Source organism: Solanum verrucosum, unplaced genomic scaffold (assembly GCF_900185275.1).
Source record: "Solanum verrucosum unplaced genomic scaffold, falcon-dt-bn FXZP01000262.1, whole genome shotgun sequence".
NCBI lineage: Eukaryota > Viridiplantae > Streptophyta > Magnoliopsida > Solanales > Solanaceae > Solanum > Solanum verrucosum.
The window spans coordinates 731,623-792,570 of NW_026020366.1; the positions used below are offsets into that span (position 1 = coordinate 731,623).

The following is a 60,948-nucleotide window of genomic DNA, read 5'->3' on the forward strand; positions in this document are numbered from 1 at the left end:
TTCCGTTCATCTGGACAACAACCACCTACAAACATCACCAATAAACATATACATATAAGTAAGGAGTTGGAGAAAGACAAATGCAGCTACGACATGACGTCAACAGACCAAGATGGAATCCATCTTACTCTTATTAACATATATTCTCAGGTTTATGTTCTTGTCGAAATTGGATAGTTTTGCTGAATTATGTTATCGCCTTATCCAATAATTTAATTTATTAGAGGATGGACACTTCTATTTATTTAATCATGTCTAAATACGAGTCTGATTCTTGCGTAAAAAACATGTAAATACTTGTTCATAAGCAGGCAGGGATGCAGTTGGAACATAGGACCTCTGTCTACTTTGACATCATTTTTAAATTCTTTGGAGTAATATTGAAATAGACGAAACACAAGGAGAATGAGAGAAAGAAAATGCTGGAGAACCCCTTAATAAACCCCCTTTGGAAGTCTTTATACAACCAGTGGACAACCTCATTTGAATTGTGTAACCGCCTCATCTAATATTTGATCTTGTCCAAAAAGGCAAGCTTCAGATATTAAAGATGAGACATTTCCATTTATTTAATTACATTAGCTTGTGCATAACATGATGTGACGGTGGGTTTACACAACTAAAAGGCAGAAAGATCATTTAAATTGGTGAACTGAGAGTTAGACGTGGAGACATACTTGTAAAGACAATACAGCTATATAGAACAATCAGAAGAGACTTAAAAGTAGTAAATTAATGAAAAGAGAACTTAATTGAGGAATTCCTAATAAAGGAGCAAACTTTAAATTGAACGTACATTGAATTCAATGTCATGCCTACGCACCAAAGCTTCAACATAGTTCCCTAAGCCTGCAGCTGTTAAAGGAAAACTTTGCCAGTCATTATGAAGGTATGGAAATGCAGATTTAGTTTGCAGCTAAGTCAATATCTAATCAGACCCACAGAAGTTAATGTTGGTTAATACTAAAACTAAAAAGCACATGGAAAGCACTACATTTCAAGGAATCAAAACAAACCCGGATCAATAGGACCAGCAGTCGTCACTGATGTTGTCTGGCCTCCATACGTGATCTCAGCTTGCAAAATTCGTCCAACATCAAATGGTTCTGGAGCATAAACAGGTTTTGTGGCTCCTGAAATAAGGATTGTTGAACACGTGCCAGAAGGGGGGGAAGTTAATACAACACATCAAATTGCAATGCAAAAGCATGTGTCACTTAAAAAATGAGGAAGATAATAGATAACCTTTATACCAGATGGAACCAAGCAAAAATATGAACGTAAAATGCTCACAAATAAAAAACTATAATAAAGGAGTAGGACGATTCAACGTGTACAGGCTGTCCAGTGTGAAGGCAAGTTGAAAAGCTTTGTATGGGGTCATTTTTACAAAATTCCCTTTACCTCAATGCATCAAATATATGTGGTAGTTCACCAAGAAGTATCTGACTTCAAAGTTCAAAATATAGTATTAAGTACATATGAGCCACTTTAAAGTATATTTAACAAGACTACAAACGAAACTTTAGTTGTAGAATTCAGAAATAAATAAATGTATAAAACAACAAGAAAATGAAACATTTCAAAAGATTAGGCGCAGGTGCATTAGGCTGCAACAGAGAAACATCGGAGAAGGGGTGAACCACCTGTTAATCCCATGGGCTCACGGGATTGAAATATCCCATCATGGGATATTAATGGTCATCTCGATCCAGATCCAAGGATTCCCAAACAAACCAAACACCCGACAAAATTTATCCCCCAAATCAAATTCACCAACCAACCCCTGAGAGGTCATTAGTTACTGAATTGAACTTATGAAACAAGACTTTTGTTTTGTAAATGGTAACCATTACTCACAAAAGAAGACATTAAGTAATACTTAGAATAAATTAGTGTCTTCTATGAAAATACTTTGATATAATTAGTTTGTCCATTTAGCAGCTTCTCCAATGTTAATAGAACCCCATCCAAAAACTATTTTACCCCAATACTCCAGCTAGATGTTTCAGTATCTTAAGTATTTTCTATCGCAAAATTTTGCAGCCAAGAAGTATAAAAACAATCTGTCAGTCACCACCAGGCACCAAGTAACTGGACCAACACAAGATGTGCTAGATAATATCAATTAAGCTGCATAACATACAATGTAATGTAAAGAACTAAAGCTCAGATACCTGAAATAGGTTCTTGCTTTCCGCCTTCACACGCTAAGCGATACCACTGAATTGTACATTCTGATAGTTCTGAAGCAGCAAGAGAACACGGCTGGATATGCAAAAATGAACCCAGGGCTTCCGTGCCATCTAATTCATATAATTGTGATACAGTTTCCTCACCCATCTTCCTTGCCAGCTGACAAACATAATGGTATATCAAAACTATTTAGTCTGAGATTACAGCTTTGCCTTAATAACATAACTTGAATTCTTACCGAAATCGTCTTAGAGAATTTTACAAGGGAGAATAAGAAAAGGAGATTCCTTTTTGAGAAAGGTCACATAATAAGAACACGAGACTTGAGTAACATTGTTTTGACTTCTTTCATTGACATTATTCTCATCAATGTCTTTGACTTCCAGTGTTTCTTAAAGTCATTCTCATTTTCAGTCAAAACCATATGCATTTGATTCCCAAGATTACACAGCTTAATATCTTTAAGCATGTGTTACTGGATAAGTCTATTACTTAATTTTACACCATAAACGACAAATTAGATAGTCAAAAGAATATATCAATGAAAAATATATAAAACAAAGAGCAGAGACATATAACACCTTTTGGAAGCTGCAGCACCAAAATCAAGCAAAAAACAATGTGAAAAGGCAACAGCCTCCAAAAAGAAACATGACAATATTCACTTCCAAAAGAATCCAAGATACTATTCAAAGACTAAACATGATGATAATTCCCCAATATTTTGTTCTATTGTCCTGCCTCCAGATGCATGTCATCACTTCACGCCAATTTAATGGCTATCTGACTGCATATTATTGCTTGTTTATACTCAAATAGGAACTATCTGAGTCCAAACACTTGTAGGAAAAAAATCTTCATTTAAAGCATGTTTCTCTTCATGACATGGCAGTTGTCTTGGTTACATATATATATTCAAAAGATACAATTGTCAAGCTGCTGAAAAGCTGGGACGAATGTGGAACTGAGGATAGTTTCTAGAACCAACAATTTTTTTATCATTTTCTGTAATAAACACAAGTGCCACCAACGAAATCCGGTATTCACCGTCCTCAAAAGTATCACCAGATAGCATTAACAGATACATGCATATACTTTTGAACTAGGTATTGCAGATACCTCTTTCTGAAGCTGTATTGAATACTTGCACTTCTCTGCTAGCTGCACTCGCAATGCTTGAAGCTCATGCTCCATGTCCATGACCTGTCAGCGGGATTCATGTATTAGTTATGTCGAAAGTCGAGAATTTATTAAGTTACACATCAGAATGTTCTAGATCATACTACATATTTAGGTTAATCATATGGGATATTCTTTCCATTATGTATTAGTTAAGTCGAAAATCAAATGTATTTTGTTACATGTTATATTATTCTAAATCATACTACATGTTTAGGTTAATCGTATCGTCTATTCTTTCCAACACTCTCATTATTATGAATCTTGTTATTTTGGTAATTTTCCTTAGTTAATAACTGTCCTTATTCACATAGTTAAAACTTACCTTATCTTAGTACACTAAACTCATATACACAGGAGCTTCTTGAATATTGTCCACAATAAAACCTCATTTATGTTTTTGTCAATCAGAGAAACTACTAACTCGCACCTAAGCACTCTAAAGAAGTTTCCAGTTCAAAATTTCCAAAAGCATACAACTTAGATGAGTCTTTTGTGATTTAGCTTCCTCTGGTACTGGCAAACTTGGTTTGTATCCCTAACAATTTCTGGAAGTAACATACTTGATCTTCAATTCTCCCGATGTAGTTGTTTTAGTAAATTATTAGCAAAATCATCTCAATTCATTAAAATGTGATGGTAATCCTGAATTTTAACTTTTTCTTGAATAAATGAAATAGAAAGAATTGAAAGATGGTAAGGAGAGGTGTTAGCTGGCTGGACAAGAAAGGAGAAAGTGTGGCTGGTGGGAAGTGTGACCAGCTGTGGTTTCTTCATTCAAGTAAATAGTTCATGTGTTCTCAAATAAATAAAAAGTTTCATCTTGAAAGTAGCATCATTTGGAAGTCTTCTTTATTATCTTTGGCTGGTTTCTTTTGAATTTGGATAACATAAAGACTAAGCTTCAGATTGTAGAGGCTAAAATATGAATGTTGTGACATCATGGGGACCAAAAGCACAAAAAATTCTATATAAAGTTATGATTAAGGTTTTTGCCCATTTGTTTACTAAAACTTTATTACTTGATTTTAAGAAGTTGTATTAAGGATCCGTAAAAGGTTGCTTCCCAAGGCTAAGAATTCCTGTTTACAAATATACACATGTCCAACAACACATGTAGCATAAGCAGATATATGACCAAGATTAAATAATTAACCAAATAGAGAAAATAAAGAAACATTGACGAAATCTTAAACAGAATTAATGCAACATCACAGTAGAAAGAGTCATGCAGATACCTTACTAGGCTGATGTAGCATTTTGATTCGCCTTGCCTCGTGAACTTCCTTCATCAATTCGTCCATGTCCTAAAATCCAGCAAAATATATTAGGTTAGCATGATAAAGATACAATGTTGTGGGCTCAAAACAAACTGTTTATAATAAAGATTTAAATAAACCAAAATAAATGTGGAATAGAACAGTGTACAGATAATAAGTCACAGTTTTAGTATAATAAAGTTTTGCATACAACCAAAGTTGTCATTTCCACGCCAACAAACTTAATACAGTGAGAGCGAGCAGCTGGCAAAAGAGAGAACATCCAAAAATGAAAAAACAGTATGTCGTATGATACCAGTTTCCACTAATAGTGCATATAAGCTTGAAGAACCAAAAGGTTTACAAGAACAAAGCATGACATAAATATGTACTAAGGGAGAACAACACTGCACAAAAGATCAAGGGTCTTCAGAACAAGTCAATATTAAGAGAAAAGTTACTCAAGACAGAGAACCAAAAACATCAATTTGCAGAATATGAAAAGAAAAAGAGTAATAATTCCACCATTATTAAACCCAAATTGGACAATCAGAATGCTAGAAAAACCTGCTTTCCTGAGGCCCCGGACATTTGCTCATACTCCTGAAGAGCCTCTTCCACTCTCTGGACAGCTGCTCTTGCATTCTCAATCTCAGCCCTTGCATAAGCTCTTTCTTCCTCAACAAGTTTCTTAGCATCTTCAGAAGCCTGTGATCAAATTGCGTCTATGATCAGAATCAAAGTGAGAGTAACAATGAAAAATAGTAAAATGAACACTGAAAAGAGAGAAATTTGGGATGTATCAGCACAGTATTGAGATGAAGGTCTACTTGACTGATTGATCAGATAGACAAAGAGAAAGTGGTAAGACTCCGGACCTACACATTGAAGTTGTGGATAACTCAAGAAATTAAACTACAACTTGAACTGATCCCATAGTTTTATTTTCAGCCTCAACATACTCTATGGCCATTTGGTTGGTTTTGAATGTCACAAGAATAGCAGTTGCCTGTACAAGAGAGATATCTCGCACTTATGATTCAAATTGATCAAGTAATAACTAAACAGTAAACATAATAACTGTGTAGATTATCTGATAAGGAACATAATTGGAAAACCATAGGTCTAAAAGGGCGTGTTAAAAACAGTTATTCAAGCCAATCAAATGGCTATAATTATTGACTTATCGTAAAATAAATATTCCAACACACAGTCAACTTACAAATTTATGTACCAAATATGTAAAATGCACATTGCTTTGTCCTTAAATCTCAAAATAGAGAAGTTACACAATTTAAATCATATAAGATTTAACCGCATATATTGTTATTTTTGACATAAATAACTTGTTAAATTGTGTGAACCGTCTCATCTAAAAACTTAACCAGTTAGAAGTTAAGACACTTTTATTTATCTGTATTATATTTGCACCTCATCATATACAGGCCTTTTCTTTAACTTGGGTCAATTTCACTGAAATATTTATTGACGATGGCAGCAAGGATTGAATTCAAGACCTCTGATACCATGTTAAATAATGTAAACCGCTTCACTAAAAGGTTAAGTTGTTATAATTTTTATTTAATTTGTTTTTATAACAAACTTATCAATGTGATTACAACAATAGACCATCAATTGGAGCAATTACTTAACAAGCTCACTTATCAGAGAAATTTACTAAAAGAAGCTCAGGGGAGTTTCAATTAATAGTTCAAATTCAAACTTAGTAATCTAACCAGGACAACTCATAAGGATAAAAACAGTCTCTAGTTATTCCTAGAAATTGCTTCTAGATTAGCACCCTAGGTATGACCTAATGGTCAATGAAGTGGGTGCAAACTTTGGTGACTAGTGTCACGGACTTAGACTTCAACTAAACACTCTGTGCAGCACTCGACAACTTAAGAAAGGCACAAGAGTTTGTAAGGAGGCTTTTGTATTGCTTGAAGATTGCTTGCTTTTGCTAGGTTTACAAATGAATGTCCATCTATTTATACTACACACCTAGGGGCTAAAGTGCAAATAAAAATTGCTACACAAGTCCCTGCATATTTACAAATAGGCCCCTCTTCTAGAAGTCTCTACAAGTCTAGAGATGTCTAAGGCATTCCAAGAATTCTTCTCGAGTATTCTTGAGTCTTCTCCAAACCTCTCCAAGACTCTAGATTAGCCACTTATGCTTTAATTTTATGCCCAAGTGGTATGACAAAGTACCGAGACATGACACTAGGGTTCAAATTCCAGTAGAGACAAAAAAGACTCAAGAAATCTTTTTAAATAAGACACTAAAGAAATTCTGTATGAGCATAGCTTCAAGAAGCTCCTCTAACGGAAGAAAGCACTACTTTTCTTATTGATTATGCCATTTACCAGAAAAATTTCTGCACCAACAAACAAAATAAGCATCCTACAATCAAGAAAGTACATCAACTCGGTAAAGTTCTATTCAGAGTTTGTAATAGAATGAACACAAGACCACTTCTAAGACATACTATGTTTTACCTGCTTCAGAAACGTTGCAAGCTTTTTCACTTCAGTCTTTTCCTGAATCAGTTCTCCTTCCCTTTGATTTAATTGTACTGCTAAAGCTTCAACCTGTAAAAGATTCAACATAACAACAATTTACTGATAAGATGGAGGGAAATATGACATTTTCAACAGCAACTACTGCCATAAACAAGGATATTCTTCACACAAATTTTATTTTAAGAGAGATGCATGCAGCATAGGAAGATGCATCTGAAGTGATGGACTAATTTTTATCAGAGTTCTCTTAACATTGAGCCCAACCCTGAAAAGAAACAAACTGTTAAGTATGACACAGAAAATTCCCGATAGTTCTATAAGCACTTATTAAAGGGTCTTGAGATTATCTGAACTAGTTAACAACTTCAGCTTTCCTCATGTTTCTATTAACTGCATCATACAATTTCAGATTCCATTATAGTGCATGAAGCCTCTAAAAGATCTTCTCCAATGACTAATCACTCTGATTTGCAAAGTAAAAGATTATGCATCAGTTTTTTAGTTGGACCAATAATTTAGTGGGAATATCCTGTACATGAAAATTTAAGGTCATATCCCAAGTACAACAGCCAAGAAGTGCACACTCTTGGTCCAAGCAAGCTCGTATTCGTTGTAAACAAAGCTCTTAGCTCACATGTATTTCTCTTTCCTTCTCCAGCCAAATCTAGAGTCCAGAGTAATACAAGTCCATGCAAAACCAAGGATAGCAGCCTAGTCAGTAGATTGAAGACATCGAAGTTCACATTCTAGACACTGATCATTGGCGTTGGATGTATCAGTAAGTTATTTTGGGTCAAATCTTCTGTGTTTTTCCCATTTCATTCCAGTATAAAGATTAACGAGCTTCTTCAATAATACCAATTCCTGAAAAGCCTAGGAATACTCTTTGTCTTCCTCTAGTCTGGTGGACCCACTCTCTTATTAGGCTTCTCAGTCAAATATGCAAATTGGTTGGATTCCAAGAACATATCAGCACGAACAATTTAATCACAAAATCACATATAACAATATAAGTAATCATGCAGACAATTTGATATTTCAGTTCAAAACCAGAAAGTCAGCAGAAAACTGACGATGCTGGGGTCAAAATATGGAAGTATGGTACAAACTGTCTCTGGTGTCATAAATAGTAATGGCAGTCTTCATTTGCACATATACTTTATTTGGTACACAATATTATTTCTGCTAATTCTAAATATCACGGGCTATATCAGCAGCGACGTGCAAAGCATTTATAAGTAGCATATTCTTTTACCCAATGTTACAGGAAGTAAGCACAGCAAGTTTGCTGCATGCATAACATTAGAAAGTAGGTTTTCAGATTCTTTCCTTGCATGAATATTCATCTTGCAATAACAATATCACTCAAAAAGGGAATACTGAACAAGAAAAAGAAAGCTTGTAAATGACATAAAACTAACCATAGCAATAGCTTCCTCCACGTCATCCTTGTTTTTCCCGGCCACACGTCCTCTCAATGCTTCAAGAGCATCTCTGAGCTTCTTTAACAGCACATGCTTCTCCAGTGAAGCTGCATCTTTCATTTTTGCCTGGAGCCCACATATAAGATATTTTTATCACTATAGAGCCTTTACTGTTGTTCAATAAAATCATCCTCTTCGCCTTGAAAGAATGGTGTCTTGCATGGAGTAAATGATGTAACACTTTAAAGGTAGAGGCTATGTATCAAAAATTCAAAATTCACTTCTTTAATACAAACTCAACATTACAAGCCGGGAGTTGGCCAAAAAAGGAAAGATACTCCATGTTCCTTTTCTTTTTTTAAATAAATGGGGGGTAGGGGGAGGGGGAGGGGATTACAAGGTGGGGGATTGGTAGCCAACCAACTAAATTACTAAGATTTCCCCTATTCCATGTTCCTGACTTATCCCTTCATTGATTTTAGATTATCACAGGGGTAATTGGCTGATAAGGCAACTTCTGTGTTAGGACAATGGAACTAGCCATTCAAGAGTAGTGGAAATACCAAAGCATAATTAAGGTGTTACCTCATCAGACAACTTGGCAGCAGCAGCCAGACCCTTTTCAAATTTACTGGCTAGATCGCGAACAGACAGCCTTTTTTGCTGCTCTAGTAAGTGTGCAGTTTCTCTAGCAACCACCTCTTTCATTGTAAGTGCCTTAGAATCCTGCTTGACCTCCATAATCTGATTGTTAGGTCCAATTTTGTAATTTGGAAAGCGACTAGATGGGAAGATCACATCTGCTGATACAGGAGGAACAGCATCCCTTTGCATTGTATCTCCAAAATCAAGGGTTACCCTTGTCATAACTCCAAATTATCTACATCAAAAGTCCCTAATCAATTAACCATAATCTTCCAAAAACAGTCACATATGGTCTATCTACCTTAAAACTCACACAACACAAAAAGAGAAAAAAATCTGCACCGTCAACCATAACTCTTTCACCTAAAGATCATAGATGTCTCTATCCACCAAACAGAAAATTTACCTACATTGCCATATAAATCCAAATTTAAAGAGTAAAAATACTTTTTCACCTAAAGATCATGGAGGTCTCTATCCACCAAACAGAAAAGTAACCTACATTACCAAATTAATCCAAATTTAAAGAGTAAAAATCAAAACTTTATACCTAAAACTAGAAACTAACAGCCTAAAGATATCAACTTTAGAGCAATCCATGGCTAAAACAACAAAATCCATGAAAATTATTGACCAGAAGATCAAAACCCTTCAAAAGCTCATACCCAAGTCAACTAATTAACATAGGATACCAAGAATATCAAGAAAAATTGTTCCATATAGCTAGAGAAATGTTGCAAATTCCAAGAATGGAAAGTTCTTAACAGAATCAAGAAGTTAATACGCTAAACTCAACAAAAAGAGAGAAACAAAACCACAAATATAAAAAAGTACAGTAACAACATACAACACACAAAAAAAAAATAGAAAGATTGTAGACACTCACATATCATACAAAGAAAAATGAGTTAAACAGAAGTTTTGGGTCCTCTAAAAAAGTTGGAAAAAATGGATTCTTGAATTGGTTGTGTAGCAAGAAGAGGCAAGTCTTGTTTTTGATGATGTTTTCCAGACAGAAAATGTGAAGAGAGAGAGAGAAAGTTAAAGAGTTTATATTTGGAAAATATAGAAAGGAGTAGAGAGAGAGGAAGATGGTCTTTGAATGCTTTTTAAAAAGTTGAAGAGAAAAAAAAAAGGCCCCCCCACCTTGTACCAAATGGGGGTGGGGTTTGGCATGTAGGGCTCTGTTTCCTAGGCATATATACATGTAAGTATTGTTTACATGTATTTGTTTGGTAGCTGCTAACTCCCAAAGGATACTTAACTTGTAGTAGTAATTATTTATTTATTTATTTTGTTTCTCACCCGATGTTCGGTATTTATATTGGAGTTCGACTTAATTTAGATTCACATCGAAAAGTTTCACATTAGGGATAATATGCTCCCTAACAAAGGAGACTCGAACATGAGACCTCTTGATTAAGGATGAAAGAGTATTTACCGTAGTAGTAATTATTTTTTTTAAAATAAGTAATATTTTTACTTTTTTTTTGTTTGTTTTCTAGAGAGTGAATATAAGGATTTTTAATCTAAAAGGAGTAATAGGAATATCTAGTGATTTAGGTATGAAATTGATATTGCCCCTATTCCAATTTATTTGGTATTTCTTTTCAAAATGAATCACATCTTTGTTATTATTGAAATGAATTTAAATTTTTTTTTTATGAAATGATTTATAATTATCTAAATTTTTAAGATTTGTTTTTAGATCATTAAGTTAAAAAGTTTTTCTTTTTAAAATGAATTGTGTCAAGTTAAATAATGTCACGTGAATTGAGACAGAAAGAGTATTAATTTAAGAATTTTTAATAGTCTTTCGTTAGCTTATTTGGTTTTTTAGAAGTGAAGTAATTTATCTTTCTTTCTTTTTTAGGAAATTTTCTTCTTTTTTTTCAGGAAGAAAATTATCATTGAAAAGTCTCTTTTATGTGTTCTAATATTTTTAAATGGAAAATTAGGAACTTATAGTAAATGAAATTAGTAAAGTAAGATATCGAAATTCTTGCTTTCGTTTTGTCTTTACTCTTCCTTTCATCCTCTTATTGCATGTCCCACTCAACTCTGATACACAGAAAAAAAAATTGTTTGAAATTTAATGGATAAGAATAAACTCGAAGATGTATCAGTAACTTTACTTTTGCTATATAAATTCAGTTTCATAATGTTATTATCGTAAACTAGAAGATGTATCAGTAACTTTACTTTTGCTATATAAATTCAGTTTCATAATGTTATTATCATACTCTATTTACTGAATCGGATTTAGCTATAATATAAGCTTCTATTTTTATGATCTTAATCTAATTATATTAGACAAACGACTTTTTTAATAAAGAGAAATTGGAGAAAATGTTGATTTTTGAAACATCAAACCTCTGTTAGTGTCCTCTGAAAAGACAATACCTATAAGCATACGCAAATCAATTGCTAATAAAAAGTAGAACCTTAAATACTATTAGAAATAGTGAAAAATGCTCAAGGATATTTTATCCTTAAAAGCCTGTGAATATTAAAGTTAGTAAAATAATAGCTATTAAAGTGTAAATTGTTGGTTTTTCCTTCCCTGTGCATATAAGATGATGATCTCAAGTTACAACAACTTCATATGAAAGGAGAATAATAATATTAAGAAAGATAGTTTCCAAGGATAGAAAACTGCAATTCCTTTTAGGGACCAAATAGCTCTGATCTTTGTTGTAGGTCTAAATAAGAATGAGAATCCCCTCCCCCCCCCCCCCCCCAAAAAAAAAAGAAGCAAAAAAGAACATTACTTTTGATACGATAAACAAAATTGAACTATATCAAGGTCCAAATTGTATGACTTTGATATGATATTCTTTAAATGTGGATTCATGTAGAACATCAGGTCACCATATGAACATGGTATATAGGAGAAATGTGAGGCCTAACCTAAGAAGTGTTGCCCCCCTTGAAATGAGTGTATAAACATCACATCTCCTACAGTTGTTACCAAAGCTCATAGTGAATCTGAAATACGTCATGTAGTTGTATCTACCAAATAATGAGAATATATTTGAGATTCAATCATAAATCACTTTGTCGTTCTATGTAACCCTCCCTCCTTCCCTTCTTCCTCTTCATCTTCACCCTCTAACATAGTAAAATAAAGAAGGACTCTTTAAGATTTAATTTTTCTTCTAGCTGACAGAAAAAATTAAAAAAAATAAGATGGTACTTTCATTTTATTGGTGAAAATCTAACTAGAAAGTACTTTCTCTGATACTTTTGAGAAAAGTGCCGTATTTGTTTTGTTTTTGAAAAAAAAATGTTGATCATGAATTAGTTAATTTGTGTCACCAGCAGCCTCAACTCAAAGGCGTAGGTTGATCTCTCTAGTTAAGGTTGCATTTGTTTATTCATATTCAACTTAACATGTGGAAAAGACTTGCTCTACTAGTGACTAAGCTTGATCTTCCTCCATTCTCGCATTATTTCTATACACTAAAAAAATGAAATTGAGAATCTCGAGACCCTTTATGAGTGTATGTCTTGATAGAGTGATTAAAAGAAAACATGTGTTTGATTCTTTATTGCATTCAGTTTTACTATTTTGATCGAATAAATTGTTTTGTCAAATGACCAAATCATAGTGAATGTACATATTGATGTTTCCTTGATCATTTGGATATGAATTAACATTATGTCATTTCTACCAGTGATGATCCTCTCATGATATTATATACGGACTTAGAGATCAAATATAATATATTTCTTTTCATTTTCTGTGAGCCACTTATTTCTGAAACAAGAAAATAAAGTCATATTCCTCTTTTTATCAAAAAGTCGATGATGTTACACTATTAGAATATTTCAAATAAACTTGGGTGCATATAAGATATAATTATGCTAAAATCTTTTCTCAAGATATCTTTCAAATTATTGCGGTCTTTGTTATGAATCTTGTTCTCGATATGAAATCAATTGGTTTTGTAGTTTTCGAATTCTACTGATCCCAAGTAGTTCATCGCCATCATTGCATAGGAATATAGGAAGTAATTTGAGGTCATTTGGTCATTTCGAATTTAAATTATTATTTTTTAATTAAAAATGATTTTGATCAAGTTTTGTATGGACATGAATTTCAAAAAATTGTAATAAATCTATGTCCGAAATTTTTTCCCAAATAATATTTTGAAAAAAGTAAAAAATATTTTGAGCTAATAGAAAAGAAAGAGGAAAGTGTTTATCCTAAATATTATTTTGCATGTACCTTTATATTAACTACTAAATATCTTTTTCTCGCTATCACATTTTATATAGTACATACTTTTTATTATTATTTTTCAAAAATCAAAAGTGAATGATGTCTTTATACCCTTAAATTATAAAGTACCATATTCTTCATGAATGCAATTTATTTGCCGCTCAAACTAGTATAATATAAACATATACAAATTAAAAGAATATGTTACTTATTATTTATTATACTTACTTATATTTTAGAACGGATATGACTTTTCAACATATTGACAAGTCATCCAACAAGCTCTTAATTAGTTCAATCAGCATGTATAAATTTATTTGAGCCCGAATTAATTATGCTAATTAAAATAAACAAGAGTTAACATAATGAATATTCCAGAAATGTCAAATTAATGAAATCGTAATTGGAAAGAAATTAAAAGTTGGGCCATAAAATTTATTATTGACAACTGTTTCTCTTTATGAGGATTTTTATTTTTACTAAAAATAAGCTAAGCAATTATGGTTAAGCTATGTAGCTTAGTTGTACCACTTATAGTTAAATATTTACCAAATCAATGAAGTTTAATTTTAATTGTTCAACATTAATATGAGAATATGTAATATTTAATTAGCAAATATAAAGAAGACAATTAGTCAAATAAGTTCGTATTGGTTAAAACATCCAGTACAACTTTTCTATAAAAAAATATTAAACTGACAGTACTCGTGACTAACAGGTTGCATTATAAATTATTTTTCGTTAAACTAATTACTTTTCTGTAGACTCAAAACTATATATGAATTGAAGAGATAACAAAATAGTCATTTAACGTTCGAGAAGCAATACATCAAAAATGATATTTAGCAGTAATTAATTAATGATATTTTTTCCTCTATCTATTAATATTTGTCCAATATTGACTTTGCACACTTTTTTAAGAAATTATAAACATAGGAGTAATTTTACTATATCACCCTTTGAATATAATAAATATTCACTCTATTTCATATTAATTGAATTGTTGAGGTGTTTCACACCCTTTAAGAAAAGAAGATTAAGACATAAATTAGGCATAACTTTCCATTTTTACCCTTATTAATTATTATCAAAATTATGATTAAAATAACTAAACATTAATTAATAACTAATTCCAATACTAACTAATGAAGGGTAAAATTGGAAAAACATTCTAAAAGTAGGCTTGAAAATTGAACAATTAAGTTAATTTGAAAAATGAAAAATGTCTCAACAATTCAATTAATATGGAAATGACTATAATTAATGGTAAGGGTAAATTAGAAAATGTAAAATTATCTTAATTTCATAAAATAGAAAAGAATTGTTGGACATTCCAAAATAATATAGTGGACAACTACTGTTGGACGGAGGGAAGTAGCTTAGCAGCAAGTACTACATTTTAGCACTTTTTATAGATACGGTTAAAATCTATAGCAACATTAAATCTAATAACATTTTTTTTTTCAAATAGAGTACTTTAATTTTATTATTAACAATTAATAACAAAGTCATTTTCTATATTACTTTGTGTTAGTTGTGTAACGGCAGAAATTAGAATTGCCAATTAGTTAGGCAGTTGAATATACTTAATTAAAGTTAATTATGCTTAAATCTTAAATCACCTAACAAATGGGCTCCACTTCACTTTTAAATGGAAAAATATTCATAAAATAAATAAAATACTATAATTAGACTGATTATATGTGGGTCCCAAAAGATGCCACGCGTCTGCCGACGAAAGTGAACATACGAAAGACACGCACGCAACTTTGTTTGTCTCGTGTTTTTTTGTAAATCCTATTTGTTTTATTTTAATAAAATAGTTGTTTTATCGTAAGAATATTAGAAAATAGTTCTTATTTTTAACGTAAAAGGTTATATTTGAAAATTAGAATTGAATTTGAGAATGAAATAAATTAGAATTATAAAAAAATTTGTGAATAATATATAATGAAAAAAAATTAAAAAATAATTTTTTATTGTTTTTGAAATTTCTTGAAATAATGATTTTTTAACTAAAAAAAAATGATTTTATGATTATATGCCCCTAAATATTTAATAGCTAAATTTTGAATTGAAGTGATTAATTTATTGAACATTGAAAATTTCGAAAAGGCAACCTAAAATGGGCGATTTCAAATTTGACTTCAAAAAGAGTTGCTTTCGTTTAATAATTCTCCACCACAAGTCATCTCAAACCTTTATTTATTTTTAACTTTATTTTAAAAGTTGGGCAAGGAAAGGAAATAAAAAAATTATAAATTAAGTTAAGAACATCATCTAGTTTTTAAACAATACTTGAGAGTGGAAACCCACAATTAGTGATTGAAATCTTAATTAAATTTCAATCTCTAGTATTACTATTAAAAACAACTCAATAACCGATTCAGAGAAATTGAGGCATTCGATCCGTCAAAGAAATCGAGGAGAAACCGATCGTATTCCTCAATTTCTATATTTTCATTTATTTTGAAATTATTTTTTATAAACCATGTGTATTTTTTCAAATAATTTTTATTCGGATAAAATGGATAATTTAATGGGCAAGGTACGTATTCATTAAAAAAATTTATCAATCCGACCCTATCAGTCATTTTGTTTGATAATTTATTAATTTATTAAATAAAAATAATAATTTTATATTTATTTAATTCAAAGTTTTGACAGATAGGATCGTGTCACGACTAAAAGTTGAGGTCATGATGGCACACATCCTAACCCCAAGCCTGATGCGTAAGCCGAAGCAAAGATGAGATAAATAGACATGAGAGACCTCTAGAACGAAGTCAAACCATAAACAAAGAAAAAATGAGATACAATAAGGAATTCCCAAAACCTAGTATCATAAGCATTAAAGAACATTATAATACAATAGTTGAATCTGAAATACATCACTTGCCTTTGAAATATACATAAAACTGAAATGAAAGGCGAAGCACCAAAATGATGATCCGAAAGCAAGATCTCGCCATAACTTCGAAAGCAACTCTCCCAACACTATCAATCAACTGTCTAGAGTACCGCTCATATTAATAGTTGCAACAAAAGCTTACAGAAGAAGGGGTGAGTACGATCCACTTGTACTCAATAGGTTAGGCCGACTGAGTAAAGTAGAAAACCATTACTTATAAAATAAACAACGAAGCGCTTCCACCTGCATACATAAAAGTCTAGCATCGGCATCGGTGCCAACGGAGAGCTTCCACCTGCACACAGAAAAGTCTCACATCGGCATCGGTGCCACAAATATATATATATATATATATATATATATATATATATATATATATATATATATATATATATATATATATGAATGGCGTGACTAAAGTAAACAAATACTCTACACACAAATTTCAAAATCGAGAAGTTAATTACACCGACAAATAAGATTAACCAATGCAATGCATATGATAATGATGTGGTGATACAAAACTGTCGCACACCTGTTGTATACACCTCGTTGTGCCTTAGCTCCCAAGACAAAGATCCATGGGGACTCACAGTTCATATACCAAATATCTTATAATCTCAATATCTCATCAACTTGTAATGACTCTTTAGGTCTTTTTTTGTTTTTTGATATTTTTGACATAGAGATTTTCAATAGCGACCCTAAGTCATTTGTGACTTGCTAGGACTAAGAGTTTGGTCACCTGGTCGTTCGTTAAGTTTTTGTGTGAATTTCGATTCTAAAGTTTGAATAGTTGACTTCGGTCAAAACTTCAAGTACACGACTTGTAACGACCCATAAAATGAATAGGTGAAACTAGAGCCTAACGATTTTATTTTTGAGTTTGGTATGAGATTATGAGTTGTAAAATGTTGTTCTGAGCTATGGTTGAGGGGTTTAGGGGTTAAACGTCAAAGTACGACCCCCCAAAGACCAACTAAGGGTCCTTGAGGGGGACCCTAAAGCCTAACCCCCAAGACCCCAAAGAAACCAAAAATTGCCCAAAATGTGATGACCTACGACCCGTAGGTCCATCCACTCCCCGTGGATGGCCTCCGTAGGTCAAGGCCTCTTTTAGGGACCCCACACCCAAACCATGGACCAGCAAGACGGGGTGTCACCCCACCTACGGTCTGTAGGTTAGGGGTCGTAGGTCACACCTGTTTCTGCCAACTTTTGGCCAAGTTGAAGGGTGGTTTGGTAAATTGCTAATTAAGTTAGTTTAGTTGGTGGACGGTTATAATTGGTTTATTAATGTATTTTAAGGGTCTTTTAAGTATTAAAACACTATTTTCAACTCATTATTTCAAAACACAAATTAAAAACCTCTCCAAAAGTTCTCTCTTTAGAAACCTTTATTGGAGGTGAAGGATTCAAGCTCTCAAGTTCAAGGTTTCATCTTTTTCAAGCAATTTTCGTGGATTTCTTCCCTAAGAGGTATGGTAGTCTTCATCCTTGACTTAGTTTCTTTCAAGGAGCCAATTTCAAAGATGATTTCAAGTTCCAAATTCTTCCAAAAACCCTAGCTTTCAATCTATGCATGGGTTCAATTTCAAATAGTTTTCAAAAGGTTTTATATGATGAATTAAGATGGAATTGTTGAATTAATGGTGAATTAAGATGATTTATCCTATGAACTCATGTTTACCCCCCAAATCCTAAATTGGAAGTATGTGAATTGGGTTGATTGATCATGAATGGATGTTGAATTGTTTATGTTTATATTGAATCATGTTAATTCCCTTATCTATCGTAGTATCTTAGGTGTTTGGGTTGTGATTGATGTATAGCCTTGGAAGGCAATTTCATGAAGGATCTATGTATGACTATGATGTAAAGTATATGTGTGTGATCTCAATGAAAGAACTATGATCATATTTAGATTGTAATTGTGTTGTGTTTGAAAGCATATTCTCAATTAATACTCACGAATGATGATGATAGAATGTGAAGGGTTTCTATAATGTGAAGTTATATCTTGAATTGGTAGGCTTAGACATCTTATTCTTATATAAATGTAAGTAATATGGATTGTTGTATCTTTAATTGGTAGGCTAAGGCATCATTTTCTTGTATTGATGAATGTGACCTTGAATGTATGATCATGTCTTTAATTGGTAGGCAAAGGCATCATTTTCTTGTATTGATGAATGTGACCTTGAATGTAAGATCATGTCTTTAATTGGTAGGCTAAGGCATCATTTTCTTGTATTGATGAATGTGACCTTGAATGTAAGATCATGTCTTGAATTGGTAGGCTTAGGCATCCTCTTCTTGCATAATGAATGTGTCTTGACTTGATGAATATGAATCGATAGGTCAATGGCATTCCTTTCATAAATAATTGATGAAGTATTCTAGGCTATGTCTTGAGCCAGTAGACCTAGTGTTGGTGGACTTTCATGAAGAGTCTAGAAACTAATGTGATGATAAACCTTGAATCGGTAGACTTAGTGTTGGTAGCCCTTTCATGTGTGAAAAGATGAACCTTGATCGGTAGACCCAATGTTGATGGCACCCTTCTTGGAAAGTCAATAAGTTATCCTTAATGTACCTTGAATCGGTAGACCTAATGGTGGTGGCCCTTTTTTGTGTAATGTACTTTGGGTCGGTAGGCCTAATGTTGGTGGCCCTCTCAAGTACAATAATGTTAATGAAAATGAAATACTCTATGAGAATAGAGGCTAAACACCGCGTGTATATGGTAAGATGGAAACTCTCCCAATGTTAGGCTAGGGTCTAATGAACATCTTCATATCTCACAACTATGTGCCCACATATGATATTAGCTAGTAGGTTTCTACCTAAGCTAAAATGTTACCGGTCCTACCTTAGGCAAGTAGACCACTTCTTCACGGTGTGGGGCTATATGACACCGAATTTCATGGTTTGCTCTCATGGTGTATGTCGGTTAATGCTTATTCCCATCTCGTGAGATGTGCATTATGGTTTCTTGAGAAGTTCTATGAAGTGTGGGTGGTAGTATGGGATGCTATCCATGCATTGCACGAGTAGGCTTTGAGAGGGTCATATTGAGTTCTCTAATATCTTAATGACTAATGAATGAAAGTGCTCTAAATGAAGCAAATGAAGAATGTTGATTTATATGCTTAAATGTAATGATGCATGTTATACTTGGATTGTATTATGAGTTACTTCCTTGTCATGACTTATGAAATTTTTATGTTTCTTATGTATGAGTATTGTGTAAAGATAGAAATGATGAATGGTAAGTTCACTTTTGGTGGCCTTGATGTGGTACTTAGTGTGGATGGTGGTATGAGACGCTATTCATTCATTGTACATGGTATAGCTTGGGGTTGCTTGAGGTGAAAGATTAATGTAATTAAATGTCTTATATGGTTGATTATGTTCTAATGTGAAGAAATGACTTGTATATTGGTTATGTGTGTATATTTTGCCTCTTATACTTATGTGCATGAAGTTTTCTCAAATTGGCATAAAAACATGACTTTCAAATAAAATGTTTGTTTTAAGCATGATTTTTGCATGACTATCATACTTAGTACTTAACTGTGCTAACCCATATTTCTTCTATTTTACTACAAGTGTAGGTTTCGACATTTGAGTTGATTCTCTCTAGTTGAAGCTTTGATTGAGTTCTTCCAAGACTATTGGTATGTCCTCATGGATTCGAGGACAAATACTTGATATTTCATGTCTTTCTTTGTATTAGACTTTTGTTAAGGTTTTCGATTGTAAAGGGTCGTGACCCTACTTTGTTTCAAAGACATTATTTAGATGGCCATGTGAGACTAGTAGACTTCCGCTGCTTTAAATGAAGTTTTGATTGTATGGATTTAAAGAAAAGTTTTAATTTTGTACCATTTTTCTTATATCGAATGTTATGAATGCTATGAGGCTTGTATGAGACTTTTCGGTGTCTTGTATGCCGTGTCGCTTTCGGGGTATCGGCTCAGGTCGTGACAAACATGGTATCAAAGCATAAGGTTTTGGGAATGATTTTTAGGATTGATGTCTCACAAGCCACGTCTAGTAGAGTCTTGTTCATCGGTGTGAGTCGCGATATATCTATGAGTGAGAGGCTATAGGACGTTAGGAAGTTACACTTCTTTCATTATTATTGAATTTGTGCCTTAGAGTTTAGCTTTTTAAGTGTCATTTTCCTAACCCTTCTCTTGTGTTTATAAGATATGAATACAAGGGCTAACCCAAAGAGAATGAAAGAGGAGAATGTGAATGAGGGAGTTCCTCCCCAAGGTCTCAAGGTGACCAAGTTCCTCTAGGTAATCAAGTTTCGATGGATCCCCCAGCCATCACCAATGAGGAAGTTAGGTTGACTCTTTTGATGATGGCTCAAGCCGTAACTACTCAAGCCCAAGCTATGACGGCTCAAGCTAATAGGGGTGTTGAAGCTCATGTGAATCCTTTGGTGAGTACTATGGCTTCTACGTTGAGAGACTTTGTGAGGATGAATCCTCCGGTATTTCTTGGTTCCAAGGTGAGAGAGGATCCCCAAGAGTTTTTGGATGAGGTGTATAAGGTAGTCAATGCTATGAGGGTGACTTCTATAGAAAAAACGGAACTTGTCGCCTATCAATTGAAGGGCGTTGCCCGAATTTGGTTCTCTCAATTGAAGGGTAATAGGCCGATAGGAGCGAGGCATATAGATTGGAAATTGTTCAAGGAAGCATTCCTTGGTAGGTTCTTTCCCCGTGAGAAGATGGAAGTTAAGATGGAGGAGTTTATCAATCTTAGGCAAGGTAACATGAATGTTCAAGAGTACTCTTTGAAATTTACCCAATTGTATAAGTATGCCCTATCTTTGGTGTCAAACCCTAGGGATGAGATGAGTCGATTTGTTACGGGTATATCCGACCTAGTTGAGGAAGAGCGTCGTACGACAATGTTCCATGATGATATGAACATTTCTAGGCTCATGGTATATGCTCAATTTATTGAGGAGTCCAAACTTAAGAGGAAGAATAAGGAGTTGAAGAGGTCTAGCCCGATGAGCAAGGTCAACCAAGGTTAAAAAAGAGAGCTCCAAACCAAGATTTCTCAAGCACTCCTAGGGTTAATCAAGAGAAAGGAAGTGAACCTCCATTTTCTAAACTTACTTGCCATAATTGTGGAAAAAAGCATTTTGGGAAGTGCCTAGCCGGTACTAGTAGGTGCTATGGTTGTGGAAAACGTGATCATAAAGTGAGAAATTGTCATACTCTTACGGCCAAAGGAAGGGAGGCCAAACAAGCTTCTCTCGATGGCCTGGATCCTAATGCTTCAAAGAGAAACCGTCTATATGTGCTTCAAGCTAACAAGGACAAAAGAGCTCATCCGGATGAAGACACCGGTATGTTGTTGGTTCCTTATAGTTGTGAATGTTTTGTTAAGGTTCCTATATTGTTTTTCATGTTAGCCTTAGTTGGTACTCTTAAGTGGGGGATAGTATGTTGAATAGTAAGGTTGTTGAGAGTTTTAATATCCTTATCTCTTTTCTTCCATTCTTATTCAAGCTTGAGACCAAGAGTTCCTTGTAGTTTGTTTCATGTTTTGGAGTCATGTGTGAATATGTGTTTCCATGGTCTCCTTATGTTATGTATGTTCTTAGTGAATTTATGTTTAAATGAGAAATTGAGTTTTCATGAATTGTGTTCCTCATGCTGATATGCATTTAGTATGAGTTGCCTATATGTTTCATGAAGTTGATTGTTGAACATGCCTAAATATGCTTTTGAGAAAAGTTGCATAATGTGCTTAATGATGTTTGGTGAGCATGATTTGAGTTGGAGAAGGTAATTCCTCCAATGAAATGAGAAATGTTGAAGCTTTCATGCATAATGAGTTTGTAGATGTAGTTCATACTTTCATGTGTTGCATTGAACATAGTTGAGATGGAGTTGATGTTTCCTCCTAGTTTTGAGCATTGTATATGATGTTGCATGCATGATGGGCTGCTAGTTCTGAGTCATTTTTCCCTAAATGTGTTTAGAGTGTCATTCGAGGACGAATGTTCCCAAGTGGGGATAATGTAACGACCCGTAAAATGAATAGGTGAAACTAGAGCCTAACGATTTTGTTTTTGAGTTTGGTATGAGATTATGATTTGCAAAATGTTGTCCCGAGCAATGGTTGAGGGGTTTAGGGGTTAAATGTCAAGGTACGATGCCCCAAAGACAAACCAAGGGTCCTTGAGGGGGACCCTTAAGCCTAACCCCCAAAACCCCAAAGAAACCAAAAACTGCCCAAAATGTGCTGACCTACGAATAGTGTGCTACGCACCGTGGATGGCCTCCGTAGGTCAAGGCCCCTTTTAGTGACCCCCAGACCCAAACCATGGACCAGCAGGATGGGGCGTCACCCTACCTACTGTGTGTAGGTTAGGGGTCGTAGGTCACACCTGTTTCTGCCAACTTTCGGCCAAGTTGAAGGGCGGTTTGGTAAATTGATAATTAAATTAGTTTAGTTGGGGGACGGTTATAATTGGTTTATTAATGTATTTTAAGGGTCTTTTAAGTATTAAAACACTATTTTCAACTCATTATTTCAAAACACAAATTAGAAACCTCTCCAAAAGTTCTCTCTTTAGAAACCTCCATTGGAGGTGAAGGATTCAAGCTCTCAAGTTCAAGGTTTCATCTCCTTCAAGAAATTTTCGTGGATTTCTTCCCTAAGAGGTATGGTAGTCTTCATCCTTGACTTAGTTTCTTTCAAGGAGCCAATTTCAAAGATGATTTCAAGTTCCAAATTCTTCCAAAAACCCTAGTTTTCAATCTATGCATGGGTTCAATTTCAAATCATTTTCAAAAGGTAAAATATGATGAATTAAGATGGAATTGTTGAATTAAGATAACTTCTCCTATGAACCCATGTTTACCCCCCAAATCCTAAATTGGAAATATGTGAATTGGGTTGATTGATCATGAATGGATGTTGAATTGTTTATGTTTATACTGAATCATGTTAATTCCCTTATCTATTGTAGTATCTTAGGTGTTTGAGTTGTGATTGATGTATAGCCTTGGAAGGCAATTTCATGAAGGATCTATGTATGACTATGATGTAAAGTATATGTGTGTGATCTCAATGAAAGAACTATGATCATATTTAGATTGTAATTGTGTTGTGTTTGAAAGCATATTCTCAATTAACACTCATGAATGATGATGATAAAATATGAAAGGTTTCTATAATGTGAAGTTATATCTTGAATTGGTAGGCTTAGACATCTTATTCTTGTATAAATGTAAGTAATATGGATTGTTGTATCTTGAATTGGTAGGCTAAGGGATCATTTTCTTGTATTGATGAATGCGACCTTGAATGTAAGATCATGTCTTGAATTGGTCGGCTTAGGCATCCTCTTCTTTCATAATGAATATGTCTTAACTTGATGAATATGAATCGATAGGCCAATGACATTCCTTTCATAAATGAATGACGAAGTATTCTAGGATATGTCTTGAACCGGTAGACCTAGTGTTGGTGGCCTTTCATGATGAGTCTAGAAACTAATGTGATGATAAACCTTGAATCGGTAGACCTAATGTTGGTAGCCATTTCATGTATGAAATGATGAACTTTGATCGATAGACCCAATGTTCATGGCACCCTTCTTGGAAAGTCAATGAGCTATCCATAATGTACCTTGAATCGGTAGACCTAATGGTGGTTGCCCTTTATTGTGTAATGTACTTTGGGTCGGTAGGCCTAATGTTGGTGGCCCTCTCAAGTACAATAATGTTAATGAAAATGAAATACTCTATGGGAATGAAGGCTAAGCACCGAGTGGATATAGTTAGATGGAAACTTTCCCAATGTTAGGCTAGGGTTCCAATGAGCATCTTCCTATCCCATAATTATGTGCCCACATAGGATATTAGCTAGTAGGTTTCTACCTAAGCTAAAATGTTACCGGTCCTACCTTAGGCTAGTAGAACACTTCTTCACGGTGTGGGGCTATATGACACCGAATTCCATGGTTTGCTCTCATGGTCTATGTTGGTTAATGCTTATTCCCATCTTGTGAGATGTGCATTATGGTTTCTTGAGAAGTTCTATGAAGTGTGGATGGTAGTATGGGATGCTATTCATGCATTACACGAGTCGACTTTGAGAGGGTCATATTGAGTTATCTAATGTCTTAATGACTAATGAATGAAAGTGCTCTAAATGAAGCTAATGAAGAATGTTGACTTATATGCTTAAATGTGATGATGATGCATGCTATACTTAGATTGTATTATGAGTTACTTCCTTGTCATGACATATGAAATGTTTATGTCTCTTATGTATGAGTATTATGTAAAGATGGAAATGATGAATGGTAAGTTCACTTTTGGTGGCCTTGATGTGGTACTTAGTGTGGATGGTGGTATGAGACGCTATTCATTCATTGTACATGGTATAGCTTGGGGTTGCTTGAGGTGAAAGATTAATGTAAGTAAATGTCTTATATGGTTGATTATGTTCTAATGTGAAGAAATGACTTGTATGTTGGTTATGTGCGTATATTTTGCCTCTTATACTTATGTGCATGAAGTTTTCTCAAATTGGCATAAAAACATGACTTTCAAATAAATTGTCTGTTTTAAGCATGATTTTTACATGACTATCATGCTTAGTACTTAATTGTACTAACCCATATTTTTTCTATTTTACTACAAGTGTAGGTTCCGACGTTTGAGTTGATTCTCTCTAGTTGAAGCTTGGATTGAGTTCCTTCAAGACTATTAGTATGTCCTCATGGATTCGAGGACAACTACTTGATATTTCATGTCTTTCTTTGTATTAGACTTTTGTTAAGGTTTTCGATTGTAGTGGGCCGTGATCCTACTTTGTTTCAAAGACATTGTTTAGATGGCCATTTGAGACTAGTATTCTTCCGTTGCTTTAAATGAAGTTTTGATTGTATGGATTTAAAGAAAAGTTTTAATTTTGTTCCATTTTTCTTATATCGAATGTTATGAATGCTATGAGGCATGTATGAGACTTTTCGGAGTTTTGTACGCTGTGTCGCTTCCGGGGTATAGGATCGGGTCAAGACACGACCTTAGTTCGTTTAACTTTGAAATGTCAAGTTTGGTCTAGTAAGACCTTTGGTTTGGACCCCGAGACTTCTAGACTGATTTTGAGATACCTTGTGTCATATGACTAAAATAGAGCTTGAGTGTGGGACCTATTTTTTATCGAGATGGCCTCCATTGAAAGTTTTGATTATTTCATTGAGTCTTAAATGTTGTTTCTTATTGAGTAGCATACTCGATTTGCATTGATGGGACGCCAAACTAATTTCGAATGTCCGTTGAAGTCTTGAGATTTTTATCCCAAAACCTGGTGTAGTCGCTCACGTGGAGCCTATGTTCGCACATGTGGAGCCTTGGTCGCACCAATGACATCGCGCCTACGGGACTAAGGCGGCTCTTGTGGAGCTGGTCAGTCTATTGACCCTCGCATTACTGACTCTTTCTTTGCTTTAGTACCGTCACACCAACAATGATTAAATCACTAAAGTCCCTTCTTTATTTCATCTTAATTTTGAAACTTTGAGAGCTCATTTTTTGACAATTTCTTGTGGGATTTGTTGCTTTGAGTTAGGAGTAGTGCTGGATGTTGTTAAGGTTGTTGTTCTCACGTTTAACCCATGAGTTACCCTCGATTTCTTCCACTATAATATTTTATTGGTGATTTTTTAAACTTTTGGGTGCATGATCTATTTTAGACCTTGTTTGAGCTTGGATTCTACCCATTTTCAGAGCACAAGTTTCTTGAGCTACTTGAGACTCATTGATGGAGTCAATTTTAGAATTTCTTGTGTGGTTTCCACAATGCCATTTTGGCTCATTTTTAGTTCCATCTTTTATTAACACAATCTAGGTGTCTAAACGATCGTATTGACGCTGGGGTTAGGGTTGTTCATAATTATGGTTAATAAATCAAACCGAACCGCAATCCAAACCAAACCGATTTGTAAAAGGGAAAAGGGTAAAAATGTCTGTAAACTATGTGCACAAAAATGCCCTTCATTTATGGTTTGGTCCAAAAATACCCTTATTGTTATATAATGGTTAAAGAATGCTCATTTTCCAAATAAATATACTATTTTCTTTTTAACACATTTTTTCTAATAATATTTTTTAAAATTATCAAATGTTTATTTTACTTCAATTCAAAAAAAATTTCTTATTTTATTATAATTATTTTTTATTTTTATATAAATAAAAATTAATGATGAATATATGTAACACCTCGGATTTCGAAAGAACTAAATAGAAGTTCGTACGAGTCACCATCATTTTCTAGTTTTGGGTCAACTTCAATCGACCACATCTTTTAGCACATAAAGAATTAGGTAGCTCATGAGCTATCAAATTGAAGGTCTTTGAGTCCTCTTTCTAACGCCACCAAGTTTGCTAAATTTTGAGCTCGAAGTAAAAAGTTATGCCTGTTTGATTGAAGCCTCTCTGTTTAAGGCATTTCATCTGTTTTAGAAAAAGGTATTTTGGTCTTTTCCTTTTCCTACTAGGCTTAGCACGTTTTTCCTCACCTAATTAAGGGTCTAATAAGATGCTAAACGATTATTTGTTGTTCCTAAACACTTAGAAAAAATAAGAGAAGAGTTCAAGAGGAGAAAGGGCTAGATTTTGAGCGTTCGTCAAGATCACATCGATTTTCGCCAAGAACATTGTTCTTTCCAGGTATGTAAGGCTTTCCACGGTGATGGACTTGTTCGTCCTCACTCCATACATCTAATTTACCCAAAAAATCGTTGTATCTAAAGGTTTCTTGAGTAGTTCTTGATATTTGTTCAATTTCTTAAAAATGGAGGTTGCGATTTCTTGTGTGTTGTGGATATTTGATAAGAATCGTGTATCGAGGAGGCTTGTATGAGAATTTCTATGAATTCGTGTTAGGTTTGAGAATCAAGAAGAATTTTTGAGGAATCATTCAATTCTAAACAAGTTGGGACCCTAAATTGAGAAGAAAAATTCATCGGTTTTCTGGGTAGGGGTTGGGACGGTGCACCACCCATAGCGCCAAGGCTGTACTTCAGTAGTTCAGGGTCTAGGGCGACGCACCAGCATTGTGCCTAGGCCTGACTTCTGAAGTTCAGGCAATGGAGCGACGCGCCACTCAGTACGCCAGGGTCACCTGGTTTTTTTTCTTTTTATGCTTCTGTCCGAACGTATTCCTTTGAATCATGAATAAGTTCTCCTCTTTGTATTAGCTCCTAAAGGCTCCATTAATCCTTGAGAGATCCTACATGTCCTAATCACATGTCTAAATTTACATTCCAAACTAAAGTGAAAAAAAATTCAAGAGTTTTTATTGAGTTGATTTTGAGTTCTTGATCCTTTTGAAACTCTATTCCTAATTTTTGAATTGCTATATGTTATGCATTGAGGTTCTTGAGTTGATTTGTTCATGTCTATATTTCAGCATGAACCCTATGAATTAAGTATTTTTTAGATGAGTAGTATCGTTGAGTTCTGAGTTCTTGAGTTCTGTGAATTGTCACTGAGATCCTTGAGTTGATTCGTTCATGTCTATATTTCAGCATGAACTCTATTTTGAGTTATAAATCTTGAGAATCTTTTAAATCCAATATGTGTGTTTTAAACTAAGTTTTTGAGGAAAGTTTAAAGAGACATTTTGAGTAAAGTTTAACGGAACTAAGTATTCTCAAATGTATCATTTTTACATTGAGAAAAGAGAAACTTTGATTTCTAAAAAGAGTTTATTAGTTCAAAGATCTTTCAGAGCAGTTACCTTTTTAAGAGGATAGTTTGAGCAATTATCTCAAACCAGAGAAAGATAATGTCTTAATATTGAGCATGAATATATATTTATTGGGAGTAGTATTGAGCACCGATAAGGGATGAGTTTAGACAACTCACATTCCTCATAAACCATGTAGCCAACATGGGTAAAAGATCGTACTTTTTAGACGACTCCTTAGTGCTTTTAAGCATAACTTAGTGGATCCATATTGTTGAGGTTTTTTATACCCTGGCAAGGTATATGACAGTTCTGGCATGGGCGAGACATTGTATCATCGCATAGCTCATAGTGATGGTTATTGGTTTAAGAATCTCCCAAACAAGAGTAAATAGTATTTTATTGTATCTTTATACATCATGGAGTTTATATATTATGTTTTATAATGCTTTAAGCATTGCATCTCTTATTACTGCTTTTGTATTGGAGTCGAGTTGAGGTGAGTATTTCTCTTAGTCTTGTCAGTTCAATTATCTATGCTTTCAGTTCTCCTTGCATACTCATACATTCAATGTACTAATGTCATTCAACTTGCATCTTATTATGATGCAGATACAGGTGTTCAGGATCATCAACATGCGATTCGTTGATACCATTTGCACTCCAGCTAGCTTTGGTGAGCCTTCTTGCTTCCGGAGGGCTTCATAAGTATTTCTTGCATTGTTATGTTGTTGTGGGTTTTGTCCCAACACCTATCCTAGTATTAGAGTCTTCATAGATAGTCTAAAGTTGAAGAGTCTCTTATTATTTCTTTTGCTTATTGAGATGTTTTTAGGTCTTGAGACAGTTATTTAAAACTTGTTAGTTATTTTCAGATATTTATTTGAGTTAAGTTTTAAATTGAAACTTTAAAGTTTAATTATGCATCTGGAGTTTCCATTTTGCTTGAGTAAGTCTTCTGCTTGTAATCAGCCAGGATGAGGGTTTGCTTGGGGACCATCAATGGTTCTCGAGTGCCGGTCACATCCAGGGTGTAGACTCGGATTGTGACAATATACAATGATCTTATATATATGATGTATATAATTTGTCGAAAGGATACATGGAGTTATTTTATTTTAACTGATAAAATGACATTAAGAGGAAAAAAATTATTTCCAACATTTTTATTTGTGAAAGTGATTTTTAAACGAAAGAAAACAAGAATAAGAGTCTTTAATAATATTTTAATTAGGAAGAAGATATGTTTTAAAATAAAAGAAATAATTTATTTATTCAGAAAATGGTATTGTTGATCCATTTAGTAATTATAAAGGCATTTCTGGACCAAAGTATTGACTAGTTTGAGTTAATATCAAAGTTTTTTCATATGTGGCTGCGTATCGATTGGTTCGGTTCGGTTTTGAAGTTTATCGGTTTGGCTTATTGGTCATCGGTTTGTAAAGATGCTAAACCTTTATAGAACCATTAAGATATTGACTTATCGATTATTGGTTTATCGGTTTAATCGTTAAGATTTGACAAAAAAAAATATATATTGAAAATCACTTAGAAACAAGGTGACAGACCAAATGAACCATGCACATGAGTTCACAAGTTACATCTTGCTCAAAAAGAAACATTTTTACATTGTAGAATAACATAACCAAAAATAAAAGTTGGAAACCAAACTCTAAGTCAAGGACTGTATATACAAAATGGTATAAATATAATTATTTAATTTACTATCGGGTTATCGGTTAACCCGTTAAGAAAAAACCCCAAATCGTTAAGAACCGATAACCCGATAACAAAAAAAAATCAAAACAGTTATCAAAATCGCTAAACCAATAACCTATTATTGATAAACCAATAACTTATTTTTGATTCGGTTTTGAACAACCCTATATGTGAGTTTGAGAAAAAAATTCCTTTTCAAGAATTTGAGTGGTTGTAGAAATTAACAAGATACACAATTTTTTCTCCATTATTGACTTAAGATCCGTTTGGCCCTAAGAATACTTGGGGAAAACTTGAGGAAAAGTTAGGAAAAACTTGGGAAGTGGTGTTTGATCATATAACTTGACAAATATATTTGCCAAGTATCCCAAGTTCTCAAATACTAGAAAAAACTAGTATTTGGGCCAAGTTCTAATATTTGAAAATTTTAAAAAATTCAAAAATTACCCCAACTTTCATATTTTATAAAAAAAATACTTATTATTTATTAATTCCAACAAATATTTGTTACTACCTCCTCCCGGAAAGTTCGAATTCTAATTTGAGTGACAAAATTGAGAAAAAAGAACAATTTATTTTTAATGGGTTATAAACTTATAATTATAACCGAATCAATGACAAATTTGAATATGCGATTAATATATTGTCTTGCCTATATTGTTATTTTGTTGTTGTTGATTGTTATCAATTATGTTATAAGGTTATTTTTTAACAGAATATATTCACTATAAATAGATAATACAAATTTATGGATTTTTTAAAAATAGTTTTTAAAACTTATGAGTATAAATCATATTTTTTGAAATAGTCAAATATTTTTGGGAAAACTTGGGGCCAAACACATGGTGTAATTTGACAAAAAACTTGACCCAAATATTATTTCCTAAGAATATTTAAAAACTTGGGGCCAAACGCTAGCTTAGATGTAAGATACAAAATCAATTATATTAACAAAAATATACCTAATAGCATTATAGTCTATCACCCAATCACTCACATTGGACGCAGTGTTCACTTGCTGGGAAAAGAACAACATGATAATATTATTTCCTTTAGTCAAATTTACTTTTGGCTTAGCAGATGTCATTTTTTTCAATTTTATTTCACCATTGAGTTACATGATGGTCTAATTTGTCACACACAAAGCAATTGCCATTTTTCTCTTGGAAGTTTGATTATTGTATCTGAATTTGTAATCAATTTTTTTTTCATACCTGATATTTTTATTGTGAGACATTATCTTTCATAATATTGAGTTTCGTAGCAATTTCTTTTGTTTTGTCAGAAATTGATTGATTTTCTCCAACTTAAATTTTTTAACTAGTTTGTGAAACTCGTTGACATGACCTTTACGTATTTCTCTCTAGTTATCTTTCATTTGAAAAAGTTATCAATAGTAAACTTTTATTTGGTAGCATATTCATTGGTATATTTAGCAAGCAACGAGTCTGAAATTTTCATCAATTCTTTATTAAAACAATATATATTGAACAATTTATTAAAAATATATTTAACATAGTGTGCTTACATATCTTATTGCATAAATTCATTGATTTAGTTAATTAAAAAATAAATTCATCAAGATTTAAATCTGTTACCACATATGTCACACCATACATGTCAAGAGTAGAGAAAATATGTCCCTGCTATCTCTTAAAATTTTGTCCATCAAAAACTTTCACCTTTAGAATATCGAAGAAGTGCTTGATTAAGTGTACGAAAGCACAACAAAAATAACATCATGCGATGTTTGTGCAACAATAGTGGTATCGTTAGTAATAGTAGCACATTGATCATTTTCGTAATCCACGATAACAATAGTAATATCCTTAACAAAAGATATGCTCAACCATCTGCCAGTGCATTCAATCAAAAATGAAAAATGATCGTCAAGGTCATAAAGTCAATTTCCATTATGATAATTTAATCTATATGAACTCAATTTTTGAACATTAGCTATTACTTTCTCCATTTCATAATAGCTGATCACTTTTTATTTTACACGATATTTAAGAAATCATAAATAAAATGATCAATTTGACTAATTTACCCTTAATATATATTGATGGATATCAAGATAATTTATGATGACATAAGGCATACAAAAGATATAAGTACTTCAAAGTGGGTGAGAGCAAGAGTACAAATGAGTAATTAAGTATTTAATGAGCTCTTTAGAAAGATAAATTTAGGAACTTTAATTTTATTTAAGCTTCCAAAGAGAAATTATGGGAATATTAAGCATGATGATGATATTAATTATAGGGGTAAAATGAGAAGAAATTAATTAATTTTATCTTGTTTTAGTAAGTGATCAACTAAACTGGGACAAATATTTTTAGAAAGGTGATCAATTAATATGGAATAGAGGGAATAGTAATGTATAACAAAAAATAATGACAGATTAATGTTATCATTAAAGCTAATAAATACTCCCTCTGTCCTTAATTACTTGTCCACTTTTGAATTGACACACTTATTAAGAAAACAATTATTGATATAGTGAGTTTACCATTTTACCCCTATTAATTATGAAGTGGATGAATTAAAAATTTAATATTTTCAAAAAGTAGTATCTTTTTCAAAGTAATTAATTGAGGGTATAATATATTTTTTTTTTGTCCTTTCTTGATTTGTCAAAATGGACAAATAATTAGGGACAACTATAAAAGGAAAAATAGACAAGTAATTAAAGACAAAGAGAGTATATAATTAACTTGTTTGACTAAAATTAATCGCAAATATAATTTTATTCATTTTGAGATATTTATAATATTTTTTTCAACAACCATTAATACTATAATAACTTTGCTTGGTAAACTATTTTAAGGTAGGAAAGACCACATATATACCAATTGGTATACTTGTTGAATCTACTCAAACGAAAACTCCTTTAAAACTCTTCAAAGGACTAAAATGTGACCAACCCAATCATTACAACGTAATAATAAAAGAGCAACATTCTATAAGCAAGAATTTCTTATAGCATTTGCAATTGGAATTCATTTTATGTAATATTCTCTCCGTCCCATTTTATATGTCATTCCTTTTTATAAATAGTTGGTTCATAATACTTGTCATTTCATAAAATCAATGCATAAATTAGCATATTGTTCCTTTTTAATCCTTGTGAGTTATTAGCATTGAAAACATACATTTGACCAACTTAGAAAAGTTAAGTAAATGATTCATGTTCATTGGTTAAATTAATTAATCACAATAAATTAATTCATATTCATTGATTGAAAACTTGAGTTCCAAAAAAATTAAATAAGGGTAGAAGGGTAAAATTACATCATTTCTTAATGCAAATGCAAAGTAAAAATGTGACATATAAAATGGGACGGAGGAAGTATATGTTAGAAGTTTTTGATTACTGAATAAAAGTAAAACTTGGACGAGGATGTGAAAGATATTTAGGAGTTAAGAACAAAGAGTTTTTTTTTCCTGTCTCATTTGATGTTTGGTATTCGTATTGAACCTTCAATTAACTTTGGATCATGCAGTGCAGGGTCCGATCCATATTGGGCTGACACTCCTAGCAAGATTTTCTCCATATTCAAGACTTGAATTTGAGACCTCTAATTTGGATTAAAACAATTACACTATTATACCACAATCCATATTGATAGATCAAAGGTGTTAGATTGGGCGCTAATGGACAAATTAATTCAACCATATTTTTATTAAGAAAGAATCAAAAGTACAAAGGTACATATAATATTGTAAGCCACAATAAAGGTGAATGTTATAAAACTAAGTCTAGAGAGTGCGAGGTGACTGAAATTATCCCTTAGAGCTCATTTGGTACAAAGAACAAAAGATAAATAGTATTGAGATTGCTTTAAAAACGAGTTTATCTCATACTCCCTCGATCCCTATTTACTTATCCATTTTTGAATTTGACACACCTATTAAGAAAATAATGATTGTCATAGTAAGTTTACCATTTTACCCTTATTAATTATGAATGGATGAATTAAAAATTTAAGATTTTCAAGAAGTTCTAACTTTTTCAAAGTAATTAATTGAGGATATAATAGGTAATTTTTTTTTATCCTTATCAAAATGAACAAGTAAAAAAGAAAAATTGAACAAGTAATTAGCAATAAATGAAGTAAATTCACAAAATAACTTATTTCGAGATTGTAATATTGTTTTTATCCCATATTGAGAGTGGGATAACAGTCCGCTAAAAAAAATATACTCAAGGGAGTATGATTGTAATTATGAGAGAATCTTGGGGCCAATGTAAGATTTCAACATTCACACTCTTCTTCTCCCTTTCTATTGAGATCCAAACATGGAAGTTGCTCTATTAGTATTCCAAGAAAACCTCAAAAAAAGAGCAAAAGATGACATAACTGAAGAGTGAACAATCATATGGCACAACCTAAGAAAACCCTGAAAAATTTCATCCCTCTTTTCATTCTCCTCTCTCTTTCTGCTCTTTTCCTCTTCTCTTACCATCCTACAAACTTGAATTCCACCAAATCTTTCTCCTTTAACCCAAACACCCCTCAAACCCATCAAAACTTCACTTTTCTAATCAAAGTTCTCACCTTTAACCGTCTTGAGTCCCTCTCTAGGTGTCTCAATTCACTTTCCAAAGCACATTATGATAACCATGTTGTTCATCTCCATATCTACATTGATCACTTTCAAGATTCCCCAAATGGGTATGTGGAAATCGACCAAAAATTGAATCTTTCGAAAAGAATTCTTGATTTTGTTGATGGGTTTTCATGGAAATATGGGGAAAAGTTGGTTCATTATAGGGCTTCTAATGCTGGACTTCAGGCTCAGTGGTTAGAGGCTTGGTGGCCTAGCTCTGATGATGAGTTTGCCTTTGTTGTGGAGGATGATCTTGAGTTGTCACCTCTTTATTTTCGGTTCTTGAAGAGTTTGATTGACAATTATTATTATAATGAATCCAACTTTAGTCCTATGATTTATGGGGCTTCCTTGCAGAGGCCTAGGTTTGTACCAGGTACTTAGTTTCTTTTCATTGCTATTTCTTTCAAGGATATTAGTGTTGTTTAACTTTTGTAGAAGAAATGATTTCTTTATGGTAATCTGTATTTGAGTATGCTGTAATTATATATCTGTGCACTTCTGGTAGTTAAGTAGCTATGCTTTGATTAGATGTAGGTACACAAACCGTTCCTTCCGTCCTTAAGTTTTTTCAGACGACTGCAACAATGCTAGGTTGTTTTTAGTTTTGTCTAGCTCATTTTTCTTTTTTCCTTTTATTGTTCAGCCATATTGTTAGTCCACTAGGTGTTTTATTGGTCTAATGTAGTGCTTGCTAGGTATGATTTTTTGCGAATAATCGCTGATTCATAATGAAATTGCAATTGCATTTTGTCATTCCAGATAAAAGAATCGTGAACTTAGCAATCTATATTTTTATAGTTCTGTCATTATATCTAATCATTTTTTCTTAGTTTCGAGTTATACTTAGCATTGTGATGTTATAATCAAAGTTGTAAGTATCTTGATGTATGCTCCTAGCGAATTATGTTTTAGGTTAAGAAGAAAAGTGCAAATTGGTTCGTGTTCAATGAATGTAAGCAATCTGTTATCAGGTATGTTTGGAGGGATCATCTGAGGATACAACAACAACAATAGCAAACCTTGTGTAGTCCCAAAAGGGGGTCTGGGGGGAGGGTAGAGTGTATGCAAACCTTACCTCAACCTACTATTTTCGGAAGACTCCCGGCTTGAGTAATAGAGATCAGAGCAACTAAAAGAAAAATATAGAAGAAAAAAGGGCAAAATATAGTAGGGAAAACATAACATAACATTCAAAAGAGGAGCAATAACCATAACCAACCAATGCAATAACTTAAGCACAATAAATAAGGAGTGACAAAAGTTGTAAGACAAGCAACTACGAGAGAAATGCTACTACTACTGGTATAAACACGAAAACAAACACAATGCACCAACCTATCCCTGCTAGAAAAGAGACAACGCTCAACTACCTACTAACCTTCTACCCTAATTTGCGACCTTCATAACCTCCTATCTAAGGTCATGTCCTCGAAAATCCAAAGTTGCGCCATGTCTCGTTTAATCACCTCTCTCCATTACTTCTTTGGCCTACCTCTATCTCTCCTAAATCTCACTGTGGACAACCTCTCACACCTCCTCACTAGGACCTCTGTGCACTTTCTCTTCACATGCCCGAACTATCTAAGTCTCACTTACCTCATCTTGTCCACCACAGAGGTCACTCCCACCTTGTTCTAGATATCTTCATTCTTAATCTTATCTCTCCTAAGTATGACCACACATTCAACTCAACATCCTCATGTCCGCCACTTTCATATTTTGGACATGAGAGTTCTTAATTGGTCAACACTCTATTCCATACAACATAGTCGACCTAACCACTATTCTGTAGAACTTTCCTTTAAGTTTTGGTGGTATGGACTCCAGAGGCGAGCCTCCATTTCATCCACCCTACACTAATATGTGTGTTGTCATCATCGATCTCCGCATTGCCCTAAATTAAAGACCCAAGATACTTGAAAATGTTCCTCTTTGGAGTGTATCATGTCTCACTTCCATGCCTTTTTTGCGACACATCAGAGGACTCCAGGTATTCCATCAACTTGAACCCTTTAGACTAAGTTTGTCTCCAATCTCCAACTTAGGGTGTGTTCGGTATGGAGGGAAATATTTTTGGAAAATGTTTTTTAATTTTCTCATGTTTGGTTGGTCAAAATATCTGAAAAATATTCTCTAGGAAAATCAGTTCCTTAAAAATGAGGAAAATGACTTCCTAGTAGAAGTAGGGATAACATTCTCCCTAACCTTCGACATACCTCATCTTCACCCTTACCACCCCACACCCTCACCACCCACCTCTCATAATATTTGCTTAGATTATATACAAATACTTTTAGGATAATATTTTTGTTTATGTAACGAACACAAGAAAATAAGTAAGGGTTCCACTTATTTTCTTTGAAAATATTTTCCTTCATACCGAATACACCCTTAGTGTTAACTCTATCACGAATCTCATCAATCAGTACTATGTGGTCTACATATAACATACACCATGGTACCTCACCTTGGATATGTCGTGTCAGTTTATCCATCACCAAGGCAAAAAGAAATGGACTAAGAGCCAATTCGGGTGCAATCCCATCACGATTGGGAAGGGCTTTGAGTCTCCTCGCACTATTGTTACTCGTGTCTTAGTTCTATCGTACATGTCCTTAATTTCCCTAGTGTAAGCCATCAGAACACCTCTAGCCTTCGAGCATCTCCTTGGGACCTCCCCAGGCACTTTATCATATATCTTTTCTAAGTCAAAGAACACCATACATAAGTCCCTCTTCCTCTCCCGATATTGCTCCACTAGTCTCCTCACGAGATGAATGGCTTCGGTAGTAGAATACCCCGGCATGAGACCATGCTGGTTCTCAAGAATAGTCCCACCATACCTTACCCTTAACTCCACCACTCTCTCCCACACTTCATAGTGTGGCTCAACAACTTGATTCCCCTATAGTTGTTGCAATTTTGAATATCATCCTTGTTCTTGTACAATGGAATCATTGTACTCCACCTCCATTCTTCAGACATTTTTGTTGTTTTAAAAATGACGTTAAACAACTCGGTCGACAACTCCAAACCCACTCTGTTTATGTTCTTCCAAAATTCCATCAAGATCTGATCTTGCCCAATCACCCTACCCCTGCACATCGTATAAATAACAACTTTAACCTCCTCAACTTTTATGCTCCTACAATACCCATAATCGCAACGACTCGCAGAATGCTCCAGATCACTTAGCATAATGTCCCCCCCCCCCATTCAAGAGTTTATGGAAATAAGTTTGCCATCTCCACCTTATGAGTGCCTCCTCAACCAATGCCTTGTCTTCCTCGTCCTTGATGCATTTCACTTGGTCCAAGTCTTGAGCCTTCCCCTCTCTCACCTTGGCTAGCCTGTACAACTTCTTATCCCCTCCTTTGTCACCTAATTCACATACAAACGTTGAAAGACTGCCCTTTTTGCCGCTGTCAGCGCTAACTTCGCCTCCTTCCTCGCCATCTTATACCTTTCCCTGTTCACATCTTTTTTACCTCCTCGTCCTTGCTCTCCACCAATTGCACGTAAGCAACTTTCTTTGCTTCGACTTTCCCTTGAACTTCTCCATTCCACTACCAATCCCCTCGATCACCTCGAGACCCTCAACACCTCTCCTGTTGCCTCGCTAATGCAACTAGCCGCTCTATCCCACATATCACTTGCATCTCCACTACATCCCCAAGCCTCCATCTCCCCCAACTCCAGATTGTTGGCAGCCGTCAAGCCACCTCATTTGATCCTTGGTCGACCGCACCCAACCTTCTTCTTCCTCTTCAGCTTAATCTCCAAATCCATTGCCAAGAGCTTTTGTTGGTGTTAGAATAGAAATAAGTATTTCCTACTTAGAATAGAAATAAGAATAGGAATAGGAATAGGAATAAGAATAGGAATCCTAGTTGGAAAAGGATTCCAATGTAGTGTCTATAAATAGGGTCTCAATGTAACTATTTAGATACACAATTCAATAATATTTTTCGTATATATTTCTCACATGGTATCAGAGCATTGGTGAGAACAAACAAGTCACCGTATGTCTATGTCAATTTCCGGTGACTGTTGGGTCTGATTTTGTTATACTTTTTTCTTTCTGTGGGTGTTGTGCGAAAACCAACACCACCACGAGGCTCGGAAAGCCCCCGCGACCAAACCCCAGCCAAAACCACCGGAAAACACCACCCCACGCGCTCTCACGCGCCTATCGGAGGTGGCAGTTTCCGGCGAGATCTGTCTCACGCGCCGGCGCGTGAGGGCTTTTCTGATCATATTTTTTTGAGATTTTTTTGACAGTTGGGGTCGTCCAGCCAATCCGACCAGGCCCATACTGTTTTTGACCAGATCCGATCGCCGGAATTAGAGTTCCAGCTATTTCCAGGCAGTTTCCGGCGACTTTTCTTCGAGATTTGAATTTTCCGAGACAAATTTAGCATAATGTCTTTTGGGTGTGATGTTTTTGGTTCCAAAAATATGGGGATTGGAAGTTCTAGCCCTATAATCACTTCAAAACTTTTATTGGGAAGTTCAAACTATTTATCTTGGGCTTCCTCGGTTGAGTTGTGGTGCAAGGGTCAAGGTGTCCAAGATCACTTAACGAACAAGGCTTATGAGGTAGATGTAAAGGCAAAGACTAGTGAGGAAGATGCAAAAGCCAAAGCACAATGGGAGAAAGTAGATGCTCAATTATGTAGTCTCCTATGGCGTTCTATTGATTTCAAGTTGATGCCCTTGTTTCGCCCATTCCAGACGTGTTATACAGTTTGGGAAAAGGCTCGTGCTTTATACACTAATGACATATCTCGATTCTATGATGTGATATCTCGATTGACCAACTTAAAGAAACAAGAATCCGATATGTCTACTTACTTAGGACAGGTACAGGTAGTCATGGAGGAATTTGACACATTAATGCCAGTTACTACGAATGTGGAAAAACAACAAGAACACAGACAAACATTGTTTCTAGTTCTTACTCTTGCTGGACTTCCTCCTGATCATGATTCTGTACGTGATCAGATTTTAGCTAGCCCTACAGTTCCTACAATCGATGAATTATTCTCTCGTCTCCTTCGTCTTGCGGCACCTCCCAGTCACAAGGTAGTTTCATCACCCACTGTTGACTCATCTATTCTTGCATCTCAAACCTTTGAAAAGCGTACATATCAATCTATGGAGAATCGGCGAGGAGGAGGGCGTTTTGGGAAACCTCGATCCAAGTGTAGTCATTGTCATAAGCCTGGACACACTCGTGATATATGTTATATTTTGCATGGTCCACCACCCAGTTATGATCCTATTGTTCTAAAGGAATATAATGAGTTCCTTCGAAATCGCGCAAGTAAACAGACATCTCCACCAGTAGCATATGGTGCTCAACCTAATCAACCATCCAATAATGCTCATATTGCTCAGACAGAATATGATGAGTTCCTTCAGTATCGTGCAAATAAGCAAACGTCTCCACAAGTAGTTTCGGTTGCACAACCTGATGTCTCTGTTGCGAGTAATTCTTTTGCTTGTGTGTCGCAATCTAGTACTCTTGGAACATGGGTCATGGACTCTGGGGCTTCTGATCATATCTCTGGTAATAAATCACTTTTATCCGATATTGTTTATTCACAATCTCTTCCAGCTATTACTTTAGCCAATGGGATCCAAACCAAACCAAAAGGGGTTGGAAAAGCCAAACCCCTATCTTCTGTCACCCTAGACTCTGTTCTTTATGTCCCTGGTTCTCCTTTTAATCTAGCATCTGTTAGTCGTTTGACGAAAGCCCTACATTGTAGCATAACTTTTTTCGATGATTTTTTTCTCATGCAGGACCGCAGTACGGGACAGATGATTGGAACAGGACATGAATCACAAGGCCTTTACTATCTTACCTCTTCAAATTCCTTAGCAGCATGCTCCATTACAGATTCCCCAGATTTAATTCACAAACGTTTGGGACATCCGAGTCTATCCAAACTGCAAAAGATGGTGCCTAGTTTGTCTAGTTTATCCACATTAGATTGTGAGTCGTGTCAACTTGGGAAACACACTCGTGCTACGTTTTCTCGTAGTACTGAGGGTCGTTCAGAGTCTATTTTTTCATTAGTTCATTCTGATATTTGGGGTCCTAGTAGAGTCAGTTCCACCTTAGGATTTCGTTATTTTGTTAGTTTCATTGATGATTATTCAAAATGTACTTGGGTTTTCTTAATGAAAGATCGTTCTGAGTTATTTTCTATTTTCAAAAGTTTCTTTGCTGAAATACAAAATCAGTTTGGTGTTTCTATTCGTACTTTTCGTAGTGATAATGCCTTAGAATACTTATCCTCCCAATTTCGGGAGTTTATGACTCACCAAGGCATTATTCACCAGACTACTTGTCCATACACCCCTCAACAAAATGGTGTAGCTGAAAGAAAAAATCGGCATCTTATTGAGACCGCTCGTACTCTTCTCCTTGAATCCAATGTTCCATTGCGTTTTTGGGGAGATGCAGTTCTTACGTCTTGTTATTTGATAAATAGAATGCCCTCTTCTTCTATTCAGAATCAGGTTCCCCATTCCATACTGTTTCCTCAGTCACATCTCTATCCTATCCCTCCTCGTGTCTTTGGGAGCACATGCTTCGTTCATAACTTAGCCCCAGGAAAAGATAAATTAGCTCCTCGTGCCCTCAAATGTGTCTTTCTTGGTTACTCTCGAGTCCAAAAAGGGTATCGTTGTTATTCACATGATCTTCATCGATACCTTATGTCTGCTGATGTTACATTTTTTGAGTCTCAGCCTTACTATACATCTTCTGATCATCCTGATGTCTCTATGGTCTTACCCATACCTCAGGTTTTACCTGTGCCAACCTTTGTGGAATCTACGGTTACTTCTACATCTCCAGTTGTAGTGCCACCACTACTAACTTATCATCGCCGTCCACGTCCAACCCTAGTCCCAGATGATTCATGTCATGCGCCAGACCCTGCTCCTACTGCGGACTTGCCTCCTCCTAGCCAACCGCTTGCACTTCAAAAAGGTATACGATCCACTCGAAATACTAACCCACATTATACCTTCTTAAGTTATCATCGTCTATCATCACCCCATTATGCATTTGTGTCGTCTTTGTCCTCTATTTCCATTCCTAAGACTACAGGTGAAGCACTTTCTCATTCTGGATGGAGGCAGGCTATGGTTGATGAGATGTCTGCTTTACATAAGAGTGGTACTTGGGAGCTTGTCTCCCTTCCTGCAGGTAAATCTACTGTTGGTTGTCGTTGGGTTTATGCAGTCAAAATTGGTCCAGACGGTCAGGTTGATCGACTTAAGGCTCGCCTTGTTGCCAAAGGGTATACTCAGATATTTGGGCTAGATTATAGTGACACTTTCGCTCCTGTGGCTAAAATTGCATCTGTTCGTCTTTTTCTATCTATGGCTGCCGTTCGTCATTGGCCTCTTCATCAGTTGGACATTAAGAATGCTTTTCTGCATGGTGATCTTGAGGAAGAAGTCTATATGGAGCAACCACCTGGTTTTGTTGCTCAGGGGGAGTCTAGTAGCCTTGTATGTCGATTGCGCAGGTCACTCTATGGTCTAAAACAGTCTCCTCGAGCTTGGTTCGGGAAGTTCAGCACAGTAATTCAGGAGTTTGGCATGACTCGTAGTGGAGCTGATCACTCTGTGTTTTATCGGCATTCTGCACCAAGTCGATGTATCTATTTGGTTGTTTACGTTGATGATATTGTTATCACCGGTAATGATCAAGATGGTATCACCGATTTGAAGCAACATCTCTTTAAGCACTTCCAAACTAAAGACCTTGGCAGATTGAAGTATTTTCTAGGTATTGAGGTTGCTCAGTCTAGATCAGGTATTGTTATTTCTCAGCGCAAGTATGCCTTAGACATTCTTGAGGAGACAGGGATGATGGGATGTAGACCTGTTGACACTCCTATGGATCCGAATGTTAAACTTCTTCCAGGACAGGGGGAGCCACTTAGTAATCCTGAAAGGTATAGACGACTTGTTGGAAAGTTGAATTATCTCACAGTGACTAGACCTGACATCTCTTTTCCTGTGAGTGTTGTAAGTCAGTTTATGACTTCCCCTTGTGATAGTCATTGGGAAGCAGTTGTTCGTATTTTGCGATATATAAAGTCAGCTCCCGGTAAAGGACTACTCTTTGAGGATCAAGGCCATGAGCATATCATTGGATATACAGACGCTGATTGGGCAGGATCACCCTCTGACAGACGTTCGACATCCGGATATTGTGTTTTAGTAGGAGGTAATTTGGTGTCGTGGAAGAGCAAGAAACAGAATGTGGTTGCTCGATCTAGTGCAGAATCAGAATATCGAGCAATGGCGACAGCAACTTGTGAGCTAGTTTGGATCAAACAGTTGCTGGGAGAACTAAAATTTGGCAAAGTTGATAAGATGGAACTTGTGTGTGATAATCAAGCGGCTCTTCATATCGCATCAAATCCAGTGTTTCATGAAAGGACTAAGCACATTGAGATTGACTGTCACTTTGTCAGAGAAAAGATACTCTCGGGAGATATTGTTACGAAATTTGTGAAGTCAAATGATCAGCTTGCAGATATCTTCACCAAGTCCCTCACATGTCCTCGTATTAATTACATCTGTAACAAGCTAGGTACATATGATTTGTATGCACCAGCTTGAGGGGGAGTGTTAGAATAGAAATAAGTATTTCCTACTTAGAATAGAAATAAGAATAGGAATAGGAATAGGAATAAGAATAGGAATCCTAGTTGGAAAAGGATTCCAATGTAGTGTCTATAAATAGGGTCTCAATGTAACTATTTAGATACACAATTCAATAATATTTTTCGTATATATTTCTCACAGTTGGGTTGTAAGATTCTCACTCGAGATTAACCTTGCAATCCTTACAAAGACCTCTATCACCCTTCCCAAGGAATAAGTAATATATTTGGGTCTTAGCCAAAAGTACTCTGAGGTAAGATTCATTGAGGATCCATGGTAGTGAAATAAATCTTTCTGATGTAAGTTGTTCTTGGATAAATGAACTTCTCTTTGTGGAAAGTAATGAAATTGGGTTGTCTGCAGCTATTATCTTCTTAATCGTAAGTACTTATCACATGTAATTATGTACCACAACTTCTTCTTCGGTGAAATTCTTTCTTTCTGTTATTGGTGTTTAGTATGATAGTATGTCATGTTTTGTCTAAATTGCCGTAGAGAAGAAACTGGGGATTGATACAACTGTAGGAGTTCATTCATTTGTCTATCTCTAATCTCTCTTGGACACAACAATCTCCCCATGATTTTGAGATTTTCATTTTCCTTGGATAAGATTATGGTTTTGAGATATTGATCTATGTGAATGGGCAAAGTAATGTTAATTGTATATATCATAACTGAGGAAGAAGGCAAAGTGGATTGTTGACAGCTACTCATTGGTTTGCATTGAGACATAATTTTGTATTGGATGCTTTCTTATGGTATCAAATATAATCCTTGATTTTTATGGATTACTCATGCAGAAAGTGAAATGTTGTATAAAATATACCTTTCCCTTAATACTGACACATATCTGGAATTGTGTCTAATGAATTCTTTTCAAATGAAACTTTCAAGGCCTTAATTTCGAACTCTTTCTGAATGAAACTTTCACAACCTTCTTTCTGAATGTAACTTTCACGACCTTCTTTCCAGGGGATCTCTTCAATTTAATATAAGAAAGGACATCCTCGGGAAAGTATAACAAATTAAAGACTATTTTGGCATTCACTATTAAAAAGAGATAAAATGAATGAAGAAAGAACATAGTTGAAGAATTAACTCCTTTTAACACTGCTTTTTAACACTGCTCTGATACACGGCGAAAGTGATCTTTCCCTCTGGTGGAAGCCGGTATCTCTCTTTCAAAAGAGAGGCTCGACGTGGCAGTGTAAACTTAGCTCCATAGTTCGGCTAGAGGTGACCGACCTACCAGATCGGAGACAGTCGAGAATGATCAACTATCTAACATATTCTGAACGACGGTGAACTAAGACATGAAGAGTGCAATGCATATGAACACCTTTTTGGAGGCCTCTGGTAGTGGAAGATGAATAATTACGTAGAAATAGGTAAAACTATGAGAGCAAAATAATACCTGGCCAATTCCCCGGTATTGATTGTAGACTTTGCACATATCCCTTTTAATTCTTTTTCTAACACGAAGACTGTATATATGTACTCATTAGTAGGCCACAGCCCTTTGCTTCAAAACAATCAATCAGGACCAGGCGACCAGTGTTATCCACGGTTCTATCTGTGGAAGTTCATACTTTAAAACTCACTTTCTAACATCCCTTTCAATGCTTAATCAATAGGAGAAGATAGACGTAGACAGAAGTAGCGGCTGTTGCTATTTAATTTCCTTCCACTCCTCTAGCTTTGATTATAAACGCTCTTCTTCCAATAGGAGTTATTCTTTGCCTTGATGCTGTGAGAGCTTTCAATCCTTGAGTATGAGTACTCCTATCTACTTCATGTGTTTATGACCGGTCCAATTAAATTAGTTGCACATGAATTCGGTCTTCCTGTGGTCGGGGTTCCTAAGGCATATCTCATATGTTCAAAGATAATTTATAGAGGAAGAGTGCTGACGTCCAAAATGTTATCTAGACTATTTGTTCCTTCTTGTTTTTTTCTATTTGGAGAAAACTTAACTATCGATGCCCTTAATTATCAGAACAAGATTTGTGGCCCTTGAGCTAGTTATCATCTTCTTTGTAACACTCTGTTTTGAGATATTTTGGCTCATTGTAATTATAATCATCAAAGTACAAATCAACCTTATAGCCTTTTGTGCTACCCACCTAGCGTTGTTAATGTGCTTCTATGTCCATAACATTTTTAAATGTGTCTGTTATTACATTGTTGAAACATTCATGTTGAGAACTTAAAATAAATGTGTGTCATGCTTTTCCAATTTGGTATTTGAAATTGTAGATATGATAAAACTTCATAGACTAGCTCTTCAACACTCTTAATATTCCACATTTTGGTGTATGGGGGTCCTCCCTGAAAAGTGTAAATTTCCATGAGCCATCCTGTATGCTTCATAAAATTTAGAATACCCTAAAACCTACTTTAGGTTACTTTTTTTTTCACTGAGGAATACATGCCCATCATTGTTTTTTGCAGGTGTATGTGTTGGTTGGATATTGGAGTACTTTTATGCTCTAGAAATTTTATCATTCTTAATATCCTCTATAACAATCTTTAACATTCATGTGCTACTCATATCTGTATGATATAATGTAGTTTTGCCAAACAGGTAAGCATGGAAACAAAATGCAGATCGATGATGGAACTCAACTTTTCTTGTACCAGTTGGTTGGCACCTGGGGTCAGCTTCTGTTTCCAAAACCTTGGAAAGAATTCCGCATATGGTATGACACACACAAGGCCAAGGGATTGAAGCCATTTCTTGATGGGATGGTAGTGTACTGCCTGAATTTGCTCTTCTCGTTGCATTTTTTAGTGAAGATATTGACAAACCTATTAAAATTAACTATTACTCTTGCTGTAAAATGTTATTTGCTTGTAGGTGACAACAGGATGGTACAAAAAGATGGGGGAAAGAATCTGGACACCTTGGTTCATTAAATTCATCCATGCCCGTGGTTACTTTAATATTTACACCAATCTTTTGCATGAGCGAGCTTTTAGTGTGTCTCATCGCGATGCTGGTGTTAACTATGGGAAATCGGCTGGGCCAGATTCTTATTTAGTGGATGAGAAGTCTTTTGATATTAACCTTTTGAAGATGCAATCTTTGCACAGTCTGAAGTGGTACGATTTCTGTTTCAAGGAAGTTTCTCCTGGTAGAATTGTACACAGTTCAGATGATCTAGCGTCTGTTTTTCACTCAGTTCAGAAATCGAGGACTATACTATTTGTAAACCTACAACAGGTGTCAGAGTCAATTATTAGGAATCTTCTCTGCCACTTTGAAAGATTGAATATCCAAAACTATGTCTTATTGGGTCCAAAGTCCAATTTCCTACTTGATCTTGCAAGAAGGGGTTATCCCGTGATTGACACAGACCAATTTTTTGACAGTATTAGGCTACAAAACTCGATTAACTTTGACAAATCACATGAAAAATTGGGCAAAGAGATTGTTGTGAAGGCCCACGTAGTTAGAAAGTCCTTGGAACTTAAATACAACACATGGGTTGTGGATAGTGATGTGATTCCTCTCAGCAGTGATTCATTTCTTGATTCGTATGATCCGGCTAATGACTTTCTTTTGGGGAAGAACTTTAAACTTGTCTTCATACGAAATTCAGCTTCTGCTTTAAAATTTTGGGTCGACAATGTTTTGAACAAAGTTGTTGCCTTGGTTGCCACTTTGAAGACTAGAGGTTCAATTGCCACAGAGGGAAATTTTGTAAATCTAGTTGAGAAGTTATTGGAACAAAAGAAAACTACTTTTAACAGGGTTGATGAAACTGATTTTAGTTTGAACATCAGTTTTATGGATGCTAACCAAACCTCTTCAAGGAATGAAAAGAAGTTTGCCTTTTGGTCACCTGAGATGGGTTCAGAACGGATACAAAAACGACTTGAAGAGTTTGCTATGTGGGTTGTGGATAGTGATTTATCATGTAATGCAGTTGTTTGTCATCCATCATAGCATATGGAGGTGTTTCTCTGTGTATCTATCGTATACTTATGATGTCTGCTTATAGTTTGATGGATTTTACATGTTGATATTGAAGGCAAGAAGATCGGAGAAGAACAAAAAAAGGTTCACTCTTCAGGAATTATCGCTGATATCAGACATGTTTTGTAAACCATCATCAGTTGAAGGTAATTGTTCCGAGTCTGAATTAACAAAAGATGATCTGTTTTTCTGTTCTTCGCTGAAATGATTCTATTAGCTTATTGATGGAAAAGGAACTGTAAGAAAACTCATTTTTGACATATTGTTCCAAGTCTTATGTAAATGTGCCAGTAGTGTCATTGTGACTAATTCATATGCCAAATATGGCTCTACTTATTCTTGCTGAGGATCATTTGTGTCAAATCTGAAGATCATCTGAGCAATTTGCAACTAGCCTCTAGAAACCCTGTTGGTACAATATTTTTTTTTTTTTTTTTTTTTTTTTTTGTTGTTGTACCGTGAATTCGGGTTTAAACAACTTGCTGTAGATAATCAATTTTCATTGGGTGATCGGATATAATGAGAATTGCCTTGGAGGGATTTAACATAATGGTAATAGTCCAGAACTATCAACAATAACCCTCTTACTTGGACCCTAGTAATCATCTGAACTGAGTTGTTTAAATTTTCAGGCATCGTGAATCAATACATCTCTCATGCTCAATGGTACAATATAATAATTACCTCATACGTATAAATTGTTCTATCCGTAAGTTCAATGTTGTTGTCTGGTTCGTACGCTCAATCAGCCCGACCCATAGGCCTGGTGTATCCAAATTTTTATGGGTCTAATGAGGCCAGAACAAGCCCATAGGCGGTAACCATACGATAGAAACATCATAACTATAACAAGTAATCATAGTGACCTAAACGCAATCATAACATATTTTTCTACACCGCTAAGTTAGAAAAAGAGTGTTACTGATAGACACTATTTCATGATATGGTAGTCAACTCAATAAGATAAGGATATAAGTCAAATAACGATAATATATAAGCTTAGGTCATCAGGATTATGTCAAGACAGGAATTAAAGCTTTAACATACCTTTCAACTTGAGCCTCAAATGTGTCGCTATGAAGCTCGACCAATCGAAAAAACGAATCGTAGACAATCGGTAGTGCTTTAAGGTCGTCATTACAACTAGACTAGTTTAACTCAACAAACGAAATCAAAATCCCTACCAACCAATAACTGATAACAACAAGAAAAAGCAAACATCTTTTTAATGACCCAGTTGGTCATTTTTTGAAACTTTCATAAAATTACCATTTTATCCCTCCGGATATTTACCCTGACTTATTTCTAATTGAGTTTTGAAAGTTGGTTTCGAGTAAAAAGTTGTGAATTTTGTAAGTTTTGAGTTGAAATGCTAAAGTTACGTTGTTAAAAAGTGGTTTTCGATGTCTTTTGGAGTTTCAAGGTTGGAATGAAATTCCGTTGATTCCGTCAGTTCTAGAATGTGAAAATTGGTCTATGAAAGTTGTCGGTTTCAAATTATGAGTCTTTTTGATGATTTGAGGTAAGTTGAAAATTTGTGAAATTTTAGCCTTTGGGTTGACTTTGGTCAACATTTGGTGTTCGGAGGCTTGGATCAGAATTTCGAGAGTTACGTTAGATTCGAGGGATGATTTTAGGCCTAAGTGAGGTCTTGATTGAATTTTCAGAGGTTCCGAACTTGATTTAGCCTTTTTAGGTGTTATGTTCATTTCTTGAATTTCCAGATTCATATTTCGATGGTTCCATTGAGTCGGAACATCGAGTATAGTTAAATTGCATATATTATTTGTGTGTACGAGATTCCGAACGAATCCCGAGGGTCCATTCAATGATTTGTGTTTTGTTGGTGTCTGCAGGCCTCGCTTTTGCGAAGACTTGTTTGCTTAAGCGAACTTTGCAAAAGTGAAGGAGTCTTCGCTTTTTTGAGAGGGTCCATTTTTGCAGGGTTCGCAAAAGTGAACGTGTGGTTCGCTTTAGCGATGTCTGCTTAAATCTGGGTCCGCTTTTATGATTTCAAAGGGGGTTTTAGACTTACAAATTTTGGGGTTTTAGCCACACTTACTATTGTTGAACTTTGTAAAACCTTTGGAGGCGATTTTGAAGAGATTTTTTGTGCTAAATCATTTGGGTAAGCCTTTGTAACTTTAAAACTTCATTTCCCATTAATCGTTTATAAATTTTAACATCAAAACTTGAGATTTTGATTGGCAAATGATAACGTTTTTCAAGAACTTGAGTTCTAAACTAAAATGGTGATTGTGAACTGATTTGAAGTCCTTTTTTGAAATGGTTTTCACCAATGAGTTCCAAATGCCTTGAGTAACATTTTCAAGCAAATATTTTTGTATTCAAACCTCATTTTCAGAATTGAGTTTTTGAGTTAATTGACCAATTTTCAAAGAGTATGATATGAGTATTGTTATTTCTGGTATCTTATTGTGATCACTTGATTGAAATAGATTGTGTGGCTTTGGACATTTTTCGGAAGGGGAAGACTCAAGTCTTGGATTGATTTGGTTGAATTAAGGCAAGTGATCTTCTAAACCTTGTAAATCTAATAGAATCGTGTATTTCTCTTCATTGCGTGTGTTGGGGAGTAATGAGAATGAGGTTATGGGCTCATTGTTCCACTTGATTAACCTTAACGAATAAAAAAGAAGTTAATAAAAAGGCAACGTGTTGATCATAATGCTTTGTGAATTACCTTGGTGTGGACCCTATTTGGTTGATTGATGAAATGCTTTGATGACATTAATGTGAACTTGACTTGCTTGAATTGTTGTATGTTCCGTATAGTGTGAAACTGCTTATTTGTATTGATTGTTATACACCGTGATGATACATGTGATGTCATGCCGAAAGAAAATGGTTCTAACAAGAGCTATGATATGGAGCCGAAGGGAAATCGTTTCCGGGTAGTGATGTAATATAAAGCAAAAGGAAAATGGTTCCGGTTAGTGATGTGATAATGTGTCGAAGGAAATGGTTCCGACAAGTAATGTGATATTAAGCCGAATGAAAATGGTTTTGGCTAGTGATATGATATAAAGTCGAAGGGAAATACTGTCGGCTAGCGATCTTGTGTTGATGGAAAATGGTTCCGACAAGAGTTGACTATCATGATTTGATGCATTTTGTTATTTGTGATCGATCTACTTGTTACTTGTGATTGACATATTTGATACATGTTGGTTGTTGAACTATGACTATTGAATTGTGTGCTTAAACCTTGTGAACCGTGTATTGTGAAATTATTAGGTTGGGCTGATTTCTGTGCAAGTTGTAGTTTGAGGAGGTTCGGTTGGAATGAAAGAAGTATTCGATTTCTAGCTAGTTTGCCTTTTTTTTTTGTTTTCTTGCTGAGTACCGTGTTGGTTGGTACTCACTACTTGCTTATACACTTATGTAGGTTTCGAGCTCAGTACCCTGTGATTGCTCTTCTTCTCTCCTATTTCCGAGGCTTGTCAAAGGACTTTTGAGAGGTAGCTAATTGTCATCCCGACGGGCCCTCTTATTTCTTATTTTATGCTTTATTCTATTTGAGAAACCAAGACATTGAGACTTGTAATTATCTTTCATTTCTAAACTTTATGTATTAGTGATTTAACTTGTACACGTGACAACCATATTTTGAGGTTATAATAGAATGAATAAGTTTTCCGCTTTTATATCTTGTTCTTGTTTTATTTTCCGCATTCGTTTGGTTTCGTTGGATTGAGGCTGACTTGTCTTGGTGGGATTAGATAAGTGTCGTTACGTCCATTTTTGGGTAATGACAATCTCATAAAAGCAGTGATTGCTCGAGGCAGTAAGGCATACTTCAGGTCGTTTAATCCGACAACTATTGTTCACGACTCCGAAAAGAAGCACATCAATCCTCTAGTTTCAACCACCTTAAATACAATATTAGCCTTTAATATAAATATTCCCTCTGTCCAACAATAGTTGTCCACTATTAATTCGACACATCCCTTAAGAAACTATAAATAGAAATTTTACTATATCACCCTTTGAATATAATTAGTACAATATTTTGAAAAATGTAATAGGAAAATGATTATAATTAATGATAAGGATAAATTAGAAAGTAAGTATAAAATTATCCATTGATTTCATAAAGTGACAATTTTTCTAAAGTTACGACTTTCTATCATCATTTTATGGCTCGATATAATCGACAAAAATCAATATGACAACTTAAGAATACGAGGGGGACATTTAAAAGGAAGCTTACTGCCTGAAGATTTCAACTAGGATTTTGTTTCAAAGCTCTTTTGGCATCTAACTTTAGTCTAAAAATTTCAATTGACCTCATACATATATTTCTTGATAAATCACTAATTTAAATTATTTTCCCAACATACAGTGTTTTCAAAAAAAAAATTGGGGCGAGTCTCGAGGTGGAGCGTATCAAAAACGCTCCGGGACGTAAATTAAAGATGTAGATTTATAAGGCGTAAATTCTAAAATTTGAGGCGTAAGTCCCGAGCATAAAAATGTAAGTCCTGGGCGTAAAAACGTACGCCCGGGCGCAGTGACGGAGCTAGAAATTCTAATAAGGGGGTTCAAAATCTGAGAAGTAAACACACGAACTAGTAGAAGGGGGTTCGACATCTATTATACACACCTAAAAAATAATTTTAACCATCTATAAATAGTAATATTTTTCGCTGAGGGGGTTCGGATATGCTGCCTCCGCCCCTGCCCGGGCGTTTTTAATTTAGTTTTTTGAACTTTTTTTTGCTTTAAACCATATTTTTATTATTGGTGTAATGATATTTCTCAAATAGTAATGATAATACTTTTTATCTTCATTATTGATTATTAATACTTATCTCAAATAAAAATCATAATATAATTTTCATATATTATAGGTTATTTATAACAAAAATTAATTGTAACATCATTGAAAGGTTTACCTTTGCTTATTTTATTAGTAATAAAACTATAAAATTGAGTATACATGAGACTACGCCCCGTAGATCTATGAGACTTACGCCCTGTGTCTCGAGGCTCACCTCTCGCCCCGTACTGTATAAACCGCCTCGCTTCATGCCCCCGCCTTTTAAAATACTGATCTCATCGATAGTTGATGTAAAACCTGATAAATCGACTTGTCAATAGTACACTCATTATATAAACATTAGGAAATTATGAGAAATTGCATTATACTCAATAAAAATGGGAAACAAAAATACTAGAAAATTGAACAGGAGAGGGTTGGGTCAAAACACAAAAATATAAAATTGTATATATATTTTTTGGTAGGTACGTACGTGGAGTACGTTGATAGAAACCACATGAAATATACGTAGTAGTTTGGAGAAAAGAAAAGAAATGATGGATACAGCTATCAATTACTCCCTCCGTTTAAAAAAGAATGGTCTAATTTGACTTAGCACGAAGTTTTAGAAAATAATTTTTTTTTTTGAATTTTCTGGATTTAAATTAAAATTATGTCAAATGTATTAAATTGTCCTTTAATCTTGTGACCTTAAACATGTCATGTGGAAAATTGAAATTAAAATGTTACCAAAAAAAGAAAAAAATCATTTTTTTAAAACAAATTGAAGAGTAAAGGAAGTCATTTTTTTTAAAACGAAGGAAGTAATTAATATCTACTACCAAATTATTATTTTATTAATATCACATGAAATTTGCAGCAAACAGTATTATTCCACCGACACTCTCACTTTCACGCTACTGATAAGATTCTACTTAAATCATTCAATTTTTTTTGGATGTTGTGCTCCTCACCAAGTTGAAAAGACTTATACATTACTAATAAATCCATAACTAGTTATATCATATCGATAAAGAATTAAATTCTAATGATTTGATATATATATATATATATTAAAAATGTATTTGTGAATCAATTTAATGGAAATAATAGAAAAAGAATGAATGTAAAAAAGACGAATTTTAATAGATATTTTTTTGTAAAGTTATGACCAATTAACTGATGGACATTATTTATATACATTTTTTTTTCGCTTTAGATATTTGTATTTGAAATTTACTATTAACATGCTATTAATTAATATTCATTATGTCTTTAATTACTTGTTCACTTTTTCTTTTTTAGTTGTGTCTAATTACTTGTCCATTTTGACAAATAAGAAAGGACAATTTATTTTTATATATTATACCCTCAATTAATTACTTTGCAAAATGTAGAACTTCTTGAAAATTTTAAAATTTTAATTCGTCCACTTCATAACTAATAGGGTAAAATGACAAATTTACTATGTTAATCATTATTTTCTTAATAGGTGTGTCAATTTAAAAGTGAACAAGTAATTAGGGACAGAGGGTCATAAATATTTTAATATTTTATTTTATATATAATATATTTCTTACAAAACATTATTACACAATATTTGAATATGACTTTCGTACAAAATAATTTTATAAAAAGTATATTGTTATAATGAATATCATTCCTATTATAGGTATGATATTGTTATAGAGAAATAAAATATAACATAAAAATATCGATTCTATAAAAAATCAAATTATTATAATGAAATATCATTATAATTTAATTTGACTATACTATATATAGCATAAAACAAAATACACAACACTAATGATTTCCATTTCACCATACATTGATTTGTCATCCGGTGTTCATCCAAAAATACTATAATAAAAATAATTTTTAGCACTCAAAGACACTATAACAAAAATAATATTTAATAACCATAAATACGTATATTAACAAAAATAGTAAAATAACTATAACTATGACAAATCACGAGAATTCAATGTACTTGAGTGTCATGGAGAAGTAATGTTGAGTGAGATATTTTTGGAAATAATAAAGATAATGTTTTTATGTAATAAAAAATGAGAATAACAAAAGGAAAGAGGACACGTGACCCCTTGTAACACATGGACTGTCAACTAAATTCTGTGTAACAGAGAATAGTAAAGTAGCATTTGTTTTGAAATTTATGTGAAATTCTATTATTTGGATTATAAAAAAACAGAATGGTAGATTCTTTGCCGACCAACAAGTACTTGCTCAATTGAAATCCTCTTCTAAAAAGGTTAAAAGCATCTTACATACTCCCTCCGTCCCATTTTATATAAAATAGTTTGATTCACATGAAATTTAAGAAAAAAAAAACTTTTAAAACTTGTGACCTAAAATGAGTGATAGAAATTTGTGGCGCTATAAATTATTTCATTAAGGGCAAAATGAACATTTTAAAGTAGTAAATCATATTAATTGGAACAGAGGAGTACCTTCTTATTATGATTTTAATTTTTTTAAATATTGGGGGAGGGGGGTTGGTCATGTTTTGCGTCAATCTACAAATACATTAGTTTATGGATGCGTAATTATGTTGAAAAAAGTACAAGATAAATAAAAAAGATATAAAATGAAGTAATCAAGAAAAAAATATCAATAACAATTGATTTTATTATAGGGTAGCTCATGCTTTTCTTTTTTTGGAGAATTTTCAATCGTGATCCAAGCAAAGAATCAAAGCAAAAGGCATACAAAATAAGGCAGTACAAAATAATAATAATATAGGTGATGCATACTAGTTAGTACTATATTTTATAGTATTTGATTTGTTTGCATGAAGGTCATAGTCATAATCGTTTTGTGTTTTAATTTTACATGTTTGAATAAATTTGAATGATTAAGATCTATATCAAAGTGTTAATATTGATAATTAAGATATCTGTTCAAAAATTTGTACAAAAATTACAGGGCTGTTAGAATGTATGCGTCCACCAATGATCATATATAGGAGCAGGTCCTCAGACAGAATAATAGTGCCGACAATAAATAACTCAAAGTAGATTAGACACAATGATTTTATGTGGAACCCCCTTGCTCAAGGGTGGTGAAAACCACGGCCTGTACTCACATAATTTCAATCCAAACTCCATTTCATTCAAACAGAGCAAAGTTTTAGATTGCAAACTCTTGCAACCTAGGAATTAAAACTTTTTAATCCCTTCCCCGACCACTTACTATAGCAACTCTACTACAAAGGAAAACTAAGTTATAACTCTATTGCCCACTAAACCATCTAACCCTAGTTGATCTAGACTTTAAGAACCCAACAAGGCTAACTCTAGCCACCAACTCCAATCTCAAAGATAACAACATAACCGAGCAACAACTCTGCTGCACCACACATCAAACTAACTATAGTTGACACTCCTAGGCAACTCTACCCAAGAGAACATCAAGACAATGATGTAAAGAGGCTTGACTAAAACATAGATGATTCGACTAACTAACTCTAGTTAATACGACTCAAACTAAAAACTTAGACAAGCAAATGATCTACTATCCTTTATAACTTAGGAGTAGATTTACAATATAGGCACATAAGATACAAAACTCAAAATATAACAAAAAGCTTCATCACTCCATCAGTTCCCTTGTTGAGTATGAGCAGTGTTCTTCTTTGAAGATGACTTCTTCTTTGTAAGCTTATGAATTTTCAGAAATTCAAATTAAACTTTGTTTGCCAAATCTTGAGTTTGTGTCTTGTGAGAAGAGACTATATCAAATGGACATAAACCCCTTGGGACGACATCATTGGCTGAGAGCACGCTTCTCTAAAAAGACGTGCACCAAACATATCAGAGTTGACAGCTTTCTAACATCTGTCTTTTTCACGTACACAGTCTTTCCAGGACCAGGTCCCTTGCAATGTTCTTTGATGCTTGAGTTCTTGAAAAGACTTGCTAACTCTTTATCTTTTTTAATGAATAATGTTGTTTGTTTATTATTGTATATATCAATCACCAATAAGAGTTTTGACCACTAAAACAAAAAACCTCGTCTGTTGGTGAAGTACGCTGCACTTTTCACCAACCAACCTGACAAGACAACTTTACAGCTATACACCATTTTGAACTTGGACGAGAGCTTTCTGCCATGGACCGGGTTGCTGCATTTGTGAGGATCATCAAAACACCTAGAATACAACAAGGGCAAAATTGTATTTAATTTCACCACTAACCACCGTATGTCATTATCAACGTAACTACTATTACCTCAACTATCATCCTTAACTATAATTATCACTATTGTCAATCATCTTATTATCACAACTAGCAATTACTTACAATCAATCACTACTGACAATCACCATCACCACATATATACATCAGTTTTTTTTTCCGAGAGTAGACAATAATAAAAATAGAGAGAGAGCTTGCATTAAGTATATCGCTTAAAGTACTTTTAAAAAATTGTATGACAAATGGTGGATAATGACTAGCGATGATGATTGTGTGTATCAATTAGGAATGATGTTAGATTATTGAGGTGGTCGGGGGTAGTAGCGCGCTAGTGTTGATGACGACTAGCACTCCATTTGAAGACCAGTCTACTATTGTGCCTCCACCATCTCCTTCTACTGTGCCTTCTTCTTCCACTGTACCTCCTCCTTCCATTGTGCCTCCACCCTCTCCTTATATTGTGCCTCCTCCTTCCTATGCACCTTCATCTGATCATATAATAGATAATGATCCAACTGATGATGAAGTAGAAGATGAATCAGGATCTGAAGGGGATACTAATGACGATACTGAGGTTGACAATGATGTCCATCAAAAGTATATATATATATATAAGGGCATCCAAGAGGCATTTCAAAAGGTCACAAAGGAGAAGTAGAGGTACTAATTCAGATCACATTAATGTTGATGAAAAAGGTCCAGATATAGGGTATGATGAGACAAATATTGGTATTAGGAAAAGCTTAGTTGGTAAGCTAGGAGGTGATAAACCTTACTATCTAAGTGATGAAGCTCCTAGCTTTTAAATAGATGATGAAACAGGTTGGGGAGAAGGTGAAGAAGTTGATCAAGTAGTGCATAAACCTGTTAGGAGGAAGAAAACCCCAAATAGAGTTGTGTTTGATGCAACTTCTGAAAAGATTGTTTGGGAATTAGGACTGGTTTTTGGAACTATTGAAGAATTTAGAGTGGCAGTGACAAGATATGCAGTCCAAGAACACATTCAAAATGAAAAATATGTGAATGGGCCTGACAGAGTTAGAGTGAGATGTTGTAAAGAGACTTGTCCTTGGTTGTTGTGTGCAAGTAAGGATAAAACTAGTGGAGGTGTCATTGTTAAAACATACAACCCTGTCTATAAATGTTTGACATCAGCTCATAACTATCTTTGCAACTCAAAGTTTTTGGCCATCAAATACAAAGAAAGAAAAACTCAACAGCCAAACATCAACATTGTGTTGTTGAAGGACATTAATAGAAAGGAGTTAAATATTAATGTTAGTAGGACAACAGTGAGAAGAGCTAGGACTAGAGTGTTACAAGAGATCATGGGTGATCACATTGTGGAGTATGGTAAGATTTTTTATTATAAAGATGAAATTTTAAGGAGTAATCTAGGTAATACTTGTGTAGTGAAGGTTGGAGAAGAAGATGAAACTGGCCAGAAATTTTTTGAAGGATTTTATGTTTGCTTCAATGCTTTAAAGAAAGCATTTTTTGGAGGTGCTAGGAGGTCGATTGGTTTTGATGGGTGTTTTCTTAAAGATGTGTGTAAAGGCCAGTTGTTAGTGGCAGTTTGTAGAGATGGAAACAACCAAATGCTGCCTATTGCTTGAGCAGTTGTTGAGGTTGAGAATCAGTTTACCTGGACATGGTTTCTTGAACTAGTGAAGAATGATCTTGACCTTGGAGAAGGGCATCAACTATCCATCATTACTGATATGCAAAAGGTAATTATCTTTCTGATCTTACTGTTTTATTGTTGTTGAGTTTTGCATTTTAATTATTCTTTTTCTGTTATGTTGGTTTGTTAGTGACTAGAAATTGCTGTAGAAAATGTATTGCCACTGGTTGAACATAAAAAATGTGCAAGACATGTTCTTGCAAATTGGTGTAAAAACTGGAAAGGAGTTGAAAGAAGAAAAGTGTTTTGGAGGATTGCTAAATCCACATTTGAAGCTGGGATGAAAGATAATATACAGGCAATAAAGAAATTAGAACAAGAATGTTTGGATGATCTTTTATGGTACAACTTGAATACATGGTGCAAGAAGTATTTTCAAGACTATAGCAAATGTGATGTTGTGGACAACAATATGGCAGAAAGCTTTAATGCTTGGATACTGCCTGCAAGGTATAAAACAATAATCACAATACTTGAGGAGACAAAAGTGAAGATGATAAAAAGAATTGGTGATTTGAGAAAGTTCTCAAACACTTGGATCACTGATATATCTCCTATGTCTTTGAAGATTTTGCAAGAAAATATTGAAAAGTCTATGCAATGTAACTTGACTTGGAATGCAGAAAGAGGTTTTGAGATTAAACATCATGGATTTATACATATTGTGGTCATTGTTAGTAGGAGTTGTAGTTGCAGATCCTGGCAGCTCAGGGGCATTCCTTGTCCTCATGGTGTTGTTGCCCTTCATTACAAGGAGTTGGAACCAATTCATTATGTGGCTAGTTGTTATAGCAAGGAAACGTAAATAAGCAAGAAGATAAACAAATCCAGGAGTTAAATGAAGTAATAGATATAGATAAAGACCTAAGAATATTCCAACATAATCAGTTGAATCTACTAAACCCAAAGATACTCAGTACTCCCTCTTACTCGTGTCTGGTCATGTTTATCTCATATATATCCTGTTTTCCCCTTTTTTTTTTAATAGTTTTATATCAAGAATATTAACAAGAAATAAGCAAGAAGATAAACAAATCCAGGAGGTAAATGAAGTAATAGATATAGATAAAGACCTAAGAATATTCCAACAGAATCAGAATTAAATAAAAAATTAGATAAAATAATTAAAGAAAAAGAAGTTATAAAAGAACAACCTAAAAATACTGAAATAGAAGAATTAATAAATCAATTAAAAAATATTGAAATTACTCCACCTAGTATTTTAAGTCTGGCTAAGACTTTAATAGTAGTGAATTTTTTATCTTCATTACATATGAAATTCTCATAATGGTTTTCTCTAGTTTCTATGTTCATTAATTCTGCTTCTTGGGTAGATGTGTTGTACATCCCCCATTCTTCTGTTTTTTGGACTGATTAAAAAAGGGGAAAATAGGATATATATGAGATAAACATGACCAGACACGAGTAAGAGGGAGTACTGAGTAGGATTTACAAAATTCTGAATAGCAGGGTGTGCATTCCCTAACGAATGCAAAAAAAGATCCACTGTATCGGATAATAAAGATACAGCTAGTCCGGTTCAAACGGTAGCCGGTAAAGACACATCAAACCCGTTTATGGCTGTCACTTTGCCAAAAAGTGAAGGTGAAGGTTCTTCATCCAGGAAAACAAAAACTTGAAGAAAATACAGAATCAGTCCAAAAAACAGAAGAATGGGGGATGTACAACACATCTACCCAAGAAGCAGATGCTCATATTTCCTTTTTCTTTATATTTTCCACTTTGATAAGCACAAATTTTTTCTTCTATCTTGTCGCTGTATTTATTAGGTCTAGCTTTTAACAAATATACAAATACAGAAATAACTAAAACAGAATGAAATGAGCTTCTGTAAGAATGTCATGTATACAACCCAAAGTTATGACCAGAACAATACGAGGAAGAAGAAGAATATGATATAAGAGAAAAAGATTATACTTTAATAGAAGTAGAAAATGAATTCTATAATTTTCAAATAGGAATCAACAGGATACCTCAGCACATATGTCCATTTTATTCAGCCAATGAATAACATGAAAATATGGCCAACATCAAATAATCCAATTGTAAAGCCACCAAAGATCAAGAAGTTGCCTGGAAGACCAGGTAAGGTTAGAAGAAATGAGGTAGATGAAAGTAGAAAAACTGAAAAACTTAGCAAAAGAGGTGTTGTTATGACTTGTAGAAAATGTGGTACACAAGGACACAATAAAAGAGGATGTCCTACAAGAAACCAAGCTGGTCCAAGTCAATCAACTGAACCATCTTCTTAGGCACAAGTACTTTTATTTGTTACTTTCAAATGTAAGTTATATGTACATGTATTGATATATTAATATACAGGCAACTGAAAGTGGTAAAGGAAGAGGCACAAGAAAAGTAGTAAGAGGCAGAGCAAGGGCTACTAGTTCAACTCAACCACCTAGAGCCTCTTCACATGCCACCACAAATAATGAAAGTGGTAGAGGAAGAGTCACATGAAGAGTTTCAAGTTCTATAGGTGTTCCAACTCAATCACATGTAACTGCTACAAACACAGAGGTAATATATCTAATTATTATATCATTTTTAGACAACATAGATATGCTTTAATATTTTGGTTTCAAAGTACAGACTGTAAATGGTAAAGGGAGAGGTAGAGGTAGAGGTCCAGAAACAGGTAGAGGAAGAGGAATACCTCAAGAAAGAAATGTGAATGAAGGACTAGGTAGAGGAAGAGGAATACCTCAAGAAAGAAATGTGAATGAAGGACTAGGTAGAGGAAGAGGAATGACTTAGCATAGTCAAACTAGTTCTGAAGCAACCTGTAGTGGAAGAGGCCTAGAAAGAGGGAAGAGACCAGTAGAACATGAGGACACCAGTGGAGGAAAAACAAGACCATTTAAAAGGCCAATAATGGTAGGTGTTGGCATATACCAAGCTGAAGATGGATTTACAACTCTCAATGTAAGTTTACAACTCTCAATGGAAGTTTACAATTGTCAATGCAAGCCTAAATGTCTTATATTTGAATGTGTATTTATCTGACTAAGCAGCCTGGATTGCCAAGTAGAAAAGTCATCAATACTGGTACAAGAGTGACAAAGAAGGTTGATGTTGTTACTGGTGATATTGGCTACACACCAGTACGTGATTCAAATGG

At 34.4% G+C, this 60,948-nt stretch overlaps 3 protein-coding genes across 3 annotated transcripts in view; 1 reads left to right on the plus strand and 2 right to left on the minus strand.

The window, feature by feature from the left end:
- LOC125837897 (stomatal closure-related actin-binding protein 1) overlaps window positions 1-10,261 on the minus strand; it is an 11,977-nt gene extending 1,716 nt beyond the window's left edge. Inside the window, exons 1-11 of the mRNA XM_049516968.1 lie at window positions 10,116-10,261; window positions 9,170-9,464; window positions 8,582-8,710; window positions 7,137-7,229; window positions 5,202-5,342; window positions 4,614-4,682; window positions 3,316-3,399; window positions 2,178-2,355; window positions 1,017-1,133; window positions 797-855; window positions 1-25 (exon numbers count right to left, since the gene is read on the minus strand). The exon at window positions 1-25 is cut by the window's left edge and continues 110 nt beyond it. Coding sequence (XP_049372925.1) covers window positions 1-25; window positions 797-855; window positions 1,017-1,133; window positions 2,178-2,355; window positions 3,316-3,399; window positions 4,614-4,682; window positions 5,202-5,342; window positions 7,137-7,229; window positions 8,582-8,710; window positions 9,170-9,451 — 1,177 coding nt within the window. The 5' untranslated portion in view covers window positions 9,452-9,464; window positions 10,116-10,261. The remainder of the gene's footprint in view (window positions 26-796; window positions 856-1,016; window positions 1,134-2,177; window positions 2,356-3,315; window positions 3,400-4,613; window positions 4,683-5,201; window positions 5,343-7,136; window positions 7,230-8,581; window positions 8,711-9,169; window positions 9,465-10,115) is intronic.
- Window positions 10,262-11,721: 1,460 nt separating this feature from the next.
- Window positions 11,722-12,278, minus strand: LOC125837904 (cytochrome c oxidase subunit 3). The gene is given in 5 exon segments (XM_049516978.1): window positions 11,722-11,864; window positions 11,867-11,932; window positions 11,935-11,977; window positions 11,980-12,152; window positions 12,155-12,278. Coding segments are annotated over 5 exon segments (549 nt in total).
- Window positions 12,279-34,139: 21,861 nt separating this feature from the next.
- LOC125837893 (uncharacterized) lies at window positions 34,140-47,186 on the plus strand. The gene is made up of 3 exons (XM_049516965.1): window positions 34,140-34,816; window positions 45,728-45,891; window positions 46,001-47,186. Exons 1-3 carry the CDS (start codon window positions 34,210-34,212, stop codon window positions 47,090-47,092), a joined length of 1,863 nt encoding a protein of 620 aa, XP_049372922.1. The 5' UTR covers window positions 34,140-34,209; the 3' UTR covers window positions 47,093-47,186.
- Window positions 47,187-60,948: the final 13,762 nt, after the last annotated feature.

What these genes read in the sequence shown, in the direction of transcription:
- LOC125837893 (XM_049516965.1), top strand. Translation starts at nt 34,210, where the DNA reads ATGGCACAACCTAAGAAAACCCTGAAAAATTTCATCCCTCTTTTCATT. An exon ending in GAGGCCTAGGTTTGTACCAG is followed by an intron (nt 34,817 to 45,727) that starts GTACTTAGTTTC and finishes TTTGCCAAACAG; the next exon opens with GTAAGCATGGAAACAAAATG. An exon ending in AGCCATTTCTTGATGGGATG is followed by an intron (nt 45,892 to 46,000) that starts GTAGTGTACTGC and finishes ATTTGCTTGTAG; the next exon opens with GTGACAACAGGATGGTACAA.